Source organism: Aplidium turbinatum, chromosome 16 (assembly GCF_918807975.1).
Source record: "Aplidium turbinatum chromosome 16, kaAplTurb1.1, whole genome shotgun sequence".
NCBI lineage: Eukaryota > Metazoa > Chordata > Ascidiacea > Aplousobranchia > Polyclinidae > Aplidium > Aplidium turbinatum.
In genome coordinates, this window is record NC_137487.1 from 12,873,325 (window position 1) to 12,945,413 (window position 72,089).

The 72,089-nt window shown below is 39.3% G+C and overlaps 3 protein-coding genes across 3 annotated transcripts in view; 2 read left to right on the forward strand and 1 right to left on the reverse strand.

Annotated features, from left to right (window-relative positions):
* The window catches only part of LOC145785753 (organic cation/carnitine transporter 2-like), a 23,605-nt gene extending 23,519 nt beyond the window's left edge, over nt 1-86 (forward strand). Inside the window, exon 12 of the mRNA XM_082597460.1 lies at nt 1-86. This exon is cut by the window's left edge and continues 1,126 nt beyond it. The gene's annotated coding sequence lies outside the window, so the exon portion shown is untranslated.
* Nucleotides 87-19,479: 19,393 nt separating this feature from the next.
* On the forward strand, nt 19,480-25,444 carry LOC145785112 (NADH-cytochrome b5 reductase 3-like). Its single transcript, XM_082596814.1, has 7 exons — nt 19,480-19,590; nt 20,939-21,105; nt 22,282-22,441; nt 22,872-23,060; nt 23,863-23,973; nt 24,827-24,926; nt 25,002-25,444. Exons 1-7 carry the CDS (start codon nt 19,573-19,575, stop codon nt 25,172-25,174), a joined length of 918 nt encoding a protein of 305 aa, XP_082452940.1. The 5' UTR covers nt 19,480-19,572; the 3' UTR covers nt 25,175-25,444.
* An 845-nt stretch (nt 25,445-26,289) lies between these two features.
* Nucleotides 26,290-55,416, reverse strand: LOC145785606 (liprin-alpha-1-like). The gene is made up of 32 exons (XM_082597279.1): nt 55,323-55,416; nt 54,890-54,996; nt 54,091-54,156; nt 51,583-51,681; nt 48,309-48,410; nt 48,056-48,220; nt 47,895-47,969; nt 47,500-47,598; nt 46,853-46,980; nt 46,046-46,139; nt 45,515-45,661; nt 45,074-45,166; nt 44,462-44,587; nt 44,197-44,328; nt 43,727-43,789; nt 43,586-43,651; nt 43,083-43,297; nt 42,835-42,898; nt 42,620-42,749; nt 42,215-42,329; nt 41,986-42,148; nt 41,673-41,746; nt 41,026-41,176; nt 40,496-40,674; nt 39,612-39,693; nt 39,169-39,369; nt 36,625-36,800; nt 32,280-32,377; nt 31,844-32,019; nt 31,273-31,347; nt 30,883-31,120; nt 26,290-28,600 (listed from the first exon to the last, which is right to left on the reverse strand). Exons 2-32 carry the CDS (start codon nt 54,971-54,973, stop codon nt 28,524-28,526), a joined length of 3,753 nt encoding a protein of 1,250 aa, XP_082453405.1. The 5' UTR covers nt 54,974-54,996; nt 55,323-55,416; the 3' UTR covers nt 26,290-28,523.
* Nucleotides 55,417-72,089: the final 16,673 nt, after the last annotated feature.

Genomic DNA, 72,089 nt, shown 5'->3' on the forward strand with positions numbered 1-72,089 from the left:
ATGTTTGATGTCCAAATCACTCTTGGTCTGCCTTTGTTTCTTTTTATCGTTCATCTTCTCTGTTAACGTCGAGTCGATAATTTGATAGCCTGATATACAGTTAGGTTTGATTTCAAACATTTCACAAAGATATAGAAAAATGGCAAGCCGTCTCAGTTTGTTCTTCAAAAATTCGTCGAGTGGTAGGCCTACTTATTGCATCTGTTTGCACCGTTTACGTAGGCTATTTGTAGGTCGTTGCAGCAGATGGAGTGTTTTGACCGATAGACACTTTGTAAACAAAGCAAAGGTCAGTTTTCCCTATGAACCAGCTGACTGCAGTCATTGTGACCCTTCTAGCACTCAGACAGAGAGTTAATTCTTGCTTTGAACTTTGGCAATTAAAAAAGAAAAAATGGTTCTGGCAAAAATGGAAATCGAACCCACGTCACCGAAATGGCTTACTCTCAAACCGCTAGGCCACGCTGCCGATGGCGAAACGTTTTAATTTAGTCTCTATCAGAAATGTTTCGAAAAGGACGATCACAAGACCACGTGTATGAACACTCCATCTGCTGCAGCGACCTACAGTTTAGAAATACGAGCACTGCTTGGTCGGGTAGTTTATTTGTCAGTTGATCACAAGATTTTAAACAGTGATGTAATTGAGGTTGCAATAGAGAGTAAAAGCAAATTATTTAGAAAAGTAAGACCACGTAGTTCAGTTATTTTCGAAACCTAATTAACAAGGCCACAATTAAGGGCCTACCTGAAAATTCAATAGGTTATATAAACAAGTCATAATTCTGATAAATTGCACAAACCCAATTTGGAATAAGAAGATAAATATGGGCCACTAAGCAAAAATTGCGATAGCTCTTAGGCTACATAAACTAACTTATTTTTTCACGAAACCCAGCCGGTTGATAAAGACTTTTGTGTCGAAGAACCTGCTCGAAAACCTTACACTTTCGGCACAAAATGCCGTTAAATTTTGACTTGGCGGTGGCCCATATTGCATAGTTGTTGTGTAATTTGGACCTCCGAGTCTGTCAGAAGAAAATTCTAAAAATTAAAATTGAACATGCTATAAAACAAACTAAATTGAATAAGGCTGGGGGACCAGAGGAGATAATTACTGAGATGCTAATGGTCACAGCGGTAAACCATAATCTCTTCGTGGGAAAATTATAACGTAAGATTCCCGGATCCGTTCGTCTGTATGTAATGACCGAAAGTAACACTCCTTTGAAACCGTCTATTCAAAATTGTATTTCTGTAAAATTAGCCACCTGGCTGTCGAAATTGGGATGCAACACCGTACACCACTAAAACTTGTCACTACTACAAACTACTTAGATAAAAGACGGAAATTTTGTCCAGCTGGCAGCACTAAGCAAAACAGTTAAATATGCGATCAACTTCCAAGTAACAATTTTAAGAATGATCAGAATACATTGCTATATCTCAAACTCACGTACGCAGTTACTGTGACGTCATAGTGAAACATTGTGAAGCAATTCTCAACAGGTGTGATACAAGTCTTACGAACGATGGTGCAATCTTGGCTCTATGTGACCCTCTATCTGACGCCAACACAAAATTGTTAGGTAAATCAATATCTTAAGATATTCTTAAGAATATCTTAATCTCAAATCGACCATCTTTTAACTCAATATTCGGTCAACAAGTTCTCTAGCCAAAATGTCATTGCGAGACAATTCACAGGTTTCATTTTGCAAAGTCAAATCCTGAATGAGTTTATTCAGGTCTGCTATTTCCATATCACGAGACTCAATTTTACGCTGAAAGCCAGAGATGACATCCGACTCTAAAGACGTCTGCACTCTGCACACGTTAGCAACGCTTTCATCTAAGGGTGACTTATCACCACAAGCCAACCAGCCGAGAGGAGTGAGTAAAGCATGCGGTTCACTACGATTCTCACCAACACGCTCTTCTTTGGCCCACATCAAATAAGCGTTGTCGTTGCCAATCAGTACATCTACAGTAGCCTACTACAATTATTCAAATGAAACATACTGACGTCATGAAAATGACGGAAACCACTTAAATCCTGCTTATGCGGTAAAGTTTTAACATCGTCAGCCCAAGCTGGGTTAACCACCGAAGTTACATCACAAAACAGTTCATCCGTCTCTAACGACTGGATGTTGAGTTTAACAAGGTTAGCACAAGTAGGTTTCTGACCAGCCAGAGTATCCATTTTAGACGACGCTTTATCATACGGTTTAACGCCAAGTTCGCACACCAAATCACTCGAAACAAACGTCAACTGCGAACCAGCATCATGCTGACAATACACCAACTTCGATTTGCCAGTCATTGGATTCAAAACACGAGCAGCAGTAACGCGGTTAAAGGCTGCTTTAACATTTCCAATCTTAACATTACGCACAGGAACTCTGGCACCAGCATCATCTTTACCGACCGAATCCAGAGAATCACGTGACGTCACATAAAAATCTTGCAGAAAAAAAAGTGTTTCCTGTCGTTGTTAGGCCCACATTGACGACAGTTGTTTGCATGATTACAGTCTCTAACCATATGCTGGCGCAAACAATTTAAGCATTTGCCAGCTTTTACAATAACATCTCTCCGATCTTTAGGTGTCAAGCGCAAAAAATCTTTACAATTAGACAAAAAATGATATTCAACTTGACCACGTGACGAACAATAAAAACATGCCGGTATGTCTCTACGTCTGGCCACACCACCCACCACCGCGCGGTGCGCCAACAGCAGTCGAGTAGCCTACTGCGAACTACCTGAAATCACATTATCATGGGGTTTTACCGACGTCTGCCTAACCGGGCATGAAGGCAATTTTCCTTTGCCAGACTTTTTAAAATGCTGCGACTCACCAGAATCGCCCATTAGCATAATGCTAAAATAAGTCGACTTACGCGTTTCCTCCCGTACAACAAAATCGAACAAACTCTGAAAAGTGGGCTCATTAGTGCCACCATACTGATGACTCAAAAAGTCAAGATAACGTTGCTTAGCGTCAAACGGGAGTCGCTTAGCCAAATCCAAAACAAAACGTCCTTCCAATTTGTCGCGCTGACCATAAGCTTGCGCGTAAAGCAGACACTGCGACAACTCATCTTTAAACTCTTTCAAATCACTGGAAAAGATCGAAGTCAATTTGCTACCATAGCGATACTTTCTAATTTCTGGTTTGGCGAAACGACCTCCACGAACCCCAAAACGCTGGGACAAGCGAGCTAACGAGATTTCTATCCTGTCTTCTTCTGACAAGCCAGGAGTGTCGGAAACCAAATTGGCAATCGTTTGCGCAGCTGTTCTAACACAAGCTGCTTGTAACAAAGTCAAACGAGTTCATTTAAAGGGCGAAGCTGCCATCAAGGCCGTAACACGATTTTTAAAGAAGATAAATGGCATATTATTACCATCGTAACCAATCAAGGCCGCCTTATCGAAAAACGTCCTACTATTTTGGTATTCAAAAAAGCAATCCTGCTGTTGAGAACTCGATTTAGCGGGAGAAGACAAGCTGTATCCCTTAACCTTTTTTCCTGTGACGTTTTTTGGCCAGTTGACCTGCGGACGGGGGGGAGGGGTCGGTTCGACACTAGCACTTTGAGCTCGTTTAACTCAAAAACGACGCAAGATAGATCAATCAAATTTTGACATGATGCAGATAATTTATCTGACAACACAGCATCGAAACTCTTTTGCAATTTGTTCAACAATACAACTTGAAAAATCAAATAATTTGATGGTTGGTCATATTTTTTTATTTGACTTGAGAAATCGCTTCTTAATTAACTTATAATTGAGTGTGACGGGTTAATTCCATTGTGTAGGATTTTAATCTTTTACGCGGAGACGTCGTCCACGCTTCAATGAAATCGTAATTGGTGTCCGACTTGCGTTTGCTTGTTGTTTTGCCGGAGGCATTGTAAAAATGTTTTGCTTTGTTTCAGCATTTGCAGAGAATGAGACAAAATCACTGCAAAAAAAAAACTATTTCAAGTTCTTTTTGAGCCACATGTTTATAGTCTACACCTTTTCAAACGTACTGTCATTACTTGATATTAGAACTAAATCAAGCACTTTTTTTCACATTCACACTGTCGAATTTGGTTATGCTTGATCAAGAAACACTTTGTATTTCACAGCACATCTCAGGGAGCTATTTATGCGTTTTTAACATTGTTTCAATGTCTAGAGACGTTGAATCGATGTAAAAAGTGTCTGATTTGCTGTCTGGGTAGCGGTTGAATACAGAAAAGCAAGGTAGCCTAATGGTGTCACGTGGTATTTGAACAACAACCTATCCAAAGGTAGTGACGTGCTTCGATAGGAGCTCGTTCCATTTTAGGCCATCATGCACTTCAAAAACAAAGAGCGTCTAAAATTCCTAACTGATAAACTATGTCACGATGCATTACAAAAGTGATATGTTTCAATACTTACCAACAATGATCACTTTGAATGAAACAATTTTTCAAACAGTTGTAATAAAATGTAGTGGTAATAGTCGTTTAGTCAAATCGTGTTGGTAGGCTATAGAAGAGGTCGTTTGCACAATGCCAAATGGAACTCCCGTTCTGCGTGACAAACTCAAAGTCGTGGCATAACGATACGAAAAATGGATACATTCAGCAAGATATCAAATCTTGCAAAAAAAAATTTTTTCAGGCTGAGTGCTATTGTCGTACAAAAACAAAAAATCTTTAAAGTTTTGACTTTTTCCTTGGGCAAACTTGAAGGTTATTGATCACTGGTCTACACAAAATTTCAGGTTTGAGTTTTGACAACTCATTTTAGCTAATTTTGGGGCGCTGAATCCGAAAATGAACTCAGATTTTCTCTATCACATCACGTTTTTGAGATATGAAATATCCCTAATTTTTGAAAAAAATCAATTTTTGCCCCCCTTCTGTTGTCAAAACAAGGAATTCTGATGCAATAAACACTGTTTTACTTACAATAATCTAGCTTTAATTAGCAAACAAGCATTCTATATTATATTCACACAAATTTGCGTTGTCTTTATTAAAATTTCATGCCTTGGAATAAAAAATAGGCATGCAAAAGAGCAACCATAATAACATCAAACGCTACATTATGCTGACGAACATGTCGATAGGACAGTGACAAGGTATTATCTGAATTATAGCCTACAGTTCACACAATATGCACATAGACATTCCAATGAAGTGCAGAAATTCTGAAGACACACACAGAAATAGCAAAGTGCCAAAATAAAGATTGACTCAAAGGGACTTGGGCAGGGCGAGTTCAGAAACAGTCAAAAAAAGAGCTTTCATAAAATATGAACTCTTCACTTATACGCTTAAAAATGCTCTTTTGAGGGACTTTCTTTTATGAGCAGCATCTGGAATTTCTCTTTTAAAACTCCAGCAATAGTCGGCCATCATATGACAATCCCACCGACCTTGATAACGCTCCTCCATAATTTTAATATCCTGGTGGAAACGTTCACCCTGTTCTTCACTAACTTTCCCAAGGTTTTCTGGAAACTCATCCGCATGGCTCTTCAAATAGTGAACTTTGATGCTCATCCTGCATCCCAAATCTTCAAAACTAAGCAGTAGCTCCCTTAAGAGATCTTTATAATTTTCTGCTTTTCTGTTTCCCAAAAAATTTCTCACAACAGCATCGAAAGCATTCCAAGCTCTAGCCTCGAATGGCAACATTGATTTTACAAAATTTTCATCCTTTAACAATTGCCTGATTTGTGGTCCGTTGAAAATCCCAGCTCTTTTTTTCTCTTCACTGAGACCAGGAAAAGCATAACATATATACTTGAAACACTCTCCTTCATGATCCAAAGCTTTTACATACTGTTTCATGAGACCAAGTTTGATGTGAAGAGGAGGCAAGAGGATCTTTTTGACATCAACTAACTGATCACGTATGATATTTTTGTCTCCAGGTGTCAAGGTGAGCCTTGGAGGCCACTCTTCCTAGTTCCAGTGCTGATCCTTGGCCCTGCTGTCCCAGTAGCATAAGAAACATGGGTATTTGGTGTAGCCACTTTGTTGCCCCAGCAAAAAGTTCACCATTTTTAAATCTACACAGATGAGCCAACCATGCTCATGGTACTTTAACTTTTCAAGAACGGTTTTGATGTTCTAATACTCTTTTTTCATTGTCACCGAATGTCCTATCAGAATAGAACCGTACACGTTACCATTGTGAAGTAGAACACACTTCAAACTTCGTTTGGAGCTATCAATGAAAAGTCTCCATTCGTCTGCCTCATACTGTGGTAATCCCATTTCTAGAAGAAGCCCTTCTATATTGTTGCAATGAACGAAATCATTGTGGGAAGCAAAATATGGAAGCAGTTCTTCTTCTCGTTTGCGATAAAATGTCACGCTTGTACCAGCTTTGAGAAGTTTCCTTTCCTATAGCCTTGATGCCAATAACTCCGCAGATTGCTTAGGCAAATACAAATCTCTCACTAAATCATTTAATTCCATCTGATTAAACTGGGAAGACTTGTCTGACAGATCCTCGGGTGCTGGTTGAAAAATTTCACTTTCTCCTTCACTAAACGATGCTTCTGAAGAAGAAATAGCCTCTTCGTGTAGTTCTGGAAGTGATGTAAATACTGGCAGTGGCTTTTCATCACTGTGAGGAACTGGCCGCAATGCCGAATCCAAATTTGGATATTTCACACTAACAAGACAAAAATAACAATCGTCAACATGATTTTGTTGCTCTCGCCAAATCATGGGTATTCCAAATTTCATTTGTGAACCTTTTCCTTGCGACCAACTTCTCAGACATTCAAGGCAGGTCTTGCACACTTTATGAAGAGCCCAGCTTTTGTCCTGGTCTCCCAACTTGACTTTAAAGTAAGCAAGATATGTCCTTTTTACAAACGTGGTAATATTGCATTGTTGAGACTTCAACATGAAGCATCCACAAATGTAACAAAATATATCCGGATCATTACAACATTTTCTTCTTTTGCTGGAAGCAGACATAGCTTGAGATCAAATATAGGCCTAACCTTTCTTTGTTAGTAGTTTTCTAAGAGCAAGTTTTTCCACAGAAACACCACTATATCAAAAACTCTAACCGACTTGAACTCAAACTTATAAAGTATGAAAATACCTTTTCCTTCTACAAACCACTTTTCAGCTTGAACTCTGATGTTGGTATGTACAATGTACTTTGTACATGTGCTTTATGAAACTTCTAAATAAATCTTCCTTACTAAGCAAGAATTTATTACTAAGTCAAATCTACTCCCACCAGCTGTCTTCTTACGATATTCCATCTGCACAGAGATAGCAGCTGACCCACAGATAACGCCTGAGAAGCCAAGACAGGGAGTTCAAGCCAGCATGGAAAAACTCAACGCTACCAATCTCCACTATGTCCTATTACGATTATCATAACAGGAATTTTTTTTTTTTTTGGAGGAAATCTGAACCAATTTATGAATTTAGTGTAAAAATATCTCTATGTTTGAAAGTTTATAGCTGTCAGAAAATAATTATATTTGACATTTTACTGCACTAAAAAGGGTAAAATTGGTCAATTTTATAAAATAATGGCAACGATAGAAAGAAAACTTGATGTGATCGAGAAAATCTGAATTCATTTTCGGATTCAGCGCCCCAAAATTAGCCAAAATCAGTTGTCAAAACCCAAACCTGAAAAAAAAAGTTGAAATTTGTAGACCAGTGATATTTTAAAAATGCCCTTTTGTGTCTAAATGATTGAAATGTTTTTTTTTTCATGTTGTTAACTAGATTTGCAAGATAACGTTTTCTACATTTTTTTTCTAATTTGTTGGACATGCATTTTGTGTCAAGTTATTTATTACGCATTAGAAGATTACTTTCTTTTCAAATTTTGAAATAGCATTTTAGATGCAGTTTGCGGTTAATGGCGTTGCCGCAAAAGCTATTTTTTGTAATTGACACACACCCAAAAACAAAAGGCGCATAAACTACTGCTGGCTGATAGACCACGTCACAATACATCATAATGATGTTTTTCCGAACCAAAGATCCAGAAAACCAACTTTGTTGTATGTTAGTTTAGACGTCTGTAGACGTTGAACCAATGACAAAAAGTGATTTGCTGATTTCAAACAAAGTGATTGCTGTTCCCAATGTGCAAACATTTTGATAAAAAGTAATCAAGTTTTGGCCACAGCTTTCTGGTCCATTTAGGCTACTATGGTCAATCAACTCACGTTGCAAATAACTTATCGAGTCGGCATTCCTGAGTAGGCTCACACTGAAGTTGTTTTGTGTAAAGTCTTGCTTGTGAAAAAATCGAGATAAAAACACATAGTTTTAAAAAAAAAAATAGTTTGAACAGGTTTCATCTGATAGAAACTATAATTGATAGCCTATCATCGCGAATGATCAAATAGCTGCGAAAATCACTTCGAGCAATTCTTTGTGGTGATTTTCATTATGCAAACCAAGGTGAACCTCAATATACATATTTTTACGCCAAACAATAAAAATCGTTCTTTCTTATTTTCTAATTAGTTTTATGAGACAAAGAAAACGATTCGTATAAGAAATAATTCAATTCAACATATTTTCCTACTTTTGTCAGATATGCATTTTGTGTAACAATGCTTTAGAAAAATTGCTGAGTATGGTATAGCGTTTGAGATGCAGTCAGAGAATGCAACTTCATGGTTGAAGGCGTTATTACAAAAGCCAATCTTTTTGTCGCGGAAATGTATTCGAAAACAAAAAGTCACAAAAGCGGCTGACTGATAGATTGCGTTACAATACGTTATAAAAACGAGGCATTGATTTCAGATTCTTTCAACCCAACAAACAACTTTGCTCCAAATGACACAAACGTCCAAATTTATGGAGAAAAAGATATAGGCTTACACCGTTTTGTGAAAATAAGCTTTTGAAGACCAACATTTGAATGAAAAGTTTGAATTTATTGAGTTTGTCCTAATAGTGTTTCTGCTGAGATATATCAAAACTTTTAAATCCTCGTAGAGAAAAAATAATTTTGTAATCTCTCAAGCAACTGCAAAATTACCATTTAGGTAAAGATTCAATGCTGATACAATATGCACAATGCTTGTCAAAGCACAATAATTTAGCTGCGCGTGTTTTTCCACAAAAGCCAAGCAGTTTAGATAGTCTGTGTCAAGTTCTTTTCAGTATCCATCAATCTCTCGTTTTCATCAAACATTTTCACAACATCCATAAATATTCATGTGAATATAAGTGTACAGGTACATGCAAAAGTTTATTGGCGGGACAAGAACGCACTCTTTGCTGTCGGACAAGAAATCAAGAAACTTACCACATCAGTCTGTTTGTTTTATGAGATAAACAGAGTTTTGTCAAGAATTTTCCTACTGCTTCTTGTTATAAGTTAGAAACAAAATGTACTAGCCATAGAAAACAACGTAAAATTACATTTTTTTCAGCATAGCTTATCGGATACTCTCTGATAATTTCAAAGAAACTCAGATGTAATTAAAAGATTAATCAAAGCAACTCAAAACTCGAGTTTGCAAACAAAAGGCGGAATCATTACGGTTGAATGCTTTACAACAAAGCCAACTCATGAGATATCTGCGTCGTAGACCACGCACGGCGGCGCTCAGTAATCCTATTAATCCGTATAATTTGAAAACAAAAGGGCTAGCTAGTAGCTAGCTAAAATATCAGAGTATGTTATGAAAATCATGTAATATCTTAAAAACTATAGACAATAGCAACGTCATTTAAAGTGGAATAAATACTTGAATAATTTTTAGGAAAAGTCAAGAAATTTCAAAGCTGTGGATCGCGTAGTTCTTTAATCATATTGCTTTGAAAAGTACCAAGTCCCCACCGACCCCCCCCCACAGGAAATAGGGTTAAGGGGCTGAGTGAGCTCAGTCACATGCACAGCCCGATCACGATCCTCACAAACGTTAAAATCAGTAGACGCCACACGCCTCTCTCAACCACTCAAATTACGTGTAGCTGGGCGATCAAAAACTAGCTGTGCAGAAAACTTTGAAGGGGGCAAAACATTACTTCTGATAGCGGCCCCGTGACCTGTACGCTCTGGGGCAGGAGTTCGGCTATAATTCGCAGGCCTTAGCTTTAGATCCTTCGGAAGACCCTTAGCCGCGGCCCCGAGACCTCCTGAAACAGCTGGAAAACGTGTGGATTGCACTGGTCCACTCACGGACTGAACAGACGCCTGGAAAAGGTTATGTAAATTAAACTGCGATTGATGTTCACTTCTGGAATGCCTAGAAGAGCCCTTCTTAGAGCTACGCCGGGAGCCCACATCTGATCGATATTCAGCCAAAGCTACCTCTTTACGTTGTTCAGCCCTCAACTGTGCGTCTTTGAGTGCGAACTCAGCAGCTCTCGCTTCGGCTCTCGCGGCGGCCTCAGCAGCTTTTGCTTTGGCCTCATCTCGTATGGCCGCAGCTCTCGCTTCGGCCTCGGCTTGGATCTGGAGCTTCTCTCGTCTTAGCTGTAGGTTAATTTGTACCACTATCCGAGACGAACTCCTAGACATCCTAGTGCTTACATTTGAGGCGCTATCCTCAGGATGTATGTCAGCATCCAACATATCTGAGAACTCACTTACTTTTTGTTCGAAGTTATTTTTCAACGAGTTAAATTCGGGATCTACCCTATCACGAAGTTCTGCCAAAATTGCAGAGTTAAAAATTTTACTCAAAAGAGCATGGAAATGCCGTAATTCCTCTTCTAAAGTAGATAAGTTAGATTGAAAAATTAACAGTTCCTGCTTATCACACAAAGAACCTAGGGCTACAGAAAGTTCCCCAATTTGAGTCAAAATATCCCTTCTAAGATGCCGGGCCTCTCGAACTGATTTAGCCTCATCGTTACCGGGTCCCTTCCCAGAATGGCCTGCCCGACCGTAAAGAACATCATCAGGCTTAAACTCAGTCGAGTCGACGGCGGTCGAGTCCCTGTCGCCACCGAGTGTAGACATATTAAATGTTGGGGCTAAATTTAACAATTAAAAAATTAAGTTACACAAACACACAAAGTTATTACAGTAGTTATAAAAAACTTAACTGCAAAGACCATAAAAATACAAAAAGAATTTAAATGCACAATACCGTAGTTGTAAGGGTATATGAAGTCCTAAAGTTCCACAAAACTTGCTTGGATTCGTCCACTTGAATCTTCAAGCACAGATCGATTGTCTTTAATCTTTTTTCTTGCCAATGAATGTCAATGTTGTTTTTTCTTCAGAACCAACAAAGAAACGCCTTTAATTTTCAGCTTGAAGTTTTTCAGTACCAACTGAGAAGAAAAGTCTTTAATTTTCTTGTGCTTCTGTAAACTACCAACCAACAAGATCTTCTTTTATTATTTCTTTGCTTCTGTAGCCTACCAAACCAACAACTTCGTCTTTTATTCTTTCTGCTTCTGTACCAAACACTAAACAGAGTAACGTCTTTTATTATTTATGCTTCTGTACCAAACACTAGACAGAGTAACGTCTTTTATTATTTATGCTTCTGCAGCCTACCAGATAACAAGCAACGTCTTTTATTCTTTATGGCCACAGCAGTAAACCATAATCTCTTCGTGGGAAAATTATAACATAAGATTTCCGGATCCGTTCGTCTGTATGTAATGACCGAAAGAAACACTCTTTTGAAACCGTCTATTCAAAATTGTATTTCTGTAAAATTAGCCACCTGGCTGTCGAAATTGGGATGCAACACCGTACACCACTAAAACTTGTTACTACAACAAACTACTTAGATAAAAGACGGAAATTTTGTCCAGCTGGCAGCACTAAGCAAAACAGTTAAATATGCGACCAACTTCCAAGTAACAATTTTAAGAATGATCAGAATACATTGCTATATCTCAAACTCACGTACGCAGTTACTGTGACGTCATAGTGAAACATTGTGAAGCAATTCTCAACAGGTGTGATACAAGTCTTACGAACGATGGTGCAATCTTGGCTCATTTTTTAGGAAAAATTCCATGACGTAATACACTAAGATTCAGTAGACCTGAACGGTTTTATATGACGTTTGATTTGGTGAACCATTGTCGGGAACAGCTAAAGACGACAATGGTCCGCCCCGATAGATCAGTTGGTTAGCGCATGACTTCGTGAACGAAGAAGCTTCGAGATCAAGCAGCGCTGGTTCGACTCTCGCGGTGTGTGCTTGAGCAACGCATTCTAAGGACTGCTCTCCATTCAGCGGCACCTAATGGATGGAATAATTTTCCAGCAATAACACTTCAACAATCGGAAACTTCACTCTGTCAATCTCGGTAACCGACCCAGGGTCAAAAGCCTCTACAAGTAAGCTATGCAAAACTACCAGGAATAACCTATCAAGGCTTTGTCAGTCAGAGGATAAAGATTCAAAACCAACCAACATGTAACATAGGTGTGAATGCATTGTTTGAACTTTGCAATAACACATGTGATTACGAAGACATGGATAGTTGGACACCAGTATCAATTTTTATAGAATTACCTAAAAAAACGAAAACAAAGAAATGTGAAAACCACCGCACAGTCAGCTTGACATCACATATTATAAAAACTCTATCGCGCATTATTAATAACCGAATCAGGAACAAAATCAACAATGAAATTGCTGAAGAACGGTACAGGCAGGGCCCACAAAAGGTGGGGAAAACCGGTGCATTGCACCAGGGCCCGGTGAGTTCAAGGGGGCCCGAAAAAATGTATAAATTCACGCGCTAAAAAGGTTGATTTCATCGATTATGCATAAGATGGTGTTTTTATATTAGTTCCGTGTTTCGATTGGGCCCCCTCATGGGTAGCCTATGCCCTTTTTTAAAACTACAGATTTTTCAATATTTTAAGTTTAGGGGGCCCGAAAAAATGTTCAAATTAGAGTGGTTAGGTCAATTTTGTATGAAATATTGTTTTCATAACAGTTTCGTATTTTGATTGGCCCATCATGGGCATTCTTTTCTGAAAATTCATCCTAAGTTTGCTCCCCTAGTCTCTGTAGATTTCAAGGTCAGAAATGGTACCCGGTATTGTATGTTAATGTAAAGTTGTAGCCTATGCACAATTGCACAGTGCACACATATGCAATGTTATGTCAGCTATGCCGTAAAGTAGGCTATTGCCATTTTTTCTTTGTGTGTAGGCTAACTGTTAGCCTATGCATCTATGACTTTAAAGTTCTAAACACCACTACAATTCTGCATTCTTTGTAAAATAATGAAGTGGTAAACTTGATGTATTCTTTGTATTAATTTTTAAACAGATCTGATTTTAAAATAGAAACACTGTTCGAAACAATATGTGTGCATTGGTCTTGTAGATTAACGCGCATCGCAAATTTTGCTTGTAATTTATGAGATAGGCCTATCACGCGACATGTCGCGCTGGGAGGCCCGGCAGCAACATCTGCACCGGGGCCCGGCAGGGCTCTTGGAGGCCCTGGGTACAGGTAGGATATATGCCAGACCGCGGTACAACAAATGCTGTCTTTGTTAAAGAATATAGCACAAAGATCAGGTGAAATGAAGAAAGATTTGTTGAAATGAAGAAGGCTTAGTAGCTTAATCGTTTTCATTGATCATAAGAAAGCTTTTGACCTTGTAAAACATACCATATTATTGGAGATTCTAGATAACATTGGAATTGACGATAAGGATCTACGTTTCTACGTATTATTCAAAACCTTTAGCCTACTTTGATCAAATTTCAGCAATAAAGGTCAAGCACAACATCAGCGATTGGATCTTGATCAAGAGAGACAAGGATGCGTGCTCAAAAAAGAACGTGAAAATCTAATGACTTATACCAAATTAAAATGAATGGAATACGGTAGGCTAACTATAAAGCAAGTAAAAAGTTTTTGATATCTTTGGACAACAATAAACTGTGACTCAAAAGATGTAGCCTAAGGACTTGGGGGGAAGGCGGGGAAGACGGACAAAACGGGCAAAACGGACATTTGTTTTTAGAAAAAACTACAAATTAAGTTACATTTTTTCTCTATCTTCTAAAACCACTTGAATGAATATTCCAGATGAAAAATATGTAGGTCTCGTGCCACACTCGGCGACCAAGAGATCCAAATAGTTTTCTCTTTACTTTGGTATAAAAACTTGTCTACCCACTTAAATGTGATGATATTTAGGAGTTTTTTGAAAATTTATGCTTCTTTTTTACTTTGGAACATTGGTGTAGGCCTATACAAATGAATCACTGTCCTCCAAAAAATGAGCTTTCTAGCCTACATATTTTACTTTTGCTTATAATTACAGGCTTTCATCGGTACGGTAGCTTGTTTGTGGCAAAACGGACAATGAATGATTGCTACATTTCAAACACGTTTGTTCTTTTTATTTATTCTTTTGTAGATTCAACAGATTTCTGAATTATACTTAAAAACTGGATAGGCTAAATGTAACAATGTAGCTTAATAGTCTGTAACTATAGTTGAGAAAGCAATAATTTTAGCAGCATTGGTTTGGTTTTGAATCTTTATTCTCAGACGGACAAAGCCTTGATAGGTTATTCCTGGTAGTTTTGCATAGCTTACTTGTAAAGGATTTTGACCCAGGTCTGGTTACAGAGATTGATAGAGTGAAGTTTCCGATTGCTGTACAATAGTGTGGTAGCTGGGGAATTATTCCATCTATTAGGTGCCGCTGAAAGGAGAGCAGTTCTTAGAATGCGTTGCTCAAGTGCACATCCCGAGATTCTAACCAGCACCGCTTGACAGGGATAGAGGAACCATTTTAAAAGTAGGTGGGCCCAGAGGCGCAGCAGTCAAAGTCAATCCAACTTCTGGGGAGCGAAGCCTCCCAGACCCCCCATAACATTGTTGCATTCCTAATATTTGAAATCGTTTACTCCATAGGTCGGCAAACTACGGCCTGCCAAGAAAAATTATCCGGCCCGCCGCTCCTTTACAAATTAGAGTAGCCTAATATGTGCCCAGGCCAGTGGTTTATTACAGCATAATCGAATGGAAGAACAAGTACTTTTCATTAATCCTTTTAGTAGGCCCACGTCTTTGATTTGCACCGTTTCTGTTTGTATAAACAAGGAACTCAACATAAAGCGCCATTATGATACAAAACATATTATTTTTTCTAAGTTAATTGGTCAAACAAGGAACGGCAAAGTTAATCTACTCAAAAGTAACTTTAAAACAGTAAATTTCTCTGTTAGCCTACAAAGGAAAGAAAAACCAATGAATCAGAAAATTCTTTTGCTAGCTACAAGGTAGCACAATCAATACCAAAAGACAAGAAATCGTATAGTGATGGAGAATTTGGGAAAAGGTGTAAGATGGATGTTATTGAAAACATATGTCCAGAGAAAAAAACAAACTAGCCTACTTTTCAGATATAGGCCTAAGTCTTTCAACAAGAACCGTAACTCGAGGAAAAGAAGAGATATCGGAAAACGTAACATCTAGCAAAAAGTTATTGTAGGCTATATCCACAGTTCTTCGCAATGGCAATAGATGAAAGCACATACACGACAGATAAGCCTACAGCTGAGCTGGCAGTATTTCTGCGTGCAGTAAACAAAGATTGTTCAGCTGATTCCCGTCAACGATATTACGAGCCGATATTCTGAAGACATTAGGCTACGTCAACGCCTTGAAATCATGCCTCTGAATCTATCAAAACTGGTAAGTTATTAATAGGCTACGGCCAGCCAAGACCATGTAAAGTTTGGCTTTTGCGCGCTGTTAGAAAAAGATTGCCGACCCCTGGTTTACACATTGCGTTTTCATAATTGCCTTTCGTGCCAACAGGCAAAGTTTTCTATATTTGGGCCGGATTTGATCAAAAAATTTACAAAATTGTTGAATTGCTCTATAGCAGTGGTTTCCAACCTGGGGTCCACGGACCCTTTGGGCAGTAGCGTAGCCAGGAATTTTGAAAGGGGGCGTTTTCGCCAAGGACGACACCCAGCGGCGGGGGGTGTGGGGGGCTTTCCCCAGAAATATTTTAAAAATTACTTTGAATTTGGTGCATTCTGAGAGCACTTTCAACAAAAATGTGGGTATAAATATTCTTGTTAAATGGTGCTGTCCAGTGGCATGGCAAAAAGATAAGATCATGTTTTCTTGGACATTTTTCGGAATAAAAGCCAAGTTTCTATGTTTTCTTGTTGTTAATTCTTGGCTGAGTTATTTGAATGTTTGGTATTGGCAAAACTCGCTCTTTTAATGCAGTTTTGTTTAAAATTAGGCAAACTTTGTTTTAGAGACTGAATGCATCATTCTCAATATTATGACGTCACATGCGTGCCAAAGGGGGGGGGGGGGGGTGGGGTTGTAACCCCCCACCCCCCCCCCCCCCCCCCCTTGGCTACGCCACTGCCCTTGGGGGTCCGTGAGAAAGCATTTGAGGGTCCGTGATTACCTTGATAAATTTTGGAAAAAAACCAAAAGCGATCTTTTTACTTTCATTACTCTCATTAAATTTGCTTAGGCTAAGTTGAAAAAGTTTCGGCATGGCACTTTGGGTTACCTTAATATTCAAATATTGCTGACGTTTTTTGAACAATTCATTCATTTTCTTATTTGAGCAACTGTTTAACCTGATATCTGCCGCAGGAGTCATAGCGGCAATGCAATATGACACAGTAGGCTACAGTAGTTGAGCAGCACAATTATTACAATAGTCAGTAGTATGTTAATTGAGTTTCAGGCAAAATTAAGGTAGGGGTCCGAAGAATTAATAATTTGTCTAAAGGGGTCCATGACAACAAAAAGTTTGGAAACCACTGCTCTATAGCGCTGTACAAATGTGGCGATGTAGCCTACACATAAATAAAAAGGCAACAATACACACACAGTTATAATACCACCTGGGAGTAATAATATGCAGCATTATACAGTAGCCTACGTGCATATGTAATGATATCACTGTTCTAACCACAAAGAGCATAGAGAATAAATATATTGATTGATAGATTGCTCCACCAGTCACACGCAACCACACCCACACGTGCTGCACATCAATAATGGACTCAACAGAAAAGTTTGAAGATTGGAGTTCCTCATTGAGCTATCAAAGATAATCAAACTGTGCATACCACCACCAACAAACTGACAAAACCAACACCCCGATGCTCAATTGGTTAGCGCGTCACTTCTGGAACGAAGAAGCTTCAAGATCAAGCGGCGCTGGTTCGACTTCCAGGGTGTGCGCTTGAGCAACGCACGTTAAGGACTGCTCTCCATTCAGGGGCATCTAATGGATGGAATACATAGGCTAGTTCCCCGGCAACAAGACTTCAATTATCGGAAACTTCACTCTGTCAATCTCGGTGACTCTTCACCCTGTCAATCTCGGTGACCGGGCCGCGAAAATTTTTTTCCCACGAGCTTTTGTCTCATTGATTCTGGTCACTCTAAAAGTAAGATTTTCCGAAAGTGTTTTGAGAGATTGGTTGATTCAGATTGCGAAATAACTATTTACCAATGAAATTCTGCAATGATAATAAAATATAAGCTTTCCCTAACCCTACTTTTTTGAAAAGCTCTTGTGCACCGCAAAAATTAATTTAAAGAAAAAAAAAGTTTGACTTCGACGGGCGTCGAACCCTCGTTCTCACGAACACAAGGCAGAGGATGAAAGCACTGAACCAACCGTGCCAACGAGAAACTGTTGCATTCACACGGTTTTAATACAAACTTTTACCAAAATATGTAAAAGAGACAGAAAGTACGTGGAAACAAGTACTGGTATACAAGTCCCTCCCCACCCCTTGGTAACTCATGACAAAGACAGGACTCAATGGACATGGCTCTTTCGCCTTAGTTGTGTGATGTTCTAGTTGTTACTTTTGCTATCAGCATCTAGCAAAGTTGCCAGGTTGACATATTTTATGCCAAATTCCACAAATTTGGCCTTATTTAAAGTGGTTTGGCCACAGTCCAGACTGTGGTTTGGCATCGAAAATTGTTGTTTGGCATATACTTCATAGTTTGGCATATTTTTGGCATTTTTATTGTTGTTGGCATGAAAAAATCCTGTTGCATTTTTTCAAAATTCTCTTTTCTGAGGAATACTCTCAAGAATGAAGATAGCTGGGTTGTGCAATTGCTGCAAGTGTAGGCTGAGCTTTGTTGCAGTTTTATCCATTTTCACAGTCCATTTTTTACCGAATCCATTACTTCTTGATGAAGAAACCTTCGGTTTTGCAGCGTTTTGCCTATTTGGCATTTTTTTAGGTCATTTGGCATTGTTTGACCAGTTGTTTGACATATTTTCCATAAGTTGACCTGGCAACCCTGGTATCTAGCAGTTCAAGTTTTCCCTTTTTCAGCAGTGACCAGCAAGGTTGCCAGATGGCCTTTTTTTAGGCCAAATTCCAGAAAACTGGCCTTTTTAAATTGCAATTGGCCTAAGAAATTGATGCAAATAAGGCCAGAAAATCTGGCCTTGTTTGGCCCTTTTTATGGCTGCAAATTTTTACCTGTTTAGAAAGTATTATTTTAAGGAAATCCAATTTCAATTGTAATATAAAAGTATCACTTATCATCACTTAGAGCCTGACCTATATTCGTTTTAATTTTAATTAGTGAGCAGAGACATAGGTAGAGAGTAAAGAATGTGTTTGCGGTGGACAGGGCGGTTCTATTAAGTTGCACCTGCCGTAAACTGTAAAGTATACACTTGCCTTGTTTGTTAATGTGATGTGTTTGCATTCCATTTGTGCAATTGTCGTATTTTGTTTGCTGCTAAATAACTTCAAAACCTAGTATTAGTTTTAGTTCTTATGACATCTTAAACGTAAGTATTGATTTCGTACTGGGTTGGTCTGTGAATAAGTTTATTATAAAAGCCTACGACAACACATTTCACTGATTGTTGAACACTCCACGTTTACTTCTGATCCGGTTTGCAATACGCAAAATGCTACAGAACGACAGGGAATCTTTGCATTCGTTTATTTTTGATTTTTTAGATTCGTGGTTTTAAACTTCTATACATCAAATAAGTTTTGATGTAAGTGTAGGCTATATTTTATATTGTTATTGCGAAATTGAATTTTATACATTCTTTAGTTGATACAAAAAGTGTTTTATTTTAATAATTCTTCTGTAGTCATGTATAGCACTGAAAAGAGTTTCCAATCCTGTAGTTGTAGACAATACATCCCTGGTAAATATACTCAATAAGACAAATTCATGCTTATTTCTTAGCTAGATGTTCCGAATAGCACTGTTCATGAATTGAAGTAATAAATGGTTTCTAGTTTATCTGCTACTACAGTAATTTTTCATTAATTAAATTATGCAAACGAACCGGTCATTATGCTCTGACAGTGCTAAATTATTATCTGTCATATTTGATCGTAAAATATCATTTTCAAAAAATTATTTCAATTAAGTTGTTAGCGTTTATTTAGTCTTAGAAGTAAATAAAAAATTTGGCCTTTTTTTGGCCTTATTTTATAATGGATTTGGCCTTACTATAGCTTGAGTATCTGGCAACTCTGGTGACCAGTTCAGCTTGACCGAATTGGTTGGAACTTGGAAGTTGGATTGCGGTGTTTTTCGATTTCTTGGTTTTCCAGTGTAGGGTGGCAAAGATGGCTGAATCTGCACTGGTAAGAGATTTTGTTGCATATGTGTATTGATGTCTTGCTTATTCTCTTCATAGTCATTGATGTAGTGTGCATGCCTTGGCATAGATGTGCGATTTTTTCTGCACTCTTGTTTTAGAGTGGCAGCTGACAAGATGAATACTTATGATCTTTTTTTGCCATATTATTCTATTGTGCCATTTTATAACCAAGTAGGCTAGTCAGTAAACTATGATATTCCAGATGGGGTAAAATCAAAATCTGGAAATAATTGTGGAAGTTTGTTACAGTATATTGCATATTTGCTAAGCACACTTAAATGAATGGTTATTTGGAATTAGTCTTTTATTCAAACTGGTTTGCCATCCTTTTGTATGCGTAGGCAGGAGCGAGTTTAACTGATGGGGTGGTATAACACTGGTATAACTTGAGACTGTGTGCATGACTATGCGTAAGTTCAATAAGATCAATGAAGATTTGAAAAAAAAAATCTGCAGGGAAGAGCTATATGTACAGCACCATCAATATAACCAATTCTTTTTATTAGACTAATAAAGTTTTTATTTGGCACATGAAAACACATTGTCATAAGCAGTAGCACATTTAGAAAAATATATTTGAAGGGCACCATTGTTTCAATGAAGAAAAAAATTCTAAGAAAAGATTGACAATGTTAAAGTGAACATCTGAAGTAGCAAAAATTTTGGCAGAGATCTAATCATTTGCTTACTTTGCCACAATTAATAAATTTGCTTAAATTTAGACTGTTTTTTTCTGTTTGAACAGTTTAATAAAAGGTTCACTTTCTTTTAGCTAGAAAGCTGTAAAATTGTTGTTTTTTACATGTGGTTTGCCAGAATGCTGTGTATTCCACAAGGTCAAAGTTTCAAATCAAACAGTCTTAGATCAATTCACCTACTGATATTTCAGGAAGCCTGAATTTTGAAGCAGAAAGTTGTATTATAGTGGCATAAAAATACTGCATTAGGTGTTATTGGGTCAACTCAAGAGAGAGTGATAATGTGTAATTGAATATAGCGTTCTTGAATGTCCCATTTTCAAGGCACCAAGTGGAATGCATGGTTTAGGAGCACTGGACGAAGCTACACTCAAGTTTCTGGCTTTCCATCACCTGCCTTGAAATCTGAACAATTCTGTCTCGCGAAAGAAGAAGTATACAGCGAAGACTGATTGAACAGACAAAATCATCAGGATAGTTCTCTCTGATGCATTTTGCTACTGTAGTTTAACTGGCACATTTTAAGCTGTTTTAAGCTAGCATTTTATAAGCTGTTTAAGTGTTTATACAGCAAGTTTAAACCATTAATTGAGGATCATTTGTTGATGTGTTGCTTATTTTTTCCCATAACAGAATCTAAATGGTGTCATTGCAATTGGAGTGGCAATAGTTGCTATCACACTTTCCGTTCTGTTTATCAAAAAGCAACTCAAGAAATCATTACCCCGAACACTGCTAGACCCTGAAAAGAAATATTCACTTCAACTAGTGAGAAAAGAAAATATCAGTCATGACACTAGGTAATTACTGAATGTGTGAGAGATCTTGTACAATCTGTAGTGTGTAAGTTTCATTATTTTTTATCTTAATTTTAATATGCTTTTTATGTTAAAATTATATTTGTAACTTCTTTCCTATTCTGATATTGTGCAAACATACAAGTAAATTAGCAGTGGTTATACTGGTTAAGCTAACTGGTGAAGTTTTTTGTATTGAATAGTTTGGTCATTTATCAACATTAATTGTGAACAACTGTTTTTAAGAGCTACTTCATCAGCAAATTAGCATGAAGTGGTACGGTAAATCCTTGAAGTAGAGTTTTATTTACTGTCTTGTTACCATTTAAATTTTGAGCTCAACAAAAGAAGGGATGGCTTGCTAGTACGTGGTTAATATTTTATGTTTCATTTTAAAGGCATATAATACTAAATGAAATTTTTAAACCCGAATTAATCATGAAAATGCGTAAACTGAACATTCAAGAATACATTTCAAAAAATTACGGAAAAAAATTTGTTTTCAATGGCACTCGCAAGGCCCAAAGTCCAATGTTTCATTTATTTTAGTTTTTTCAAAATGACCAAAAAGTGGAAACACTGCTCGAGAATACGTCACTATCGACAGCAATAACGAAAGCCACATCTGATGTTTTAACATCAGATCTGATGTTTCGAGCAAACTGTCTGATGTTTTGATGTACATACAATACATACATTGCCTACAGTTAAATTGCCCGCAGTAAAAACTATTGCCTGATCAGCTGATTGCTAGTCGATAGTGACGTAGACTGTACAGTCGCACGCTTTGCTGCTCACCTGATTGCTAGTCGATAGTGACGTAGACTGTACAGTCGCACGCTTCGCTGCTCACGCCCATTCCCGTTTTGAAAGCTCTGACAAAAGCACGCGCGTAATGCTGATCAGACCGCAATGGGGGAAATTTTTATTGAAAATCGTTTTATGGTAAACACAAAGAACGTGTACAATCGCCAAGTCAGGTTTTTCCTTAAATCCCTTTAAGGTCATCAAATTAGACCTAAGAAAATAACTTGATTATCTCATTTTAGAATATCGGGGCAAGAACTAATCAGTTGTGGTGGTTGGAAATAAACCCAGTTGCAGCGTAATCAGTGTACTCAATTGGAAGAGACTGATTTTGAGCTTTCGTCATCATTGACATTGTCGGTATCTTTTCAGGAAATTTGTATTTGCACTTCCATCAGAAAAGCACATCCTTGGATTACCTGTTGGAAAACACATATTCCTCTCAGCACGGGTGAATGGTAAGCTGGTGGTGAGGCCGTACACACCAGTCACATCCGATGATGATCAGGGACATATGGATTTGGTTATTAAGGTTTGCATTTTCTAACTAAACTTTGCATCTTGTTTATGAAGCTGTGATACCGATACGATATTATTCACTTGTCTCCTTCCAATCTTCAATATACTCTGTTTATAATCGGCCAAGCTATCTTGGTGGCACTTATCACAGCTTATCTCATACAAAATAGCGTTCATTGAGCAGATGATGCCTAGCCCTAATGCACTGTTAATGACAAAGGCTTCACAATCCAGCTGTAAATCTCATTACTCATTTTTGTTTTTTCTGCATTGTTGCGCTTAAATTGTTAATTTATTTTTGCAATGCAAGAATGGCAATCGATTCCATCGTGATTGTGGTCTTTTGCTGGTACCGTGGTATGTGTATTATGTCTGATATGGCGCTATAACTGATCAGTATGAGTGTTACATGTGCACTCAGTAATAAAAATGAATCTGAACAGGTTTACTTCAAGGATGTTCACCCAAAATATCCTGAAGGTGGAAAGATGTCGCAGTTTCTTGAGAGTATGTCCATTGGCGATTGTATTGACGTTCGTGGCCCCAATGGGTTGGTTGAATACACTGCAAAGGGACAGTTCTCTGTTCGCTTGGAAAAAAATGGTTTGGCTTATGCAAAGCGTACCAAAGAGGTGAGTGGAACCAAACTGAGGCTGCTGTGACGGGTTTGGATCCAAGAATGTTTGCTATACATAGCGAAGCCATGATACATCGAAGAAACATTTTGGTACATATATATATTTCCGTTTTGTGTCCATAATGTTTCCCTAATATAGGGTTAAATTGTTTTCCTGGTTTATGAACAATTAAAAACTCTTCTTGTAACCAGCTGGCTTGCTTGGTTCGGGAGAATTTGATGCATTGCCCGTCGACCGTGTAGAGTAGACAATATTTTAATCAGTTTTTGCTTATCGTTTCTTGCCACCTTTGGCTGATTTGTGCTTCACTGCAATTGTAGTGTGTGGGGTTTGTAGGCGTAGTTTAATGTCTATAGGGCCGTAATGTCATAGAAGCAACAAAACTAAGAAAATGTGAACATCAATTGAACACACGAGTTTTACAATTCAATTGACAGGATGTTTACAAGGGGTCGAACATTTCACTGGGGTGAGCTTGGTTGGGATCCTGAGCATAGCACTTTTCCGTTAATATTTCAACCAGAGAAAAACGGTTTGGATAAAACAGGTCAACATTCGGATTTTGTCGTTTTGTTTAAGTATATCTATTGAGATTAAAATGTTATTGAGTTTCAGCAACTTAGTAGGCTGGCCTTAACCAATTCTGTCGTTGCTGATTTGTTGCATAGTTTCTCATGTGGACAAGAAGAATCACTGTATAATATAGATTATTGTAGTTGTTATCAAGATCGTTGAGGTAACGACCTGATGCATTCACTTCGAGAGAAACGTCTAATCACAATAAACTATTGTTCAGATTGCAATGATTGCCGGTGGAACTGGGATCACCCCAATGCTACAACTGATCAGGCAATGCTTGAAAGACCCAGGAGACAAAACGAGGTTGTGGCTTCTATTCGCCAATCAGGTAGCATTTACTTCTGTTAGTTTTGTTTTAAATTTGATTGGCATAATTCTGAGTAGCTGTATTTATAACAAAACCTGTTTAAAGTCATACTAAAGGAAAAACCTGACTTGGCGATTTTCCACGTTTTTGTGTTTAACATGCTACCATAAAACGATTTTGAAAAAAATTTCGCCCCACTGCGGTCTGATCACCATTTCACGCGTGCTTTTGTCTGAGCTTTCAAAATGGGCTTGAGCAGCGAAGCGTGCGATTATACACTCTACGTCACCGGCGACTAGCAATCAGCTGATCGGGCAAGAGTTTTTACTGCGTGAGTTTCAAATGGCAGATCTTGTTCTTCAAACAGTGAATCAGCCTCTTTTACATAGATTTAACGTATTCAGGCCTTCAATCAATGTAATAAAACAAGTTTTTGAAGGCAAATTCCACAAAGGCATGTGAAACGATTTCAGCTAGGCAATTCAGAAGAGGTGGAGTAATCAGCATTTTTTACGTGGATTCAACATTTCCAGGCCTTGAATCAATGTGAAAATTCTTGGAACGCAACACCTCTGAACTTTCCAACCAACGCACGAAAAGACTTTTGATATCGCTACAGCTACTGTTAGTCGCCGGTGACGTTTTCTCAAGCATTTTTTTCACTTCTTGGTCATTTTGCAAAAAATAAATGAAACAATGGACTTTGCGTCTTGCCAGCGCCATTGAAAACAATTTTTTTTCATTAATTTTTTATGAAATGTATTCTTGAGTGTTCAGTTTACGCATTTTAATGCTTACGTTTGAAATTTTCATTCAGTAGGCCTTTAAGCACTTATCTAGTGAGCGCTGCTTTTGACACTGTGTTCTGTTACAGACTGAAGAGGACATTCTCGTTCGACAAGAACTGGAAGAATGTGCGTCCGCTTGTCCGAATCAGTTCAAGCTCTGGTACACACTCGATCGGCCGCCTTCAGGTACGCTACCTTTGATATAATGCTGTTCACGTGTCTTGAACAACCCCGTCCAACACGTTGTTTCATTTATTTCAGATTGGAAATATTCAAGCGGTTTTATAAATGAAGACATGATCAAGGAGCATCTCCCGGCACCAAGCATTGATTGCCTCGTACTGATGTGCGGTCCACCTCCAATGATTCAATATGCTTGTCTACCTAACTTGAAGAAAGCAGGACACCAAGATAGTCGTTTGGTCGTATTTTAAAATGCACCATGTCTTTCTGGGAGTCATTTCTTGCAGGATGATGGATATTGAATTTGTGCTAAACTTAATTTCTGTTGTGATATTCTGGAAAAAGAGTTTAATTTTTTTTTTGTCGTAGCCTATTGAACATCTCGAAAATAATATTTTTGCATGTTGTAATTTTCGACTAAACACAATTACGCTAATATTGTGATTGGGTATTTTCTATCTTAAACAATCGTTGCGAATGTTGCGTTTTTCTTATTGCATTAAATTTCTTCACACATCTGATGTATGGTCATTCCATGTTAGTTAATCCAGAGCTTTTTTTCACTCTGTTGTATTTGAAGTTTGGCATGCTCACAAAGCTGTCTTTAAAACAACTATTATTTTTATTTTTTGAAATTGAAGGAGAAATGTTGTAAATGATTTTCCCAAAAAATTATCACAATGATTTTTTTTGCCTGTTTTTTTTGTCAGTTCCAGGAAAATTTCATTTTCACGCAGATTGAATATCAAGTTGGAAATAATAAAAAATGACTCATTCTGTGTCATTTCTTACAACTCACGAAACGTTTTGCTTGAGGGATAATTATCAGCGTTAGGTTTGGGAAACGGTGAAAATTGTTTATGCTAAGTCTTGAGTGCTGCTAAAGTCAAAAAAGTCAAGCAGCTGGCATCTTGGTGATGTACAAGGGGATCTAGATACCGATAAGCAATGCGGATGAACACACACTCGTAAGTCAGTTCCAGTTATTGGAATTGCTGTGGCGGCTTTTGTTAAGTCTTGTCCTACATAAAAACATGTTTGAAAATCCGTTTTATGAGCAAACCCAAATTTTGATACAGTTCAGCGGGAATAACGTGGCTAGCACGCTTGGAGGCTGAGTGGTTTAACCGATGCGCCAGTTCAACGTGCAGTATTAACAATTGCTAAGTCACTAAGTAAGTTATATAAGATTTACACAGGGCCATTCCAATGTGCCATTATAATTCCTGAACTTGGCGACACTTCAATTACTGTAGAATGAGAAAGTTCAAATGCAAGCCGAGGAAAGTAAGTCCACAGGCTTTTGCCCCTCCGGGTACAGAGAAGGCAATTTGTGTCCCAGCATTGCGGTCAAAACTGCACACGTATTGCAAACATATTTTATTGTTAGAGACATCTGACATATGATTACTGCCACAAATGGAAGGTATAAAATGATAAAAGTCGTAAGATACTGTACGGAGTACACTTGCAAATATCCACATATCTGAACAAAGACGTTGCATGCGATATCACAACATTGCCCAGCTGAAAAATTTTGACGTTTATACGATAATCATACAGGTTCTACCATTTAAATGCCAAATGAAAACGAAGAAAAGGTTGAAACACCATTAAAGAAGCACAAAAACAAAGTCACAGAAAATCAATTGCTTTGAAGTTACGCAGCACAAGATGAAGATATCGAGATACTCATTCGGGAAAACTTCGCTGGCATGTGTCTATACATCGGAGCGGTAAGAATAAAATCTTCGGATATGAATTGACAACAATAAAGGAAGAATGCATGCATAAAAGCAAGTACAGCGAAGTCACAGTTTCAAGTCGCGTCACAACCAACATACGCGGCTTTGTACACATGATGCTCACATACGTACCACATTTATTTGGATGAAACAAGCTTTCAGGTTACTTTGATAATAGTGATTTCATTTACTTGAATAGGCTCTGCTTAGCATTGCGTTCGGGATAGAACATTCTTTTGTGGCATTAATATCAGTTATTGCATCAATATTATTCAGTATCTATATTGAGTGGACGGCAAGAAAAGAGAACCAATCTTCGAGTTCCATGTTTTGCCAAGACACAGAAACATACTTTCCAAAGGTATCGAACTGGCGTCCTTTAAAACGTCGTGCCAGTACGGTCATGGACAAGTTGATCAATAAATATAGATTTTATATCGACTTTGTCATGAAACCTTTTTGGGAAAAAACTTAAAAGAAACCGTCAAAGCTCATCCCTAACACATTGCACGCACTGTGGTTAATCAAGAGAAGGTGCAAAACTTAATTTCAAAGATGAGATTGAAAGGAAACAAGCTCGCGAAAGTTACCATTGGTAAATCCTGGTATCAAAAGTTAAAAATACTATACGTAAAGAAAGTTGTTCACTAACTAAATATTAAAACAAAACATGATGAAGTAAAGAAGTTGGTCAACGAGATTAACAACTCAGCTACCTGGTCCAAAATAACGATGTGACTAAATGGCTAACGTCAGTAATCTGGCTTCAAAATATAAAGGTTAGGGGGCCTCCAAGGGCGACAAATTATAATAATTAATGTCTAGTTTTCAGCCCCACGTTTAACTATGAGGGCACCGACATACTACCAGGGACGTAGTAAGATATTTAAAGATCCTCTCAAGTAAAATTAAAATGGCAAAGAACAATCTGAGAAGGTAAAAGTACATTGGTCCTGCTTCGTATATAGCACCGTACATATCGTTTCATCGTACAATAATGATGAGGTGCCATATTGGTATGGAATATGCATAAGATATTCGGTTTAAAAAGCCGCGATAAAACGCCGGGTTGTGGTAGGTGAATAAATATGGGATGTATTTTTCTTAGCAAATTAAGGATAAAAACTAGAAATATGATTAAACTCAACATTTCATGATAATAGTATCGTAACAAAACAAACTCAGTCCTACGATCATCCTGATTGTAAAAGCTGTGCAGTATTCGACTTTTCAAGAATATTGGTGCACCTAAACGACCAAAGTTTACACTGAGGTATTATAAGCTATCAATAGAATGGCTGTTAAGCAGATCTTTACATGTGGCATTGAAGAAGCATTAAACATAGCATGAGGAAGAAAAAATTGCCGAGATCACAATACTTTTTAAGCACCAAAAGTACACAATGCTCTTTCGTCAGTGGAATAGTGAATAAACAGGATTACACAACCTAGCACAATATGAAATAGTGTAAAGTTATCAATTTATGTAAAAAAGTTGCTATTAAATAATACTGGTGCTGATCAACTTCAGTCAAGAGCAAACAGAACTAAACGTCACATAGACAGTGCTCATGACACACAAAACAGCAAATATAGCACCACGTGATAAACATAGTTTGACTGGAAGTACTTTACGAGGATCATGTTGTACACGAAAGCCGAAGATTCAATTTTGTTAGCCACCATGGTCATGGCGCTCACAGTGAACTTTTCGTGTTATATTTCAAGTCACAACCAAGCAAGGTTGTGGCTTTCTTCTGCTACAAAGTTGGAAAAATTACACATGATTCAACCTCAAAACACGCTCGTTTCTGCTTGTCCAAATGTCCAACTTCCTTTTTCTTGCCACTGAGAGCTAACAGGTGTAAGTGCGTATCTGTGGGTCCAGTGCCGAGACCGTCGTCGTCGCTGCCAATTGTCTTATTGGCGAACCTGAGTATGAATGGGATGGAAATGACTCAATCGGTTGGTTCAATTTAATCATATTCTTCTTTTATCTTTTGCCACCGAACCAGTCCTTTTTACATTGATTAAACGTCGAATCAATGTAAAAAAGTACTCATTTGCTGACTTGTCACCCTGTCATCACAGTTGAGTTATTATATAATTCAGGGTGGTCCAAACTCTGGCACGCGGGCCGCATGCGGCCCGCGTGAAGCTTTTGTGCGGCCCGCGAACACTTTGTGCATGCCGGAATTATCAGTGCTAAATCCAAGGTTTAAAAAGACACCTACGTTTTATAAATACATTACATTCGCCATAACCCTAAATAAGTCGCGCATAATCCGGTCAATAGGTAACTATGAGGGAACAATGTCGGTTTGTGACGACACAAACGTGTGTTGATATTTTGCTTTTGTTGCTAGCAGTTTCTCCGTTACGAAGCGATTAAAAAGCGACACACGGAACAGAATGGCTGATGAAACCCTGGATGCTTGCTTACGTCTGTCGACCACTGAATTTAAACCAGAGATCGACACTATATGCAAAAGCAAAAAACAATAAATTGTTTTGGTTTGCTAATTTGTTGACGTGTTATGTATTGTATCTTTTTTACTAGCTGAAAATCACTTTTTGAGTCGCAAGCAGAGATTAAAAAGTGAGTTAGGCGTGCAGCAAAACATTAGGTCAATCAAATTAGCAAACTCAGTCCTTTCATTGCAACTGTATTTTGTCAGCGACAAGATTTGTTAATGTTCATAGCCTGCGAACAATAAGAATGTAGGCTAGCTAAAACAGATCGAAATTTATAGAAAAGAAGTTCAAAATCGCAACCTAGTTAAGTTTTTATTTAACAACGTTTCTACTTTCAGCAACGCGTTATCATTTCTCCTTATGCGGCCCGTGAAGTTTTTCTCAGACTCTAATGTGGCCCTTCATGTTCGCAGTCTTGGACCAACCTCATATAATTGATGATCATATGATTAATACCCAGTTTTGTCATCGTTCAGAAATTTAAATCATTCGTTATAGAAACGATTTGAAGAATGTCAAAATAATTTCAGTCGTCAGCGATTAGCACACATTCAACGGTGGGTTAGGACAATGCAGATTGAAATCAGCCATCGACAAGCAGCAGCTTCCTTTGTTTCATCTATATAGGAAGTTGCCAGTAACATGCAACGCGATACGGTTCGTAAGTTATACAGTACATCCACTTTACAATCACAGCCGCAAAACATATTGCAAGTGGTAATCGGTGGAATATCACTTGCAATTCGATGCGATGCCATAGTTACTATGCAACAGAAAAATGTCATGCTTTAAATCAAATATAGCTGGTGAACAGCTTCATCCATCAGCAACAAAGCAGTAGCGTTGTGTTTAAACCAAACAAATACATCAGAAAATGCGCAGTATGTGCTTTAGCAATGCAGATAAACGTTCAATCAAAATACGGGAAGCTTAACGCAATTGGGACATCGCAGGTATGACATTAAAGAGGATAACATTTGCAAAGCGCCTTTTTTAGAGCTAACGTAAGAATGTGGTATACAGTCATTGTGCTAGTAACTAGCAGCTAGTTAATCTTCTAGTAATATACGTACAGTTATCGTCGAATACCCTTTTGAGAGAGTGCGAGGTCACCTATTTTTCTTCTTCTTCAAACCACCTGATTATTAAAAACGATACTGTACGTTGAAACATGCTAACAAGATGGAGTAAAACACACACGAGCATTCATGCAAGCAACAAGAAGCACACACAGCTGCAGAGTGCAGATAGGACCGAAACTTAAGGGCTTCGCCAGTGTACTAAGCCCACATGTTGTATCGAAACTATCCAAAAAAAAATTGACAAAAATGTTTTAGCCGAGAATACAAATGTTCTTTATTGAGTGAACTTCGCACAACGGTTCAAGCGTGTTCAGTAAACTCCATGCGTGTTTGACAACACACATTCAAGTTTACTGTGTAGTACATCACTTTGCTTTAGCCAATACGCATCCATGCATTGTACACATACAAATATGGCATGCTTGCCAACGCTGTAACTTGCCAAATTGGCGTAAATCAATTCATTGTTATATGTAATATAAAAGATTTAAACAAAAACAACGTCACAGTTTTGGAGTCAACGTCACAGTTTTGCAGCAGTGTTCCTTAGTGGCTTGCAAGAAACAGCCAGGCTTCAGAGTATTTCGTGTTAAACTTAGCAAACCAAGACAAAAACTGTTATATTTAGATCATAAACGACACATGGGAATAACTTACTTTCAGTTCTTCTAATCGACGATCCGCCATCCACTATGTGATGTGGTGGTCGGAATGGACTGGATGGTCGCAAAATGGCTCCACTGATCCCGTGGGAAGAGTGGTTTTCCAACCGCTGACCGACCACCACGGAATCAGAATTCACAGCATCCATGCTCGAAGAAGATATTGCAACTGCGGAAGGACGAGCGCGCTTTTTCCGCCAGGAAGCGCTCCGCCGAAAGTTTTTCCCGCTTGCCTGTATTTCAATGGCGCACTTAAATAATACATATCTTTACCCAATATACGTCAAACAGAAAATTGATGTGTTACAATGATAAAACCACTCCACGATGAACTAACACTTATGTAATAATCAAATTTTTGATCTATAAATCTTTTGAGACTTACTTCATCGTTTTCAAGCTGTCTATCGGTTCCCAAGGCGATTAAATTGCTAAATTCCCTTTCCAAGATTTGCCGTGCCTGCAAATAATCATGAGTTAGCATTTCAACTAGTGTTCATTCTACTTAAAGCATTGCGAAAGTGATGTTCGCGAAGTTTTAAGCACATTGGTAAGGTGCAATATTACTGGCTTCACACATTTTTATAATCGGTCTCTGCAAATTATCTGTGACAAAACAACAGAAAACTAACGAGAATAAACTTTTACGTCAAACAACTGTTTAGTGGCTCCAATTTGAATGCACAATCGTTTATATGAAGGGTCTGCGAGAGCTTTACTGCATCAGTTTAAAATCAGAAAAATTTGAATCGTTTTTTTTTTTTGCCAGTAAGAATCGCTATGACAAACTGTTACCTTACAAATTGAACGCCGAAAACATGGAAAGATTTTCCTGAACCACTGATGTGTTGAATCAAACATATGACATTTTAAACAGGTGGAACTTTGCATAGGTAAAATGTAACAAAATAGAGACATTAACTCAGCTAGTCGGTTTATTGACGTTTTTCGTGCACCTGAATATTCTGCGTCGGTATCTGCAGTTGCAGGGCCAGAGAATCCGCATCGAATGTATTATCCAGCGCTATGAAGGCACCGTGGATGCCGCTGTCGCTTAATCTCGTCGCAAATTCACGAAGACCAATTCCTTGGAGCCATCGGATTACTCGTTGGTTGCTCCAAACTAACACGTCTGTACGAAAAGGCTTGCAATGAGAAACATTTTCGGTTCAAAGCTGAAACCATTGCGTTTATTTGTTTGTTCTTCTGTGTTACCGTACGCTAAAATGGTATTGTTAGCCCAGTGATGTTGCTAGATTTATAGGCCTACGTATGAGATACGACAACGCAAACGCTCTAGAAAACTTATCTACACTGTTTAATGTTTATATTATGACATTTGAGGAATGTAGCAGCAAGTGCGATGCGCAAGTTGCTGCTGGTCGAGGTTACCTTTCACTTCTTCAGCTGATGCTTCTCGTCTTTCTTCTAAATCCTTCTTGTTATAGTTTAATCTTTTTAAGCAGAGAATTCCAAATTGTAAGCTAGACCTGAAATAGGATTTAAAATAATATTAATTTTAGAAGCATGTTTGTTAGTCCATTTTGGAAACAGAACATATTTGATTGTAAAATTTTTAAGCAATAATTTACAATCAAACACAAATGTAACTGAGGCATTTACTAGAGCAGGGGTGTGCAACCTTTTTTACAGGAGGGCCATTAGGGTGCGTCGTGTGCCCCCAAAATTTAAAAAAATGATCGAAAACAAAATTGTTTTTTTTTGTTGGTGAGGCTTGACTAAAAAAGCAAAATTACAAAATTTCAAAGAATTTGGTCAAGGTCTAGGTGCTCCACATCCCAATTGCCCGTATCCCCTTGTTAGCTTCACAACAGGGTGGATTGAAAAATTTTTTTTTTTTAATTAAAAAAGGGGGTCTACACCCCTGAGAAATTGGCAAAAAGCAACAACAAAACTGGTTTCAGGGAGTTGTACCACCTATTGGCTGTGCTACCCCCCCCCCCCATTTTATGGGGAAGACCCCCAAAATTCTCAAATCGGATGTAACTTTGGAACTGCTGGTGCTAGGAACATGCGTTTGGTACCAAATGATGCAGAATTGTAATGTTTTTATCTGCTCTAAGAGGACTTTTTGCCTTAATTTCACTAGAAAAAAAGTTATGACAAAAAACGTATATTTGACAATGTTTTGGACAAAAACGGTAGCACAAGCACAAAGTAATGGGTAAATGCACATGCTGTACTGCATATACTGGTCACAGATGACTTGGATACTTTTGCTTATTGCATTTGCAATAAATATACAGCATAGTATGCAACTATGCATAATATACGGCACACATGACATAGAGAATACAAGGGTTAATCGAGAGGATGTTGGCAGTGGTCTAACGGTACAGTAGTGTGATTGGTAATACAATATAGTGCTCATGTCATGTACACACACAGCTGCATGACCTGGGGGTTACTAACTGGACTGTTCAAAGTGTAGGTGCATAAAACATATAGTGTAATTGGTAGACGTAATTGGTGATGGGTAGACTGTGATCTGCCATGAAATCATTGTCAAGAAAATACCAGCACACAGATTGATATACTCCATACTGCTGCATGTGCTAGACTACCGGTACTACATTGAGACTTCAGCAATCAGCACAAAAAGGTGAACATGTCAATCTAGTGGGTTAACCCTAGTGGGAATTGCTTCTTGCTGTTGAATTCTTTCATAAATTGACAAGATCGTACCTGATGAATCAGCCCAGGTCATCCCTTCTTTCAAAACCTACAGCATATAAGCTTGCTTCAGTCACAAGATTGACGTAACGCTCCACTGCTTGGTTGTGGCAAGGATAATCCAGCCGCAGAGGTTCGTCGATGACATTGTCAAGCTGTTGATCTGTTAGCGATCTCATAATAGGTGGCTCAGACTTATGAACTGTACCAAGCTTCACAAGTTGGTGGTATGATTTTGTTTTAATATTAAGCTGTGGCACAAGAAATCTGCATATTGCAGGTGGCACCGCTGGTGAAATTTCCTTTCTCAGCTTTCGATTTTCATCTTCTGCTTTTTGTGAGGAGCCAACATGATTCTTGCTTTGCTTTTCCTGTGCTTGTGAACCTAAGGAATAGATTTGTTGGACTGCTGCTCTTCTAACTTGGCAGCCTTCATCGCCTAGCGTACCAACAATGACATTTTCAGATTGAGCAAATAATGCATTGCGTTTCAAAACCTTCTTGGAAATCTCTTTTACTTCTTGCTTTGGGATGATTTCTTTGCAACATGTTGAAGAAGTTTTTTAACCCATCAGATAATGAATTGTGGTGTTATATTTCAAACCAAGATGGGAAGCAAACCTTGATGCACTATGCAGTACTCAGACAAGTTCATGAAACTTTTGGAAGGGTTGATTACATGAGTCGTAAGTAGCCTACAAGCAAGTGTTAGCCACCTTGAATGACATAATTCCCCGACTGACAAAAACTGCAAGTCTTCATCAACATTCAACATGCCCAATTGCCCAAGCGCAATGCAGGCATAATCCATATATTACACCGGTCTACAAAAAAAGATTTTTTATTGCTCCATGAACTTTGAAGACTGATTTAGAGTAATTTTGGGGTGCTGAATCCGAATCTGACCTCAGATTTATCCTATCACGTCAGTTTGTGAGATATGATAACAACAAATTGTTACTTTTGTCAAAAGTGGAAGATTTGGCGTTGCGTTCACCACCAACATATGCAGTGCTATAGCGAAAGGTTAGTGTTAGACAGGCCAAAACAGCCTTTAAGTAAGGTTACTGGCTAAGCATTGCCATAGGCCTGCTAAAAATTTTGTAGTTTTATGCAAAACATTGATGGGGGAGGGGGTCAGTTATACTTTTAGCCTCCCTTTTAGCTTGTTATTACTGCCTTGTTAATAATGTTGCTTAGAAAGCAAATTGGTATCAAAATTATAGTTGGTGACTCGGTGAGTGTATTCCAGCTACTTATAGTACTTATGCACTACATGGCCTGGATTCTGGATATAGCACAATGTGTAACGTGCAATAAACGCAACGTCAAATCTTCCACTTTTGACAAAAATAACAATTTGCTGTTATCATATCTCACAAACCTGACGTGATAGGATCAATCTGAGGTCAGATTCGGATTCAGCACCCCAAAATTACTCTAAATCAGTTTTCAAAAGTCCATAGAGCAAAACTCGAGCTGTTATGTTAAAGCAAGGTATTTATGGACTATAGGGTCAAATTCCTGTATTTTTAACCGCAATGTGGAGGACCTAAACATTAATATTTTTTGCTGAAACTTCATATTATTGCTATTTCAGTGAAACCTCACCACTGAAAAAAAATAATACAAAAAATATGAACATTGGGGCACATGACGCACCCTAAGGGCCATACATAAATAACTGGGTGAAACCGCGGGCCGCATGTTTATTTAACATATAATTTCTAGTAGTCGCCGGCACAAAAAAGTAGTTTTTTGTTATTCATATGGTATTATTAGGGGATCTCCTTGCAGAAATAATAAGTTAAGACGTACAGTATAAATTTCTGAAGAAAACTGCTATTCAATTCTATTGTCACACAATCTTTAAACGAGTTCAGTGAGAAGTTTGCTGCTGGCTTCTTTTCCCCACGGCTTTTTCCAAATTTGCTTTAATGGAAGTGCTCACAATTTGAAGTCCATTTTCCAAGAGTTCGTCTGTCAGAACCTATCGATAGGGAGATTTTATGACGCCCATTTTAGAAAAAAATTGCTCGCACAAATACGTTGAGCCAAAAAGAGCCATTTTTGAAGCCATGAATTTTTTCAAATGTGGAAAGTCATCTTGGTTGAGATGCTTTCGGTAAAATCGCCAAGATTCATTTCTAAATACTTTGCTTTCAAATCCGTTTTTTCTTGAAGATCAATCAGTTCAAGTTGGATATCACCAGGTGCTTTGACAATGTCTGTGTTGAATGGCGAAGAGAATACACCAAACAAATGTTCATGAGAATTAAAGTCCTTGAAACGAGCCAAAAATTCATACAACAATTTTTCAAGTTGGTTTGCAAATTCAGTTTTCTTCTGAGGATTCGCATACTGTTTTTTTGCTGCAGTCTTGTATTGAGTTCATTCAATTGTTTTTTTGCCTTTTTACAATTTTTTTTTTCTTCCCATACCTCTACTTCTTTACTTCTAATTTTAACAAATTTGCTATTTTGACTGGTTCAACAAATTTGGCAAGGAATGGGCCGCTAGGCTGAAGTTGTTCTGATTCAACTGCTTGTAGGCTAGGCCTACATTAGGCAACTGCTAAATTTGACGCAAGCCGGCTCTACAAAAGGTCTTAAGCAAGAGATCAAACAAAAAGGCGATAAAGCCAGAGACGGGAGCAGGGCTCCGCCTCTGATCTGCTGACGTTCCAAATAATTAAATACAATGGATTAGCGGTGGCCGGTGGGAAATTTCTAAAATGGTTAACAGAAGGTGCGAAATTACAATAATCCACTCCACAATGAATTGTTCACATGTACCAGACTAAACTAAATTATAAACATGTTTCGCGGGCCGCACACAATTCAAAATTGGCACATCTTCGCGGGCCGCACATTTTTTTTTTGCGGGCCGCATTTGACCCGCGGGCCGCACACTCCTGTCCTAGAGCGTAAATGTAAACCACAATGTAGAATCTTCATTGTTGCTTTACGCGTTATTATGACAGTGCTTGCAAATACGTCATGTCTAGCAATACTTATTGCCTTAACACAATAAACAAATTCACCTATGAAAACCATCCACCATTTTGAGATGTTGCCTGAGATCCTTCTTAGTGAGATGATCGAGCATCCTGGCATCAACGAGACACTCCATGAAGTGGGTCCGATATTGAGACAGGCCGAGACTAGGGAGCCATTCATTGCCGATCCACTCATGGTTCATGTCTCCATATGCGAGGGTCTGTTTCAATGCACAACTTTCAGTCAGTAACGCTGAACCAGTTCAAATAGAAATGAACCGGCAGTAGACATACATTCAGTTCAATTTAACGAAAACTATCACAATAACGAAGTTGTGATAGGTTGATAGTATAGAAAGACAACGGTTTTTGCTCTTTATATGGTATTGGTAATCAAGTAACTTTATTACGTTTGTGCTATAGCATGTGGCATTGTCAACAGAAAGTGGGAATTCCCCAATCGTCAAGTTTGGTGTAATGGATGTGTACTACTATTTTACACACACTGTGCGCGGTAGTAACCGTCATCACCTATCATCAAGGAAAATTTACTCGGAACCTCGTAAAAGTTTATGAGCAAAAATAGTGATAGTTTCGAGAATCATTGGCCAACCAATTATGACGTAAGAAAACCATACAGACAGCTTTTGTTTTAAACCTTGTAAGGTGGCATGAGTTTCATACACTGTCATGAATAGCAAAATGAAAAATAAAGACCATTTGGTTTCATTCTAAACCGAAGACACTTATAAAATAAAACATAATGAATAAACAAAATCATGTGGTAATCAGCAAATAATTCACCGAGAGTAGAGTTAAAGGAACAGGTTTTCATGTTTTGACAGATTAATGTTGTGGAGTAGGAGTTGACATCATGGATTTGTTGTGAATTTAGGTAAAGTTATGTAACATGACCCTGCTGACAATTTGTGCATTACCATAAATATATTTACTTTAAAAATTATTATACGCCATGTGATGAAGTAATTATACAGCAATAATTAACAAAAAAGTAGTTAAAATGCCTTTAAACTACTGTAGGGAAGAATGTATTGCAAAAGCATATTAATATCGTACGTTGCTTTAAATTAGCTTGTTGTTATTCAGCAAATTGAAGCAATAATCAAAACAATACAACGGAATTAATAGCATTCGATTGACAAAGTTTCCCAAACAAAAATTCTGCATATCAATATGGGAGAAATGATCACCGGTAACAAAAAAACTAAAAGAATTAGTAATTTTTTTGGTTTGATTTCAGTTATGAATCTAAACAAAAACAAGACTAAAAATTCTCGTTTGCGTGTTGATTGCAACCAATAAAACTACAGCTAGCAATCTACACGTAATTTTTTAAAACGCTTCGATGACAAGACATTGAAAATCGTAAAAAATATTACAAAAACGTGATAATTAAATACAGTCATCAAAGACGAGAATTTAAATTAAGAATTGAAACGGCAGTAGCTGGGTAAAAGCAAATATTCGAAGGACTAACGCTACAATAAAGAAAAATGACCATGTAAATTTTCTTAATTCATGACAAATCATCGCTGTCTTACCTCAGCCCAACCCAAAGCATCATCCTTGCACAAAATATAAAAAAAAATGTTAAAAAGATTTGAAGCAGAATATCATTGTTAAAGGAGAATGAATAGTTTGCTTATGCAAAGCACTTAGCTTATGGCACAAAATAGTATGCACTCTATACAGATCTACGTTTTTAGTTAACAAAGTTCATATGTTAGTCAGCAAAACCTAATACTAAAGTAAATCATTCGAAAAGTTATTTTTCTTTCCCGGTTGATATGGAAAACTTAATGAAGTAAATGGTATTACATAACGTTTTCATCTATTCCAAATTTACAAACAAAGTTTGTACAAGATAGGTTTACAACCGAGCGGTGATTACGGACGAGTGGTGTTTTCATTCATGAAGCTATCAAATCGCAAACCATTGACACAACATTCACAACCGAGTGTTTCAACGTGAAAAAGTAGTGCGACAACATGTAGAATGAAGATGTACCAAACGCAGAAGAAATATAATATGAAAAAAACGTGTTCTGGTTTCTTGCAGTGAAATCGATAGTGACAAAATGCCAATATGGAACAGAAACCACTACAACTACTCAACTAATTGACAAGCATTCCATTTCCAAACAACAATCTACGCAACACAGTAAAGTTTGACTGCACGACAAAGGCCAAAAACAAGTTTTGGGATCTTGATTGTAGCGTACAATCAAGCAAAACAGCAGAGATTTTCAGCAATAGCACGATGTATGCACGTTACACACACATACTATGGTAACTGGAATACCGTGATGCGAATCTGGTTGAAACCAGTTAAGCTTTCCACTTCATCATGAGTCATCCAAACGTTACCTGTCGTCTGCATCCAACGGAGCGTGACATGTTAAAAAATTAAATGATGCACTTCCTCTTAAACAAAAAATCTCAATTATCCCTAATATTGTGAAAAAAAACTAATATTGCATTATATTATCCTAATATTGCATTATATTACTCTAATGTTAAAGCAACTATAAGCAAAACAGTCGGTAGCGAAATGGATATAGCACTCACCGTTCTTGAGGTAGCCGGCGCCGACGGATTTGTGAGGCTTATCATTTCCTGAATAGCTAGCCGTAGTTTGAGTCGATGGAGCGGATTGCTGATGCCAATTTCCCGCTGGATTTCAGTATCCGATAAAGCCGACATTATGGCTCCAGATTTTACGTTTGCTCGACAAGCCGCTACGTACCACGCAGGCATTCCAACCCATAACTACAAACACAAGATCACGGTTGCATAACACTGGCTTCGGATAGCGATATAATAATAATCGGGTTGTTAAAGTCATAGAACCCATAAATTTTTCACGCACTTACAAAACATTTCACAGACACGACAATAGTTATCATGGAGCTTGTTCAATAATATCAACAAATTCAGAAAAATAGGTTAGGTTTTCTTTCCCTAGGACTCATCATTCACACTCTGTATATATCGTTACAAACATGAGCTACCTCCAGCCAGGCAACGACAGTCGGGCCATTCCAATTGGCGAACGGTGTGCCAGCTCGTCTGACTTCCTCCAGCATTTCATGTCTGCAACAAGTTTCATGACCCGTTACGATAACACAGAATTCAACACCGAAGAACTTATGAACTTGCTTGGGTTGAGTGAGAATGTTGATAAGTTGGCGAAAGCGAATGGAGTGAGGTGGTATGGGCATGTTTTGAGAAGGGATGAAGATGATGTTTTGAGAAGAGTTGGAGTTGCAAGTGGAGGGTCGTAGAAAACAAGGAAGACCCAAGAAAACGTGGAAAAGACAAGTTGAGGAGGAAAGCAGCAAAGTGGGTTTGACAAGAGAGGACGCGTTAGACAGATCGATGTGGAGGGAGAAGGTGTGAAGGCGATTGCGGCACTTGGAGGTGAATCCGGCCACTTTCGGTAACGGGGACATCACCGGATTAAAACTGGACTACTACTACTACTATTCAATCTCTTAGTCGTCAAGAACAACAACTGTTGCCGCGCAAGCGTCAAGGTCTGAATTGCTGTCAACTTTTCGCAGTTCTTTTGCTTGCTATTCTTGTAAAAAGCCATCGCACGCTATGCCTTAACCAATGTATGCATTGTTTTTTGAATGCAACTTGGAAATTTTTTAAAAATATTTTGAAATAATACGAAGAAAGGAAATTACCCCAACAGACTAAATACTGTATTGACAATGTTGGATACTTTTTCTCAATAAGGATCGTGTGCAACTGTGCATCGCATATCCACGATTTATTGGCTGCCTGAACGTAAATGTTAATATTTATAACCAATAAAATATCATACTGCTCATTGCGTTCGTAAAACTAATTCAATTCTTCTTCATGATACAAGCACACAGCGACTTACTTCTTCTTTATCCTCCGCTCCTGCTCTCTATGGTGGCCGGAGCTGACCACATCTAAAGAATCATTGGATACGGAACGATCTTCCGATACCGATGGATTAGATCCCGAACCCGACATCTGTTCATTTGGAGCTCCGTAGTTCCCGTTAGGAGGAGCTAAGTGGGTTCGTGATAACCGCATCTTAAAGACACAAAAATAAGGATAAAATATAAAACAACCGAAAGATTAGTCCCCTTCCAGCACAAGAAAATACGAGGCAATTATAATTCAAGACATTGTCACTGAAACACTGCTAAGGTATTGAACTTGAGCCTCACTAGTACAACAAGAAACTGCTTGAATTTAAGACCTTTCCTTTTGAAAATGACATAATTTGAGAAGCCGCAGCATCATTGCGCAATTAAGGTACACAGTCACACGATATCATTGCAACTTTTCCATACTGCAAATAGCATTTCGATAAAAACTACTTGAATCTTTCATTTTCATACAATTGTTCGTGCGGACACAGAGTTATACAAACAAGCCAACCTTGTCCTTTTTGCCAAACAAGCGACCGATCGACGATTTGATGCTTTTTTTCTTCGTTATCGTGACTCCTTGAGAATTCTGATTAGTGCGCTTCCGAATTGAATCTTGACTGCCAAGACTGCTATTAGGCGTTCCAGAACCTTCCAGGGATCTAAAAGTTTCAATGTCATGTTGGTAGAAGATCGCTTTCTCTATCGTGTTGTCGCTTTAACTGCCAAGACACCCGTTGATTATTAGCGACTGTTTAGTGTTTTCACATACGGAAATCAGGCTCTTTATGCCATGGAGTGGTGTGAAAGATGGGTAGACTACAATTTCTACATAACTTGCAGTTCTCAACACTCGTCGATAGAAGATGTGACTGGTGTACGTTGTCAACGGTTCAGAAATGCGTCATCTTTATTCTTATTACTAAAGCAAAGTTCATCTTATTGAGAACTGAAATTTTTAAAACTGCTTGTCCCAGCATAAGCGTCGGATAACTATAGTTGCAAAAAAACTCTTTCTTGAAGCATCAAAATTAAAATTATGATACACCAGGGCAAGACATTTTGATACCAGCCGTTTCGATGAGCAAATGCTTCCCATTTTAACTCATTATATCTGTGATTTGAACTTCCACTAATGTATGCAACATAATACGTTACCCTTTTAAGTCATCTTGATCAAGAGGTTGATGTTCAACACTTTTCTCTTCAAATCTTGACGAGCCAACGGCATTCTGTCAAAACAAAGGCTAAAGTAAACACAAGTGCATAAAAATTTGGAAAAAATAGTGTTAATTTCTTGCAATGCTATTGCTGAGGGGTTTGGAGATATATGAGAATAATAAGTTTTAAAAAACGCGCAACTCTTTTCGGATAAAATTTCAGTGTTAAAATGGTACAGAGCATTTTTCTATCGCATTGAAGCTGCAGATGAAATGGCGGCGAGTGAAATCATCATTTCAACTGTACTCACATTACCCGCGACTTGCATGCGCGGGGTGGAATTTCCACCTGGATACACAACGGCCCCTGTATCAAGCTGGAACATCGGCCTTCGCGTTTCTGACGTTACAGTAACCCGCTGCTCGATTTCTTCGGCTTTGCGTTCTGTGGACTCTTTCTCTTCTTGTAGAATGCTGCAAACAGACGTTGACAGTTATGACAAGACACGGAAATGACAAAAGTGGATAGCCAACAGTGACCTGATTTCTTGGTTGATGACATCCAACTGATCTTGAAGCATGTAAGCCAATGATTGGGCATCGGTAGGACCGGATGGTGACAGCAAATCTGCAGCCGAATAAACATCATCCATTTCTGGGCGAAATGAAATAAAACAAAGGTTTGAATTGAAAGTTTCGTCTTTATCACTAATCTTAAAACAAAACTGTTTCAGATATCGATTCATATCTCCTTTAGCAAGGATATTGTTAATATGCAATGTGAGGTTATTGTTATAAAATGGGAAAATAGGGAGCAAAGCACATTTGATTTAACATTATCGAATAATATACAATATTTATCAAAGCCACGAAAATGTGTTCAATGCAAAAATAAAAATATTGAATTCAAATAAAGCTTTACAGGTAAACCCGAAAACGTTGTACCTGAGGCAGTGTTTGCATTACACACAGACGGCTGTAAGGAAGCAGAACTCCCTTCAAATGCATGTTGAACTTGGGATAATATTGTAGCCTGTTGAGCCCGTTCCCATTCTTGTTCGTTCAATGCGCGGCCCTGAAAAAAAACAAAAAAAAAACGATAAAAGTTCGCACACGATGTTTAAAGATGGACACACAAGCACAAATAAAAGTACCAATACCTTTTCTCCATCCAATTGCACATTATCTATTCTTGTTTTCGGTCGCATATAGTTATCACCGGGCCTACAATGCATGAAAGAGAAGTTGATGATACAGTAAGATAATTGTATGTGCAGTATGCTTACAGAATTTTAAGAGAATTTGACATATGTTTATCGAATCAGCACAAATTAGAGATACATTCCACACGAAAGAAAGCCTAGCGATAACTGACTTGACAACTGAGAATTGATTCAATTTCACGTACCGGTTGGACAGAGTATACTGTGGAAAACTGGTGTTCTCTTCAACATCAGGGTGACTGTCAGAAGCAGCGTTGGATATGGTGGAAGACGAGAAATGCCTTCTGTACTGAGTCAGATCCGGCGTGCTTCCTGCCACACGAGCAAGGCTCTTTGCAGGGCGCGTGTTGAACGATGAATGTGACGTCGCCGTGATACCATTACGGTCTAACGAAGATGTCTGAAGACGAAAGCAACTAACTAATTATAGACAAGAAATATGAAAACTTTGTAACATGCAGTAGTTCACACCACTGTATGTATTGTACAGAAAGAAGCGTTCTTCCTGGCAGTCAGCAGAAGGTAAGAATTCAATTGATTGGTAAAGACGACGGTCGATAATCTGTGGCATGAATTAGTGGTGCGATGCTGATGGTCCTGCCAAATCGGCGAAACATGTGTCGATCGCTGTCAATTTCTGCTACAATCGGCCGCCGAAAAACCTTAGTTACAGTTAAGTTCAACTTACTTTTGTAGAGGCCTTGAATATGGATAATTCTGATTCATACTGGGTCGAGTTCCGTTGCCAACGATCCTACAAAGTAAGTAGGTAAGCATTCAGCGCAAGTAACAACAAGAAACATACCAGGCAGTGTCTTTTACGTCATACCTTTTCAAGTTGCGTTGCTTCCAATATCTTCTTCGTGTTCTCCAACTCATTACTAAGATGATTCTACAAAGTAAGTGGTTGAGTGTTAGGTGGTACTTGCAAATGCGTGTACAAGAACTTTAAACAAAAAAAAAGTTTTTTACGGAAATCTCTCTCGTCATTTATTGCATCCTAAAACTATCAGTGTCAGCATTAGGAAGTAGCCGTTCTCTACAAAACTGAAATCTCTGCCAAGGCAAAATTTGCCAAGCGAACTTTTATGTTGTGCTGCCCAACTGGCAGATAGTTGACCAGGCAACTACTACAACTCAAAACATAAACGATACGAATCTATTGTAGTTGAAGTTGTGTTATTTACTTCAGCAAAAGTTCCTTTTTTCACATTGCTTCCAAGTCTGGCGACGTTGAAAGGATGTGAAAAGGCAACTGTGGCTGGCTGAGTGGCTACTCTGCACTATTGTCGCTCTTACTTTTTCAGTTAAAGCTGACATTCGCTCTTTCAAATTGATTTGTAGCCGTTCCTCTGATTCAGAAAGCAATCTGTCGACAGTGCTGGAAAGTCGCTGGTTATGTTCTTCGTTCATTCTCTCTCTTTGACGGGCCTGTTGCGTTCAAACGTTAACAACTGGTCTCCGATTAGCAGTAAACATAAAATGATAAATCTTCTACATCGCCATAGGAATATAGACTAACATCACACGAATAAAGAAACATGTTTACTACGTAGGCATTTACCCGATTTATTTCCTGTGACTTTTCTTCGAGTTGCGATTCCAATGCTCTCAATCTCTCTTCTATGTTCCCGTGACGTTCTTCTGCCTTGCTGAGTGCTGCCACTCTCTGGGCCAGCTCGGCCTCAACCTGAACAATGCGATTGTTGTTGATTCAGTTTTTTCTTCAAAAGCCAGCGACAATGTGTGGGGTAGGTTGTACCAAAAGGAATTTAACTGTCAGTGGTTCGGCAACATGCAAAAGCAAAGACTGAATATCGTCATTCAGTAGTTGGAAAAGTAAGATAAAGCGATAATACGACATCCAAGCAAGCAAATCTTTTTTACATTGATTCAACGTCTGCAGACGTTGAATCGATGAAAAAACGGACCGATTTACTTGTTGGGATGCGGTCATATTATTATTGGGGTGATTCTTCGTATCAATGCACATTGCACAGCATTGTGAAAAGTAATACTAGTAACTAAGTCATCTACCAATGTGCTGGCTAGTGAAAAGCTGTCTAGCACTTTCGAAATATTTTGCTTTATCTCTCCAGTGCAAAAAGTAAAACGATAAACAAGATGTGACTAAAATGATTTACATCCATTTAGTTTAGTTGCACGTCCAACTTACTTCTGGCAAAGCCTCAGCCCTTCGCAAGGACTTTTGTACTTTTAACTCCGATGTTTTGAGCCTTTCCTTCAGGATTGCATTGCGTTCCTCAGCCTGAAAAGCAAATCAAAAGCATTAAAGATTTTACTTAATATCAACACACCTCAAATAGCCTTTTCTGTATTATATTAGTATATCCAAAGTGAAAAATAGTGGTGCTCTGATGAAGCACTGTGCATAAAGGTTTGACATTCTAAATTAAACTTTTATTCAACACAGCCCACACCGGATAAAAAAATACAGCAGAGTGAAAATCAAAAAGTTACCGTAGTCAGTAAATGTAAAACACGTTTCTCTCTTCAAAAAAACACATCAAAACTCATACTGAAATCGTTTGTGAGGACCTAAACCTCTCTTCAATCCTTTTCAAGTTTCCAAGTGCCAAGAGTTACCATTACCCACCTGTCCTAACGCCTCGTCCCGATTTGCAAGTTCCGCTTCCAGTCGGTCGCTTAGATCATGTAAAGAAGCTGCTTCAGTCTGAGCCTGCAAGTACCTCCGTTCTAATGTCTCTACTCTGTTTTCCAAATCTTCTCTGCTATGATGACACTGAAAAAAAAAAAGATCCAGTTTCAGCTTGGTGTAAGTCAAGTCGTTCGTTTGAATTTTACCAATAAAACAGTAAATTAATACAAATAAACTAATTGAACACTACGAGTAATTATAAAATAAAATCTTGCGTTCTTCTGGCGAGTGCAAACTAGGCAACCACAAGATGTTGAGAATGATAACCAGCTTTGTTTCCGAGGTTTCCTCAGTCAGCACGAACGCCTTAATCAAGAGCGCCGAAACAGGAAACACTACCTGTTTAACATCAAGATGGCACGGCACAGAAACATATCGACCAAATGAAGAAATTCGCAGTATTATTAATGGAACCAAGCAAAATAAACTCTATATCGGTGTATGAAAGTAGCTGCAAACTCTTAATACCTCTTGATACTCCCTTTGCAACTTTATTTTCTGTTCTTCAGACCTGACGAGATCCTTCTTGGAAGTGTCAAGGCTCCTTTCCAATTCTGACATTCTGATAAGAAATTGAAATGTTAGAGAATCGAGGTTGAAATCAGGATGTTACGGCAAGGAAAGCATAAATCTGGACGGAGCTTCTGGTCGAGGTAATATCTACTTCATAATCTACTTCAAATTTGGTGCACCATCCTACGGAAGTGCCCGTTTCGGAGAATCCGACTCGGAAAAATCCCAATTCGGAAACAGCCTTTTTCAGAGAAAAGCGATTCGGAGATTTCTTCCGTGATAACTCCAGTGACGGCGTCTGTTTATTTGGAAAATTTGTAGGGATCATTTGAGTAGGCGGTTTTTCTGTTTACCTTCCCATACCCATGCAAACGAGAATGTTATTGTTTCAGTGAGATAGATGTAAATTAGCTGATATCTTGCGGGTAGGCTATAGCGATATCTAGCACCTTAAGTGAAGGCATTTTCGCTGAGACTTCATTTGATTAGCCTCAATTATGAGCTAATTTCTTTGCATAAACAGACGCCGCTGTGAGATTTTAGAAATTTCCGAAAAAGGCTGTTTCCAAATAGTAGCAGACCGACCACCCTATTCCAGCAGTGAGACACTAACCAACTACTTCCAAACATGCTTTGTGGCAATGCTGAGGGTCCTTCAAAAAGGCCCAAAACTTAAAATCGCATTTTAATTGCCAATTAATGCAATCTTTAAAATTGTTGATGTACATACGGACTTTAAGTCAACGGTGGGTAGTTGGGTACCTCGCCAGTGTACTGTCAACATGTCGCCTAAAATGCTCGAGTTCTGAGGATAGTTTGTCATTTTGTTCCTGTAGTAAAACAATCCGTTTTGCTTCGTCTTCAAGTTCTGAATTGCCATTTAATAAAATCTAAACAAAAACATATACCGTATTCAAAAATTGAAATCAAAAAAGCATTACAATTGCACAATATCTGTCTTGACATGGAGGTTTAATTTCTTTTCTCTGCCACTCGATAAAAGATTGCATAAAAGCATCTTAGCACAACATCAACTTACTGAACAGGAATGATTCGGCCAAGAAGACGATTTCGAAGACTTTTCAACAAACTATTAATTTGCATTAGGTACTTAATGAACTACAGTGACTATTCAATAATTCTGGAAGAGATTGTCAACTTGTATGGCTTGGGAAGTCCACATTAACGAAAAAGTGAAAGCTCACCAAATAAGTTACTCAGGCAGTCAAACACATTAAAAAAGCCGCATCTAAAAAGAAAATCAAATTGGTAAAGTCGTTTTGCTAAGTGCGTGGTCGTAACTTGATGGCTTCCACGGCAGCTGCAGCTTGGCGCATACGCAAGAATTAAATCAAATCAAGAAATCAAATAATTGATTGTCAATCACGTTACCAAACCATATCACTCACTGGGTCGGGCAAAATCTCGGATGTCAAACGCAAAGTGTCGTTTTCTTCGGAGGGATCTTGCAGTTGAAGACGACCGACTTGTTCGCGAAGAACTTTATTCTGAACAAAAAGGGCAACGTCATTTCTCTTTCATTAAACCAGGTACTGTCATAGATAAATTCATGTAATCCTGTGATGCAAGGGTAACAAGTTTCATTCCACTCCAGTTACCAAGACAGCAAATCAACCGTTTTTACATTGATTCAACGTTAGCAGACTGCAATATAAAAAAACGATTGATTTGCTGTTTGAGTAATTATCACGCAAGTTGTAATCAGTAGAAATGATGTTTTTTAAGTAGTTAAGCGTAGGGGAGTGATGGAAATAAATTAAATGTTTCAAATTTCACACTGCACCTCTCTGTTGGAAGCGTCTAGTTTTTCTTCAAGGAGCATTTCTCGTTCTAGCGATGCTTTCAATTTTTCACGAACCTGCAACAGGACATGGAATATCGTTTTTTAAATGTCATTGAAACAAATGAAAATTTTATTACGAGTTGACCAAACGTGATGCTTACCTTTTCGTCTAAAGCTTTATGATGTTCAAACAATGACTTAAGAGCTTTCAAAACTTCAACTTCACTTGACACACCGGCACCCTGCTGCTGTTGTCGCTTCACAACTGTCAACCGCAACGATCGCTCATGTCTTGCCACGAGAGATTCTAAATGTTCCAGCAACAGCTAAAAGAATCACAAAATAATTACAGAGACTACTTTGCAATGGGAGAACAATGAAAGTCCAAAAAAAAAATCTTCTGCCCCAACTCACCCTTGTGTTGCTGCGTTCAGATTTCATGTCGTTGATTTCCTCAACATGTTCCTGAAGCTTATCACGAGTTTGATTGAGTTCTTTAGTAAGAGCAGCAAAGTCCTTTAAAAATGAAAGCGTTACTTAAGTTTGAGGACTAAAACGAAACACTCTGCTATTTGAATGAACTAATTAGGTCAACTTGGTTTGTTTAACTCTTTCAAAAACAAGTTAAGCTTCGACGATAGAGGAGGGTTCCTCATGTATATCTTTATGGCGCGGTGCGAATGACGCGATCCACATGTCAGGACAACCGAATGACGTGAGACAAGTTATTTCCTGAGGTTGCACTGCTCAAAGAAATCGTTTACAACGCAAACGACAAGTGTTTGTACAATTATAATGTAGATGAGCGTATTCAAACATTAGCAAATCGTTTCCTTGGGAATGATCAGCTGCCTCCCTGAACAATATGGCAATTTCTAAGAGTAATTTCATACAACTGCAAAAAGAAATCTTAAATATTTCGACATTAAATAGTATGTAAATTGTACATCTGTTGTTTTGTATGGTGTTCAATAAATAAATAAATATATATATACTATCTTCTTCTTCAACAGATTGATCATGTTCCAGCCTTAAAGCAGCCGGCGGCCATCGCGGCCATGGCCGCTAAGTAGTGCTTGCATGACCGCCAGTGCTACCTCCTCAGTCGGCCAAGTTTGGCCGCCGGTTTTTTCTAGCTAATTATTTAATTTTGCCATAGAATGATCGTGAATCAACTGTCGAAAATATCTAGTATCAAAGAGTGACGCAGAATTAGGTCAGCGCGTCATAATCACCACTGTTGTATTATATTGTGCGGAAACATTTGCTATTGTATGGAAAATATCATGCTGCGATCACCAGCTATAAGTCTTGTTTGTAATTCCCGACGTTTCTTTTAACAGTGTTAATCCGAAGTGCTAATTTACATCGGCTGGCAATATTGTCGTTTTTATGTCGATTCAATGTTGTCGGAAATTGAATCGTTGTTAAAAAAGAGAACTACCCAGACAACAAAATTCGTCATTTTTACCCTAATTTAACGACTGCAAACGTAGAATCAATGTAAAAATGACGGATTTGGTTGTCTGGGTAAGTTAGTTGACATCCGAGGGGAAAACACGTGTCTTCAGAGTTGAGAAATGTTTCCGCTGTGGGTTAGTGACTTCACACACTCAATGGTGACATCATAACGGTATAAATGGTCAGGTTTTATGAAAGGCGGTATTCGGTAATGCACTAATGCAGTTGAAACAATTTACTGAGCAACGAGCAGTTGAAACAATTTAGCGTCGTTAGATGGTCCCGCAATACCGGATTACAATAAAGCAGTTATTGCGTGGTACAACGATTCTATAGCAGGACATCGCCCAGACTTCAACAACACTACGTGATCATTTTGGCCTTGTTACAGGTTTAATTCTATTTACTTGTGCTATCGTTATTTGTATTTTGGCCTCCAAGCACGCAGATTTGGTCGCCGAGAAGGAGCTCTCGGTAGGCCACGATGGCTGCCGGAAAAAAACACGAGTTTTAAGGCCTGATGTTTGATCAGCTGTGATCTCCCTTATGAACTGCCTCCATTTTGTTCTGTCTTTTGTTTTTGTTAGTGCTTCCGGCATGCTTTTTATTCCTGTAATTTGCTTGATATTGTCAAAATATTTCATTTTTTGTCGTCCTTCTGTTCGTTTGCCTTGCACCATCCCAGTTAACATTGAATCTTCCAACGAGTTGCTTCTTGCAATGTGTCCGAAATATCTCAATTTTCTAAGGTTAATGTTGTTTATCAGACTCCATTTATCGTTTATTTGTTGGGAAACAAATTCATTTGTTTTTCTTTCCATCCAGCTGATACGTAATAGCCTTCTGTGACACCACATTTCAAAACTTTTTAACTTTTTAATGTCACGTTTTTTGCATGTCCAAATTTCACATCCATATGTGACAATTGGGAAAACGAGAGTTCGCAGCAATCTTAATTTTGTGTTTTTACCAATTGATCTCTGTATCTCTCTGTATTGGTCTCTATATACTATAGTAGGTCTAATTTTAAAACTGTGTAATGTAATTAATCCAACATCGGATATCCGTTCAGTATAATATAGTTTTGACCATCAAAGCGGAAAATAGCAAGTGCTTCCTATAATATGGGCCTAGAAACAGATATAAAGGACAAAATGCAAGCTTCAAAGATATCATGGACCATGACGCAGACTAGCAAACAGTGACGCGTGCCATTTAGAGATTTCATTTTGCTATAGTAGCAGTGACGTTGCACTTTACATGCATCTCTGAACAGCGCACCTTCGGTCCTTCAACAACAGATACAAAAAATAACATTTTCAAATCATTCAGGTATACGGATTGCTTCATTCGGACAATGTCATGATGTCATACCTATACACAGCTTGTCTAGTGAGAACAAAAAATGTAAACCAGTGATTATTTCATGAAAAGAAATTAGTTGTTAGAAATGAGCCACAAAATCGACATTGCAACAACTTTTGACCGAGAAAACTTGTCATGGGTAAGCATGAAAAAGAAAAGGTTGTTAAGGATAAGCAAACACGGAATGGCTCGTTTCGGTGAGTCCGATTCGGTGAGTCCGATTCGGTTAGTCCGATTCGGTGAGTCCGATCCCTTAACGGGGGATTTTTTCAATTTTTTTTAAAATTATCAGGTACCATAGCCTAATTATCATTGCCGTTTTAGGGTTAGGGGTTAGGAGTTAAGGTTAGGGGTTAGAAGTTAGGAACTCACCGAATCAGACTCACCGAATCGGACTAACCGAATCGGACTCACCGAATAGTAGCAGACCCGTTGAAAGTAGTAAGTGAAAAATGATACTACTTTCAACAAAACATTTCTTTGGTGCAGGATGCCCAATTGCCCACAGCAGAAAAGCGATAGGTAATGATTTCTTTGCCAACACAGTGGTAAAATAATCAGAAAATGGTACATCATTTAAAGTTATAAACATCTCCAAAACAATATAATATATATTATACACACATTTTTTGGAGTTGCTTTCCTGGTGTTAAGGTGTTAAATACAATATCTTGTTGATCGGTATAATAGAATAGACTTTGGAGAGAAAACCAACCAAAAATAGTCAAATTGAACATGGCACTGTGTGTTACAATCAGTATCGACAGTCAAACAGATAGTATATTTTTAAAGCATGGTATGGTAACCACTATTATATTTATGCTGCAAAAGTAATGTTGAAACGATGTGGAAGGACACTTACAGAGGGAAGCGAAGCATCTAGTTGTTGCCTTAATGTATCCCTTTCTTTTTCGATTTCAGTCAGCTTATCATTTGTATTAGCCAAATTATCTTTCACTTCCTGAAAAAGCAATGTATTTTCATGACTATCTTATGATAATAACAATGTTTAATTTTGCATCAATTGTGACAACATTACACTACGATGACAGATGCAACAGTACAGACAACAGGAAGTAGCAAGAGACATACAGTGTTCGAGTCCGCTGCTTATCAAAAGCACTTAGCATTACATCAAGTCATATAACACTGTACTATATAGAGACATGGAAAAATTGTAGTAACTAGTAAGACTTTAAAAATCAATATCATATGTATTTCAATCTAAACATAATATCAAAACTTGAGATGTACCGATACCACTTTTTTGGCCGATACCGATATCACTTTTTTAGGCCGATACCGATACTGATATTTTGGCCGATACTTTGGTGTTACAAAAAGAAGCAATTTTGGTATTTGCATCAAATGCTAAGTTTTACCTTATTTGCATAAAACTATTAAAAAAAGCTTTCAATTGGCATAATTTATTAAAGATTCAAGAATCCAATCTCAACCGCATTGTTGTGTCATAATAGTAGGTTTTAGTAATGAAAGGCCACCATGATTGAGGACTGGGGTATAAGGGAAGAAACATTACATCATAATTAGGGTTTCTGAAAAATTAAATAAAGTGTTTGCGCAAACTCTCCAAATAGGCTATCATAATTGAAAATAAGATGTAAAATGTAAACTTGCCACAATTCTTGCCACAAAACGGCTGGCGAGAAACATATAGTTGATTGGATGGTCTAAATCGGTGTTTCTCAACCTTTTTTGACCCACCGCCCCTTCATGAACTGGCAAATTTTTACCGCTCCCCAATAAAAACAATTAATTACGAAAAGCGAATATAAAACAATAAATACTATTAATACTAAAAAAGTGCTCAATGCCAAGCAAAAAGCCTAGCAGAATGAATTATATATCAAATATAGGCTAATTACCAGTCTCTAAAACCCTTACAGCCTGTTTCAGCCTAAAAGGGAGGTCATCAAAAGGTCCTTATTCTAATAGAAATAGAATTCAGAAATAGAAATCAGAAGGTCATTATTCAAATAAAATTCTATTTCTATTAGAATAAGGACCTTTTGATGATCCCCCTTTTAGGGTGAAACACGCTGTAAGGGTTTTAGAGACTAGTAACTATATTTGATAAAAGCAAATACATATTGGCGAGCATGATAACAGTTAGCCTATAGGCCTACTGATAGTCAGTGTAAACCTTGGGCTTGGTGAGAAAGTGCCAGTTTCTTCACATCCGGTGTAAAGCCAGTGAGAAACTTTCGAAGATCACCTCATAGGAATCACCTCTTATGTCAATTGGGTTTCGCTGTTTCGTATGTAGCAGAACAACACAGCTGAATCCCTTTTCCACCAGGTATCAGGTAGGAAATGCTACCACGAAGATACGAGCTCTTTGACAAAATCGTTACGCTGGGCGGTAGGCTAGATGGGTTAAATTAAACCAGAATGCCCCCTAACAATCAAAACGCCCCCCTTAATCCGAGGTAATCATACCGCTCCCCTGAAAAATAAAAATGCCCACTGGAGGGCGGTACCGCCCCCGTTGAGAACCACTGGTCTAAATGGCTAGCGTGGAAGCCACACCGCTATGGCCAGCAAACCGCAACAGCCCGCCGCACCAGTGAGCGCCCTTCGCCGACAGCCGGGAAGAACGCTCCCCCACAACGAGGCCGCTATTCCAGGCGCAACAAGACCACTTATTGACCAGCTCAGCGAGGACCCGCAGTCCCACCCACTCCGCCACGACGTTGCCCAAGCTTGGCGAGTCCACCACAACGAAAGGTGGAAACCAAATCACAAACCGACAGAAAACAGACCACCAAAAACAACCAAGTTACACGGGTCCCCCAAACGTCCAACAACGCAAAAATGATGCAAAATTACACATTTCCGCCACCTGGGTAGTCCTGACCTGGTTTTATCCTCTGTTAAGAGTAAAAGAGAAACACAAATGATAAGTATTGGAGAAATTGAGTCTCCTTCACAACTTAAGAATCGAATAATGCAAAACTGCTGAAACAAAACGTTTTGAGTGAAAGAATCACTGTAAGCAAGCAATGCCAAAAGGTACGCGCATGAAGTCATGGGAGTGTAAGGTATCAAAAATTTCAACAGGTTTTTATATTTCTACATCAATGTGACGTTAGTTACAACTTTAAAAAATCTATATCTTTGCTTCTGCAGAAAATCCCCAGCAAACGCCTTTTTTTACATGTTCAGTATCGGCCAAATTTTGCCGATACCGATGCCGATACTAAAAAATGGCCGATATCACCGATACCAATATATCGGTACATCTCTAATCAAAACACTACACTGCTACACGCAAGCATTAAAATATCAAAAATTCCTAAATAAACAAACCTTCTTTCATCAAATATATAAATGCAATAATTAAAATTACCTCCAAAGTAACAACCAGTTTATCTCTTTCATTCAACACAGTCACCAACAGTTGTTCCATGGCAGCCTGAAATTATTGTTTTAATTTGACATTTCTGAAATAGGCTAATAAAACTGGATGGAAAATATTGAGACAGCACTGACAGAATAACCATTAACCATATGCATTTTATGTAGTGGTCTACCCAATACCTCTTATACATTAGCTCTAGACTAGAAGCTATGATTTCCCAGCATTAAATTTGGCTTTTTCTCAACATAAACTGAAGCATAGGCCTATGGTTTTGCAATCACTCCAGTATACACAATACTTAGGTATATATATAATTATGGAGCAGTTATGGGTGATTCAACAGACAAATAGATAGATAAAGCTAGATATATATGTGTCAAATAAAAGCGCTAGTATGATTTTGACAAACATTTACATTAGTTACTAACACGATTACTTTCTTGAAAGACATTTACATTTACAACTGGATGCCCATTGTAGACAACAAACAAAATTTTTATCTACTTTTCAACAAAACAAAGCACATATACAACCTATAGCACTTTGGGATACTGCACAACATAAGAAATGCTGGCATACTTCATAAGCTCAGCAGTCAGCATCTACAAGTATATAGCTTATCAAAGCCCACATTGGCTAATGATACATACCGTAATTATGAGAACGATCACTAAGCACCTAAAGTCTTTAATTTGATCTCTTTTGTAGCTGTATGCTATATGACTTGCAGTGTATCGTAAGAGTGCTCTGGCAGTATTTTCATTTTATAAAATTTAAACCAACACACCTTCTCCTCCTCTTCTTCAGCGCCATCTGCACCAATATTGCTAATTCTATCTTCATTGATAGGTGGCATCCTCTCACACATCATGGCGCCTCATATATTTCCAACTGCTACAACAAAATGGTTGGAAAAACAAGAATATTAGAGAGGCTAACATATGCATTACATAAGTAAATAATAATAATATATTAGATGTTGTAAGCAGTAAAACACTAATGCGATTTTTAATCTTTCTGATGTATAAAATGCAGTTGCTGTCGAATTACTTTAACAGCTACACTTTTATAAAAAATATCGGTAACAACTAATACTATCTGATAACATACCGTAAATAAACTTTCATAAAAGATAAATATAAGAGCAGAACAAGTAAAGTCAAACAACCTTTAAAAAACAGTAGATAGACAACAAGTGTATGATATGTATGGTACGGTACCTTACAATCTTGTAATGGCGGAAACAAAAAATTAAAGCTTTTTAATATGGTTACATGATTTAATCCATAATCAAACAGTTAGAAAGCAGATTCTGATGACAAAATAAACTTGATCATAACATGTACGGTAGGTATGTTAATGGTCATCAGAAAAAAATGTGCCAGCTGTGACAGCAAGATATCATATGGGAGGTAAACCTATAAAACATAACATTCCTGGATCCTGGTATATACTAAAAGTTAGCATAAATGCTTTACTATTAAAAAGTTCGACTGCATAATCTAAATTGATCCATGTTTTTCATTGTTTTTTCCCCTATAACATTGGGCTAAATCACAAAGAAAGGTTTATTTCTACATGTTAGGTTGAATGTAATCCTCGGCTAAAGCTCGCTGATCGCAGTTTCCGCTAACCTATACCCTAACCATAATCTATGCTCTAATCTAACCCTAACCCTATTTTTTGCAGCAGACACAATAAACGGTTTCTCTCTCTCGTCCTCGCTGATCGCAGTTTCCCGTTTCCGCAAATATTTTTCCGCAGTTTCATTTTTCCGCAGTTTCCGCTAACCTTAACCTTCGAGTGTGTTTGCGGAAACTCCGATCAGCGAGTTCGGCTTTGTGCTATTAAATTGCGATCAGCGACTTCGGCTTTTTTAATTTTTTCTCTCGATCTTTTCAGGGTACGAACTGAGGGTAGGAACTGTTCAGGGTACGAACTTATCTGTAGTGTTTGAAAGATTTCAGAACACAATTAAAAAGTGCTGTTTTTTTTAGCAAATTGAATTCAAATTTGCAGCAGCTTAGCCTGTTCTATGAATGTGCTTTTTCACTTCTTTCAGCTGTCTTTACACCACCCATCTTTTTTGTAATGAAGTTTAGTTTTTTTCGGCACACGGCACTGAACAAAAAAATCTGAAATAATCAACACGACACGTCGCAAAAGGGGATGAGAGCTTCATCAACACCATCAGGACATCATCATCTATCAGCTCATCCATTCCATTCCATCACCCACCAGGACAAGAAACAATAACTTAAACTGGATATCAAACCTCACTCGTCTTAGGCTACTGTGTGATGTGCAGTCTTACCATAGAAAGAGCTCAACACCTGCTCTCCTGGGCCACATTGAAACGGGCTTTTGCCTGAGGATGGGTTTCTTTTATGTCCGGTTTTCTTTCTCCATCCTATTATTATTATTGTGACTGCTCATCCACATCAATATTGGAACTGGCAAATTCAATCCACAACACTTTTCATTAGGCTGTCATTCATTACTACATGTGTGCTTCTCTCTGTTTTTGTTTTATTTTTTGCTATTTTTTTTTTTTTTTGGGTTTTGTGGCCATGCTAACTACTGATATATAGCCTACTACATAATTTTTCATTCAGGCACGTTTCAAACCTTTCAAGGTTTTGCCACCTTTTCCCGTTCGTTAACGTGCTGGTGGGTTTATATCGATTTTTGTAGTTAGTATCTTTTTCGTCCCGGACGCGTTAATGACGAAAAATAAAATGATAGATTGATGATTGAAATAAGAGGACAACATTTAACGCCGGAATTGGGGAAATGGCGGAAAGTTGGATGACTTCATGACGTATGTGTGCAATTGTGCATAAATAGCAAGTTTAACTTGGGAGTTCGGTAATAGGCTACTATAAAGACAATTTTAGGAGCCCAAACCCTTTCTATGAGTTCAAATAGCAACTTCAAGAAATACTGCGTTTTTTTTTATAATGTATTGATATGTTAATAAAAAAATAACTAGCCCAGAATGTATACTCGAAACTCATAATCAGCAAGCGTTTTGAAAACTAAACTGCTTACATCTTCATTGGGAGTAAATATACATTTAGCCTACTAATATAGCCTACTCTTATTATTGGTAGGCACATAAAAAAAAAACATTTGTAAGACAGTTACTGGAACAGCGTTTTTCCAATCAGAAGTTGCAAAGAAAACGAAGAAAACTTTTCTGGTGTAAAGTAAATGAAATCAGCATTTCGTCGTCCACAGCTTGACGTAGATCAGTGTTTCTTAACCTTTTTTAGATCACGAACCCCTAAAACATTCTTTAAAAAGCTATGGACCCCTTTGCAAGAAACACATTGCAAATGTAAAAATTAGGTTTTAGCAAGGATATCTAAAGAAGGGGATACGAAGGCTTTTAATACGTCTGTTCCGGCGGGTCAATTGCCCTCTTGTTTAGAATTGAAATTGTGATGAAATTTTGTTAACATTGAATTTGCGTTGTTTCTGTGTTCTGCGTGATGTGGCTTGCCTGGCTGCAAAGAGACTTCACAACTGATTGTCGCTTTTTGCTGCGTGCCGGGAGCCGTTGTTTCTGGTCACAATTTTGCCTTTGTGTTGGGTTCAGTATTTAGTAAAGCAAGCTAGAGGAATGTGTGATTTTGGATTTAAGTTAAATCGTTTAGAATTAAGTGTGTACAAAATTTCAGCTTTTATCCCAACTCACTGAATCAAGTCATAGGCAATAAATCAAAAATACCAGAAACGATTGCAAGCATGGTTGAGGCAGGAAGAGGAGGGATTGTAGGATCGCATTGAGCCCCTACTCTCGTAACCAACGTCTGACAGTAGAAAGGCTTCTGTTTATCGCAGATAATTTTTGTTTAGCCTACCGTAAAATGACAATTGGCACCGACAGTAATATAATACTTCTTGCTATGATAACCTACATTGCGTTATTAGCATTAGGCCTGGATGCTCACTGCATGCTCATGGTTAGCCTATTTGTTAATTCAACTACTCGTGTAGGCTACGGTAGCCTACTTGCTTTACATCTAGCCCATCACGGATATTATAATGTCCGTGATCTAGCCTCCCGCAAAAAGGCTTTTTTAAGAAAAACAGCTTAAGGGTAACTTTTCGACTGTCTTTCCAAACAAGTATTCTTTAAATATGCTCTATGTAACATTTACCAACTGTCTTCTGTAGCTGACTGTACCTACCAGCTGCAATACAAAACTTTCCGCAATTTTGAAAAGAACCGCTTATTTCACACGCTACAAACTACAGCCCTAGTAGTGTCATAAGAATAAGGCAATCGCTGTAAGCCTTCGCATCTCCTTCTTTAAATATCCCTGGGTTTTAATCAACATAATGGAGGTCGAAACACTAGCACACACGTTCAACACTTTTTTAATTGCTGAACCCAGAGCGAAAGTTTTTTCACTAATAATTTTAGTTTTTAGTCAAATTCGGAGACCCGGCTTCGCTGTCTGCTGGTCGGACGAGAAAGAGCATGAAGGTACGTAATCGTTTACTCGTTTCTGGAATTGTTTCTCCCAACATCAGAAGAAGCGTGACCAGCAGAAAAGAAAGATCTTGTGAAGACATGGATTTGAGACATCCACTATAGGTTATGGGCAAACTTTAGCACGCAGGCAATTTTCTTTTTCAACCAGACATTTGTTGATAAGGGTGGGGGAACACTCAAACACAAAAAGCAACAAAAAGTGCAAACAAAATGCCATTTTTCTCCCCAAAAAACTTTTATCTTTCACGTGCCCCTCTGCTACATCTAGGTAAATCTGAAATTGTGTTCACAGACTCTGTAAAATATCTGGGTGTATTTATTGAGAGTTCTCAGATGAAAGTGATATTTCAAGGCAGGTACGCTCTCAGTAGGCTATTGTGCTGCAAACAATGCAAAATCTCATTTTGCTAAATGCTCACCCGCTGTAAAAAAAACAACATTGTATTTCGCTTTTATTATAGCCTAGGCCTATGTCGTTTTACGCATCCCAGTTGTGGAACAAGTTTAGATTTTCCAGTAGGCTATAAAACAATTACGTGTTGCTTACAATGATTCTTTCACAATATTGAACAATTTGCCTCGTTATGTCAGTGCCCGTAAATATGAAGTACGGTAATGAATAATATGGCAACGTTTGATGCTTTATTGAGAAAAAACATGTTTTCGTTTATCAACCGTTGCATACACTCCTCAAATCGTTTTATATCAGACCTGATGTCATCAGACCTGATTTGCAATAACAAATTGGGTTAATGGTGTAACAAGAATTGTTTAGGTCACTCAAGTCTTTAACCCTCACTTTCTTAACCAGGGCTGCACAACGTTACCCCAGGGGCCCATGGGCCTCACTACCAAAATTAGCCTAGTCTGATCATCAATATCAGTCTTGCTTTAATTAGAAAAAAAGTTCAAATTTATTGGTTTTACTGCATCAGCATGCACATATCTTTCACATAAAATGCAAAAAAACGGAAGTCAAAGCGGTTTGTTAACTGCAGAACAGTCTAAAATATGTGAAAATTAATAAAACCACTCAATTTCAGTCCTCCAAAACTTCAACTTTCCGTAACTCAAAAAGTTCTCAACTTTAGGCTGTGAAACTTTACCAGTTAGTCTCAATTCACCAAAGCAGCAATCAGAGCTTCCAATTTTGTTTAAAAGATTTGTAACAACGGAGATCCAGGGGGTGGGCCTTATTACTGGCCGGGCCTTATTAGCTGCAGATGCCTTAGTTATTCGCCTGTGGCTCATCCTTCCTTTTGAGTGTGTTCTAATTGTTTGTCACATGCCTGTATTTTACACCTCATGTGATCTGTTTCACGCAGTACAATTTAATCGCAATCATTCTTGTATCACTTGTTCAGTTTGTGCTTTTCAGTCCGGAGTGTCGTCACAGTTGTAGTGCACAGTCAGATTTATCTTATATATATTGTATATTTCAGGTTTAAATAATTCCTGATGAGGACACACGTAGACTACGTGTCGAAAACGTTTGAGCTGATGTTTTTGGTTTAATTATGTTATATCTCTGTGTAATACAATATGTTAAACCCGCTAAGGTTGCTTTGTTTTGTGTAGCGTCTTGCAGTTTTTCTTATGTGTTTTTTACGTCTTATTACTGTTGTGAAATCTGGAGGCCTTACATCCCTTGCAGTTCTTCTGTAGGACATTGTGTGGTTTATTAGGATTTTGAAACGCTAGCTAGGAGTTCAAGTATTCTTCAAGTAGGCTACTTGTATGCCTGTTAGGCTGTTAGGAATTTGGAATGCCACCAATAAGTTGAGCACATTCTTGCTACTGACAGTTTAACATTTACGACACGTAGTTTTACGTCTTCTTAGCGTTGTAGCCTATATATGTTGCATGCCACAGTGCTTTTGTATATCGTGATTGCAAGCGTCGCTCAGGGCATTCCTATCAAATTTGGAAACTTCTTAAACCAACGCGTTTGGCGTTGAGTTGCCATTAGCAGGGCCCACAAAAGGGGGGGACAACCGGTGCATTGCACCGGGGCCCAGTGAGTTCAAGGGGGCCCGACAAAATGTCTAAATTCACGTAGGCTAATAAAAAGATTGATTTCAACAATTATATTAGTTCCCCTTATGGGTAGCCTAGGCTATGCCCTTTTTAAAATTACAGAATTTTCAATCTTTTGAGTTTAGGGGGGCGCGACAAAATGTTTAAATTTGCGTGCTCAGGTCAATTAGAACAGATGGGAACATGTGTCTTCTGAGTTTAGAGCCAAAAACGAAGTTTCTACCTCAAGCGGTTTAGAAGTTATGCAATTTTAAGGAAAAATGGGGCTCGGACATTTTCGGGGAGGCGGAGGGACCCCTAAACATTGATATTTTTTTGCTCAAATTTTTTTTTGGGTGGTTTTATGTGATTTCCCACCTAGACAAACCTATTACTTGCATTTTTTAAAAATTGACCTCAAAACGCAACGGCCTATTGGTGAGATATCACGCGACATGTCGCGCTGGGGAGCCCAGCAGCAACATCTGCACCGGGGCACGGCAGGGCTCTTGGAGGCCCTGGCCATTAGTATGATTTTTTTTCAGTGATTCAGTAGGCTACTATTTCTTTTTCTGATGAACTGGTTTGAATTCTTTTTGAGATCGAAACATTTTGCAGTTGTAACGCTTTAAGTTAGTGTGATGGTCTGAAGATTTGTTTCTACAATAAATGCATGCATGCAATCAAGAAGGCTAGATATTGTTCTCTGGTCATTCCCGCCGCACTACCGCGCTCGGAATGTTGCTGTAGGCTAAATACTCACAGGTAGGTATGAGTGGATAGCAGTGACGTTCGGTGGCTTGAACCGTTGGGAAAGCAACTTGGAAATATGCTACAGCAAGGTAGTAGGCACGAAGGGCGTAACCGTCGGGCGAAGCCCGAAGGTGTGTTGCCGAAAGCAACACTTCCAGCGGGGGGTCTGGGGGGCCCCCCAGAATTTTTTGAAAAACACTTCCAATTTGGTGCGCTCTGAGAGCATTTCCAAAACAAATTAAAAATAGAAATCTGTCAAATTGTGCTTCGCCTATGTCGTGATCATACATCCATTTAATGTTTAGAAGTCATGAACAATCTTAATTTCAACATTGCAGGACCAAAATCCAGTGTTAGACATGGAATAATAGTTGTCTAAATACTTAATTCGTCATGAATGTTCGTTCTCAGATATTCAGTTAGGCCTACACTACAAAAACTAACACTTAGGCCTAAACATTACAACCACAAGCAATTTGTACAAAAAGCTTGGTAAGTTTGCCTCCTGCGTATAGAAGCTTAACGAACTAAATATTGCATCCGCACCTGAACGTTTATTGGCGAAGTAACGTTATATCAACGCTGTAAAAAGGGCAAAGGCATGACTATGAAAGCTAGTAGGCTAAAGTACATGGCGAGGAGACATAAAAAAACAGCAACAATCTTTTCGGCTTTATGATGCTGTGCTGTGTACCGTGACGAGAGACCATTCTGTGCTTATGACGAGATAGTCTAGCGATTGTGGGCTACGCATTGACGTCACTGGGAAAGCAACTTTAACCATAACACATCTGATTGGCTAAGCAGCTGGTGACGTTTAGCAAAACGAGTGAGGATTGGATAAAACGAAGGCGTTTTTTGACGTTTTTGAACCTGGGGAAAAGCAACTCTGGAGCCTCAGTGGTTGTTTCTGACAGGAGCGTTTGCGTTAATTGGCATTTATAGGCAAAACATGTGGTTTGGTGAGGACTTAGGCTACTCACAAGCGTTACGAGTAATTCTAGTCACGAACACAGTAATTTTCAAGTTAAAATAGACGTGATAAAAATAATAAGAAGTTAAACCTAGAATTCAGTCATTATATTTTGCATAGTTTTCGCTCAGATAAGCACTGCTTTCTTTGCTTTCCCTCACCGATCGTCACTGGTGGATAGTCTGACTCTGGACTATACGACGTTCGCTACATAAATTGGTGACTCCGACGTGATCGTGCTGGATCACTGTGGATTAGTGTGAATTTGCATAGGGTTTGGATTATATCACTTGGATTATAGACGGCTACTCTTCACCCGACGCTTCCTCGACGACGACTGTCGTCTATCAATACCACACTGCTGAAGTAAGGTGCTATTAATTCACAATGTTTGAACGTTACTTCTATGTTGTTGTAGCGGCCATAATTCGGCCATATAATTCGGCCATAAATCGGCAGCCGTGGCCGAGTGGTTAGCGCGTTGGGCTCGCAGTCGAGAGCCTGCATGTTCGACTCCAGCCACCCACACTTGCTGTTGTTTCTCTGGGCAAGAAACTTAACGATAATTGCCTCTACCTAGTGATCGATTTCGAGTAATGGGTAGTACCAAATTTAAGTCATAAGTATAGTAGACAACCGGAAACAGACATTGCAGTAGGCTGCAGCGTGGGTCAGGTGTATGTCGGAAGGCGTACACCGATGCATAGCGCTCAAGTCCGCTTTCCCGCAATGCAGGATAAAGATAAACAAACAAACAAACAAACAAAAGCCTCTTCACGTCTTTTGTTGTCGCCGCCTATGGTTGTCACCTCATATGTGGCCGCGACCGGACGTCATGACAGCGGCGATGATAGTGCGTTTTATCCCCATCCGGGTGATTCTTTCCAGACCTCGGACTGTGATGCCCATAGATACCCTACCTAGGGCTAGGCTTTGCCGCACATTTTCTGTTTAGCTCTCCGTCATGGGAAAGACGTGACACTGCATCCATTTTTTCAGCGTGTGTACTTACATTTAATGTTGGATTTTCCATGTACCTACTGTCTGTTTCATTAACGTTATCGAGAAACCATGATCTTCACGGACATATCATAAATATAAGCCGTCATGCTGCTTGCAATTCGCTTGCCCGTGGCTTTCCGCCCCATTGGCCTTGTCCTGCTACTGCTATTGTCAGTGCTGTGTTAAGACCTTTATAGGCCCTGGGGCCAAAATAATTTTGGGCCCCCTTCAGGCAATAAAAGCTATCATAATAACTTACAGGCTAGTGTGTATTTTTACTAGCCTACATCGATATGGAAAGGTGGTTCACTTCAATAAATGTCCTGACCAGTTTTGAAAACAACACAAATGTAGCCTAGACTAAGTGACAGCAAACAAAGGTTTAACATGTCATAGCAACACCTTTGCTCGGAATGAAAGCTAAAGCATTAACAATTTTACTGGCAATGGTGATGAAGTATTGGAATTGTGGTAACATTTATTATAGATGTAAGGTCTATTGTTATTTAAGGTCTAATGTTTGTTTATATTTTGAGTTACCATTAAGGCTGTCTAACTGCTTGATGAAAGTTTTATCTAATTTATCTAATTTAGCTATCTGACTCCATGAACTAATTTCCACACAATTATTACCGGTAGGCCTACTCGAATTATAATTTTAAGTTATCAGAAGGTGTTCATATAATATTGTACGTTACGGCAAAATGAATTTAAACATTGTAGTTATGGCAAATGAATTTAAACATTGTAAAATAACGAAACAAAAGGGTACGGCTTTTCACATTACAACAGGCGTCCAACTTGTTACATACGTTTTCTTCACTGAACTCAGTTTGAGCTGGTCTGACTGAGCTGGTCCGACTGAGCTTTTTGTCTTTGACTGAAGAGCCAAAACACCATTGACTGAAAAAACATTGACCAGCAACTACACCCCTGATACCACCAATCGAAATGAATACTAAAAATAACCTATAGCCTACTATAGCCTACAGAAAACTGGCAGATACACGTTAAAACTACCGTAAACTGGGGTGACCAAGGCATACTTTTGAACTTCTTTTAATCGCCCCTGGAAAAATTATAAGTTTAAATCAAAGGTTTTAGGTTCAAAATGGGGGCAAAGGTAAATACTACCCGTACCTAAAGTTTTGTAATCATATGACTACTTTTGGGGAAGTTATCCCCGTTGTTTTTAGGGATGCCTTAGTCGCCACGGCATGGGGTGAATAAGGCAATTTCGTTTTTATCACTTCTTTTACGTAAGTAGCGCAAGTCCATCTCACGTTGAGGTGTCTAAGGCATAGTAGATGCGAAAGAGATGTTTAAAAAGATATGTAAGGGTCCGAAATGTGTATATAATTGTCCAAAATGTGTACGGTATATGTCTGGAAAGGTCCAATAGACCGATATGTCGGTACATATCCGAAGAGGTCCAAAATGTGTACCATACGATATATTATATATCGAAAAGGTTTAAAATGTGTACCGGAGTAGCCTATATATGTGTGTACGGTAAGGTAGGCTATATACCAATCTAAGCTATATACCAATGCCTTAGCCACCCTATTCTTAACCATGAGAACTTAGGTGACTAAGGCACCCCCCAATCTTAATTTTAAAATACGATTTTCCAAAAAAAAAGTTTTTGTGCCTCATATGATGATTAAATGAAGATATTTAACCTTTACCTAACTTTGAGAATGTAATAGAACAGAGTGCACTTATCAAAGTTTGGCGATATCAGTCAGAATCCGTCAAACTCCAAAATTGATGTCACTTTTCAAATAGACTTCGCTCACCGAAGGAAAATATCCACATTTTTTTTGTTTACTAAATTATACTCTACTACAACGTCAGTTTCCTATAATAACTTGAAAAATCTACAACTTCGAAAGAAAAAAGGCAGTAGCACACGTTAAAGTACCTCAAAACAATTTCCTGGGATGCTGCCTTTGTCACACCAGAATGCCTGAGTCACCCCGGTTTACGGTAGCTAATAATATTGTAGGCCTACCAAACCACAAACATTGACTGAAGAACCGAAAAACCATTGACCGAAAAAACATTGACTGGCAACAATACCCCTAACACCACCGATTAAAATGAATACTATAATGAATAAGCCGACTGGAGAAAACTAAGAGCAACGAACAGGCATGCTAAAACTAACTTCTACCATTGTACAGAACCACAAACATTGACTGAAGAGCCAAAAGACAATTACAAAACATTGACTATAGCAACCACACCCCTAACACCACCGATCAAAATGAATACTAGAGAATAAGCCTACTAAAGAAAACTGAGAGCAAAGAACATGCAGGCTAAAACTATCTACCGTACCGTACTAACATTGCACCGAACCACAAACATTGACTGAAGAGTTAAAAGACCTTGAACCAAACAAAACATTAAGTGACAACCGAACCCCTAACATCATCGATCGAAAAGAATAGCCTACTAGAAAATAGCCTACTACAGAAAATTGAGAGCAAAGCACAATACATGCTAAAACTAACTAGTAACTACTAACATTGTATGGAACCACAAACATTGACTGAAGAGTCGAAAGACCAATGACCGAAACAACATTAACTGACAATCACACCCCTAACACCACCGATCGAAAGGAATAGTCTACTAGAGAATAGAGAAAAAACTGAAACGCAAAAGTCTATTATCTGTGGTCCCCCTGAGATGGTGGGCCCGGGGGCCGGGCCCCCTTTGGCCCTGCCCTTGACACGGCACTGGCTATTGTTACCCAGTTGTTATAGATATAAGCCGACATATTGCTTGCAATTCGCTTACCCGTTACTTTCTGCCCTATTGGCCTTGTCTTGTTACTGCTATTCGCATTCACTTGTCCGCCGCTTCCTTCCTTATTGGACTCGTTCCCCGTGTAGTCACTTCGTCTAGCTTCCATCCATGCTGCTTCAGTGCTGCACTTGCAAGTTATCTTGAGGCTGGGCACTTCCAGCCTCGTCGCTCTCTCCTGGTGTGTCTCCTGGCACTATAATCCTGGTCTGGTTCAATTAAAACGTTTGTCCGTTTTTTCACCCTCCCCCGTTTAGTTAAAACTCCCATCCAGCTGTCATGACGCTTTGGTCTCGCGTCGCGGTGTGTGACAGTTCGCGCGACTTCTTTGCACGGCCGTTATTTAGGCTGTCCCCGTTTCGTAGAGAGTGGGCTCTGTGCCCTCTTACATGCTTCGTCATTTTTCATAGCTATTAGGCTTCGTACAGTGCATATAGACAATAATTTGCTTTCGCAGTTTTCACCGGTACAAACCCCGATCTGGCTTTCGCAAGTGACGACCCCGATAATTGCCAACCGGACAGACATGTGCTAGAAAAGTTCCCCAGGTCCCAACATCGACCCTCGATTGTCACGGCTCCAACGCTCATAATGCCTGTCCCGAGCAAGCCTGTTAAACGATGGAACTTCAGAATGGCTAACTGGGAGTACTATAGCCTCCTCACCAATGAAGCCACACAGTATCTCCCATCCTCTCACACCAACAACGTGGAAGAAGCCTACCAGGAGTTTTGTGATGCAATAACATCAGCGGAAAAACAATCCATCCCCGGCGGCCGACGAAAGACCTACATACTATGCTGGGATAAGGAGTGCGAAAGCCTCTACTCCGACTTCCTCCACGCCCCCCAGGGCAATGACACCAACAGCTCAGCCACAGCTCTGCTGGCAAGGCTGGACTCAAAGAGGAAGGAGCGCTGGACAGAAGCCGTTGAATCAATCGACTTCACGCACTCCAGCCGCATAGCATGGAGTACACTGAACAACCTAACTGGCAGATCACGTGCCTCTCGTCAACAATGTCCGGTTTCAGCAAATTCCATCGCCTCACAACTTGTGGAGAACGGGAAATACAAATCGAGAGACCGTGAATCAGATAGATCTGCCTTGCAAGAAATGACGGACCTCTGGAGGATAACAACCCCAGACGGGGACAACATTTCGGGTGAGTTCACCCCGGAAGAATTTTCCGCCGCCCTCCAGCACATAAAGCCAGATAAAGCCCCGGGCCCTGACCACCTATGCCCAGAGTTGATACTCCATGCTTCTGCCTCCTTAAAGTCCTGATTAAAAGACTTCCTTTCCTGCTGTTTGCACCACCAGAGAATTCCCAGAATCTGGAGAAGAGCCCTTGTGGTTGCAGTTCCTAAGCCGAAGAAGCCCCCAGGGGACCCGAAGAGCTACCGTCCAATCTCACTGCTCTGCATCCCCTTCAAGATCCTCAAGAGACTCATCTACGCCCGTGTCGAACCAATAATAGATCCGCAGCTACCCCGTGAACAAGCTGGTTTCCGACACGGACAATCAACCGTAGATCAGGTCACACTTATGACCCAAGGCATTAATGACAGCTTCTCGGCTAAGAAGAAGGCTGGCGCCGTGTTTGTTGATCTCACGGGTGCCTATGATACCGTATGGCATAGCGGCCTTACCTGCAAGTTACTCCGTCTGCTCCCTGACAGACACATGGTACATATGATGATGGAACTTGTGCAAAACCGCAGTTTTACCCTCACAACCGGTAGCGGTCGTCGAAGCAGACTACGCCGACTTAAAAACGGCGTCCAACAGGGCTCAGTCTTGGCTCCTCTCCTGTTCAACATATACACCTACGACTTGCCCCCCACCATCTCCAGGAAATATGCTTACGCAGACGACCTGGCACTCCTGTACTCAGCAGGAAACTGGCAGTCAGTGGAGAGGAACCTCAGCCAAGACATGCAAACACTATCAGCATACCTCCAGAAATGGAAGCTACAGTTCAGCAAGTCAAAGGCAGTGTCGGCGGCCTTCCACCTTAACAGCCGGGAGGCACAGCGTGAGATAAACATCAACATTGATGGGGAACGTCTGCCCTACTGTGCCGAACCTACATACCTCGGCATAACCCTGGACAGGTCACTCACGTACCGCCGACACTTGAAGTCACTGCGCAAAAAACTATCTACGCGCGTCGCACTTTTGAGGCGATTGGCGGGTTCCGGCTGGGGAGCTGGTGCTAAAACTCTTCGTACAGCTACCCTAGCCCTTGTTCATTCCACCGCTGAGTACTGCGCGCCGGTCTGGTGTCGTAGTTCTCACACCCACCAGATTGATACCGCCATCAACGACGCACTGCGTACTGTGACTGGATGCCTGCGTCCCACTCCAACGGACTGCTTACCCATCCTAGCAGGCATCCAACCCGCTGAGCTACGCCTTAAAGGAGCCACGATTTCTCTCGCTCGCCACGCTTTGGACCCCGACCATCTCCTCAATGCAACATTCAAGCGACCACCACCTATAAAGCAACGGCTGAAATCAAGACGCCCCTTTGTGCCTGCCGCACAACAACTACTTAAGAACGCAGAAGAACTTGGTTTAAGTGCGGCACACTGGACGAACCACATGTGGAACACGGAGTGGCAAAATCACACCTCCACGCTCCGTGACTTCATACCCGACGCCGATCCCCGCCCACCAGGGTTGTCCCTCACAAGGCTTGCGTGGGTCAGGCTTAACCGCCTGCGAACTGGCGTCGGCCGCTTTCTTCCGGACATGCACAAGTGGGGCCTGGCTCCTTCATCAGAATGCAAGTGTGGTGCCACGGAACAGACCGCAGACCATGCCATCCACCACTGTCTCACCCACCGGCCTCCACACGGTGCGCATGGTCTGAGGGTCCTGGACGACGAGACTGCTGAGTGGCTGAAGACTTCCTGCCCTTCAATCTAGCCTGGAAAGATCGCTCATACGCCATCATCATCACCGGTAATAACCGTACCGTTTAGGTTGTCATCGCCCCCTTCAATTGTAGCCTTTCATATTTTTTGTTATAAAGAATTGCCTTCTTGCTGGCCGGATGTCTGCTGCACGAGACTTCTGATTCGCCCAATCGTCAGAGCCGACCAGCCGCTCCTTGGAAACAGAGGAACAAACTGTTAGCTCTCACGCCGTATGGAGAAGATCCGACCCGGTCTTTTTGTTTACGGTGTACAGTATATCGTGTTTACCATTTTATTACAGTCATTACTGTATCATGTCATACCACGCCTTGTGTGCCTCCTTTGATTTATGTTTTCGCTTAGACATCTTCATCAGAAGCCAAACAGCTCACCCCGTTTTCTTTCTTGCGGGGGGTGTCTGTAGCGTCCTGCGGTTTTTATGTGTTTTTTACGTCTTATTACTGTTGTGAAATCTGGAGGCCTATCATCCCCTGCTGTTCTTCTGTAGGACATTGTGTTGTTCATTAGGAATTTGAAACGCTAGCTAGGAATTTAAGTATTTGTGCAATTCTTCAAGTAGCCAACTTGTATGCCTGTTAGGAATTTGGAATGCCCCTTAACATTTACGACACGTAGTTTTACGTCTTATTAGCGTTGTACCCTATGTATGTTGCATGCCACAGTCGTCGTCGTCGTCGTGTGAGCCTCTGGGGCCGAGGGTCTATCCTTTTACCACCCCAGATTCACGATGTTCCCAGACTACACTGGAAGGCTACTAGAGAGCAGCCAGTCTTTGGTTTCATCATCCATGACACGCAGACCTTCCACTCCGTTAGGTGGCTTGAAGATGGAACAGTCATTGATGATGTGGTCTGCGGTCTGTTCCTCGGCACCACATTCACAGGAGGAGGAAGAGGCCATTCCCCATTGATGCATGGTTGAGCGGAAAAGCCCGACGCCCGTACGGAGATGGTTGAGGCGCACCCATGCCTGTCTTGGTAGTGTTTGGCCGATGGGGCGTGTGTCGGCGTCGGGGATGAACGAATAGAGTCTGGTGGCGCTTGACTTCCATTCAGAACTCCATTTATGGTCCGTCCAAGTAGCCGCAGAGATGTGTTGTACATCAGCTTCGTTGATAAGAAGTTGAGCAGCGGCTAAGAAGTTGAGCGAGCGGCATGCTACAGTGCTTTTGCATATCGTGATTGCAAGTGTCGCTCAGGGCATTCCTATCAACTTTGGAAACTCCTTAAACCAACGCGTCTGGCGTTGAGTTGCCGTTAGTATGAATTTTTCTCAGTCATTCAGTATTTTTTAGTCGTTACTATCAGGCATCGCCCCCGGTACTATCAGGCATCGCCCCAGGTAGACTTTGTAGGGAAAACCACGTACGTAGTCTGGTCCTACAAGCTATGTCAAGGGATGACCACCTCCTCAACCACATTGTTCTAAACTCGCACTCCCAAAAGTCCCAGCGCTTGAAATCTCGACGCCCGTTCTCCCGACATGCTGCAGCTATGTGCAAATCGAACTTCCGCATTTCCGAAGTTTGGAACCGTGAATGGAGAGAAGTTGCGAGACCAACCCAATTCACAGTCCTTCCCAATACCAACACCCCACCTGGAGCAGAACTACCCCGGAAGGAATGGGTGAAGCTCAATCGCCTGCGGACTGGAGTGGGCCGTTTTAGCAGCAACATGTTCCAGTGGGGCCTCGCCGATTCACCATCTTGCGCGTGTTGCTCAGATTTTCAAACTGCACACCACATTATCCATCAATGTCCTGTATACCGACCACAAGATAGACATGTGGACCTAACAACGCTCGATGAATACACAATCCATTGGCTGCTGCGCCTGGATGTAACAACGTGATCTGTGGCGGCCTCAAACGCAAGAAGAAAAAGAAGAAGAAGTCGTTGAGTGGTGACGCTGTAGGCTAAATACTTCCTGCTAGGTATGAGTGGATAGTCTGGACTATACGGCGTCCGCTACATTTTGTTTGTCTATGGTTCAACAAAGCAAGCTCTCTGCTAAAGCTTTATTATTCTTAAACAATAAAAAAAATACGTGAGACTTATTTGTTACCTTTGTAGTCCTACTATCAATCATGATTACGCTCAGCAGTGGGGTTTGTTGTCACCAGGGCTATTGCAAATATCAACAAAATCCCAAACCCCGCAGACTCTTGATGTGCTTAACCAGCACATAGTGATGAACAAACCTTTTTTGTAGGTTTACGATAGGCCTATTCAGAAAGTATTTGTGGTAGCCGATAAAAGGAAAAAATTTGTCATGAATCGCCACAAAAAGAAAACAAAAATGCATTCAACCGTGCAAAGGTAGCCGGCTTACTTAATCAAGCCAGGGTAGTTTGGTTACTTGTAGGTTATAGGCTAGGCATTCGTGACAAAAGCAGATAATTTGTGACAAAGAATTAGGCTACTTTAGGTCATAATTTCTTAATTTTTTTTTAAAAACAGTTTTGCTTTCTATTTTGTTTAGTCTTTCTTGCAACTATAAGCAATCTTTTGTTGATTGCGATTGTGTGGTTATTGCTATCGATCGCAATAATAGGTAGGCTACCAACGCAGCCGACATAGGCTAGGTCTTCAGTTCTAGATTATTCCAGTTCAAATAATTTATTTGAACTTGATCATTAACTATGTTGCCAACCCAGTAGCGTTAACACAAGGTCCAGGGGGTAGTCTGTTTTTACCCAGGCCGGAGATGATTTAGGGGCCGTATCCTTTCCAAGGAGCACGGGAGCTTGAAGAAACCACAGCATATAGTTTGGATATAGTCTAATAATGCGTTTTTCTTTTTATAGGCTACAAAGTTATTGGACAATTATAAAAGGTGCATCTCGAAAAATGTTGAAGAGTAGGCTACTAATAGAGCCTACGTAATAATCGTTTTGAGTTCCAAATCGTCTTCGTAGGCTACTGGTCTTGGTGAATTCTAGAACAAGATGCTTTTTAAAGTGACTCACTAACTTATGCGGA

What these genes read in the sequence shown, in the direction of transcription:
- LOC145785112 (XM_082596814.1), top strand. An exon ending in ATATGGATTTGGTTATTAAG is followed by an intron (nt 22,442 to 22,871) that starts GTTTGCATTTTC and finishes GAATCTGAACAG; the next exon opens with GTTTACTTCAAGGATGTTCA. An exon ending in ATGCAAAGCGTACCAAAGAG is followed by an intron (nt 23,061 to 23,862) that starts GTGAGTGGAACC and finishes ACTATTGTTCAG; the next exon opens with ATTGCAATGATTGCCGGTGG.
- LOC145785606 (XM_082597279.1), bottom strand. Translation starts at nt 54,973, where the DNA reads ATGATGTGTGAGAGGATGCCACCTATCAATGAAGATAGAATTAGCAAT. An exon ending in CTGAACGCAGCAACACAAGG is followed by an intron (nt 48,221 to 48,308) that starts GTGAGTTGGGGC and finishes TGATTCTTTTAG; the next exon opens with CTGTTGCTGGAACATTTAGA. An exon ending in TGCAAAGGGAGTATCAAGAG is followed by an intron (nt 45,662 to 46,045) that starts GTATTAAGAGTT and finishes TTTTTTTTTCAG; the next exon opens with TGTCATCATAGCAGAGAAGA.